We start from the raw sequence: 72,089 nt of genomic DNA, 5'->3' as shown, positions 1-72,089 counted from the left end.
TGTGTGGAGTTTGCATGTTCTCCCTGTGCCTGCGTGGGTTCTCTCTGGGTACTCCGGCTTCGTCCCACTGTCCAAAGACATGCAATTGGACCGAGGCTAATGGAATACTCTAAATTGACTGTAGGTATGGCTGTGAATGTGAATGGTTGTCTGTCTATATATGTTGGCCCTGCGATGGACTGGCGACCTGTCCAGGGTGTACCCTGCCTCTTGCCCAAAAGCTGCTGGGATAGGCTCCAGCCCCCCCCCCCCTCCCCCATGACCCTAAAAGAAGAACAGCTTTAGAAAAATGGATGGATGGATGTTTCATGTGACCAGTATTACAAGACTTGTTTTAAGATTCAGTAGCCATCAAGACTTAATTGAAACCTTTTTTTTCTATGTTCTTAAAGTAGGACTGTATGTATGGAAACTGGAAATTTTATATTGAAACATATTGGAAGTCATGGACAGCGTGGGCATAGAAAATAATTGCATTTGCATTTAAACATGCACACACTGGACTTTACGCTACGTTCTCGATTCCTGGGGGAGATGGCGTATCACGTGCTTGACACCACTCTCTGTAGAGGACATCGAGGACCTCTAAGTATTTGGATTCTTGGTTGTGGGGCTTCTCATCGGACTTGGGGGTGCCCTCACATACCGCAAAATTGGCAAGACGACGGCTGCCGCCAGATCTGGATCTCCACAACTGACCGTCATTTACAACGCAATTACTGAGGTTGGCAAAGCGGGGCAACAACAGACTCTTGAACTGAAACGCGGGATGGAAACCATCTTGGTGCAGTTGACCGCTCTGCGAAGAGGAGAGTGATGTTGAGGACCAGAAAATTTAAAATTTACAATTTGGATTGGACTGTAAGAGAAGACGGATTGGAATGTGTGCTCCTCTGCCCAAACCCAAAGACAGCATCCTTATCAGCTACTGAAGGACATTTGTTTATCCTCCAGGAGAACTCCTTCTGCCTTGGTGACGTAAATGGCGCGTACTATCCTCCCCTCCCCCGTGTGTTCCTGACCCCTGCTTCTGCCCTCTCCACCTCCCATGGGGTGGCAGTGCCTGACCTTGGCTGCAGGCTGCCCCGCCCGGGGATTGGCGGCACTGCTGAGAGCGATGCCTCACTCTCACTTGCCTCCATTGGGACAACAGACTGTTCAAGTTTAGCGTACATACACAACAAATGTATATGTGCTGTTGTTAAACTCTGAAGTGTACCATTATTACTAACAATCTGTAATAATTGCGACTGTTTGTGATAGCTGTTTCAGGCATTTGAGTTGTGTAATTGCAAATTTCGCCCTGGGCTCGATCCCTTGGTGACAATAAAATCGGGTTCTTCTTCTTCTTCTTCTTCTTCTGCTTAGATAACAACGTGCCTTATATAGACAATTGGAGCTCCTTCTGGGGAAAGCCTGGTCTGATTCGGAGAGATGGCATCCATCCTACTTTGGATGGTGCATCTCTCTTATCTAGGAACATAGGCCAATTTATTAGCCATACTAATCCCTGACAAGCACCCAGAGTTCAGACCAGCAGGCAGAGCTGCAGTTTAACACGCCCCTCTGCTGGTTCCTTCGTGTTGTCACCCACCCAGCCTATAGAAACTGTGTCTACCCCGAGGCTATATAAGCCTACACCCAAATCTGGAGGAGTAATTTATAGCAACTTAGTTCAAATTAAAACAATTGCTCCAGCAAATCAACCCAATACAACTATTAAATGTGGTTTGCTTAATATTCGATCTCTCCCATCCAAGTCTCTCCTAGTGAACGATTTAATTACTAATTATCAGATTGGTGTATTAGCACTTACTGAAACCTGAGTGCAGCAAGATGAGTATGTTAGTTTAAATGAATCTTCCCCTCCTGGTTACATTAACTACCATGTACCTCGCACCACTGGCAGAGGAGGAGCAGTAGCTGCAATCTATCAGTCAAATTTGGTGCTTAACCCTCGACCTAACAGTTCATAAAACTCATTTGAGAGCCTCACTGTCAGCTTTTCCCACCCAGACTGGAAAGCAGAGAAACCACTCTTACTTGCTGTGGTGAATCGTCCTCCTGCACCTTATTCTGAGCTCTTAGAAGAATTCCCTGACTTTCTGTCTAACTTGGCATTGAACTCAGACAAAGTCATTACAGTGGGTGACTTTAACATCCATGTGGACGTCAATGATGATTCTCTAGCACTGCGTTTAAGTCGCTTCTTGATTCTGTTGGCTTCTGTCAGAGGGTAAACAAACCCACTCACACTTTTAATCACATCCTTGATTTAGTACTCACTTATGGAATAGAAGCTGACCTCATCACAGTTCTTCCTCAGAACCCTGTCTTGTCTGATCACTCCTTAATTACATTTGAATTTACCCTAGCAAATTATATCCTACCTGGGAAAAAGTCCCGCTTCAGTAGATGTCTATCTTACACTGCTGTTTCTAGATTTAAGGAGCTTATTCCAGCAGAACTTGCTGCCACATCTTGTAGTAATATAATGGGCAGTTATGCTGATTTCACCCCCACCCAGGTAGACTATCTTGTCAACAGCACTGCAGCAGCACTCCTTGGGACACTTGATGCTGTAGCTCCCCTGAAAAAGAAGGTTATCAACCAAATAAGAATAGTTCCCTGGTATAGCCCAGAGCTGCATGCCTTAAAACAGAAGACCAGACAACTGGAAAGGAAGACACATTCCAGCCAGCACGAGGAAGTCCGCCAAGCCTGGAAGGAGAGTTTATTAATATATAAAAAAGAACTCCGTAATGCTAGAAGCGCTTACTACTCGTCTCTAATAGACAAGAATAAGAACAACCCCAGGTTCCTCTTCAACACCATGGGCAGGCTCACCAAGAACCATAGTGCTGTTGAGCCATGCATCCCCCCAACTCTCAGCAGTAACGACTTCCTATCTTTCTTTACTGAAAAGATTGTGAATATTCGAACAAAAATTGCCAGTAATGGAGGACAGACTACAGTCCCCATAGAAGCACCTCCCAGACTTGGTGCATACTTGGACAGCTTCTCCCCCATCGACCTGTCAGACTTAACTTCTGCAGTTACTTCCTCCAAGTCAGCCACTTGTCTGCTGGATCCCATCCCGACAAGCCTACTTAAGGATGCCTTCCCTCTAGTCAACACGTCCATATTAAATCAAATTAATCTTTCCTTTGTCACAGGTTATGTGCCACAGGCCTTTAAGGTGGCTGTCATCAACCCTTTACTTAAAAAAAACCTTCTCTTAACCCAGATGTGTTAGCCAACTATAGGCCGATATCCAACCTCCCCTACATCTCCAAGATCCTTGAGAAGGTTGTCCTGGAGCAGCTACATGAACATCTGCACAGCAACGAGCTCTTTGAAGCCTTCCAGTCTGGATTCAGGGAACACCATAGCACTGAAACAGCACTTGTCAGAGTCTCTAATGATCTTCTAATAGCTTCAGACAGAGGTCTTGTCTCTGTACTTTTCCTTTTGGACCTCAGTGCTGCATTTGACACCAACGACCACAGCATCCTACTTCAGAGACTAGACCATGAAATTGGGATTAAAGGAACTGCCCTAAAACGGTTTAAGTCATACTTATCAGATAGGTTTCAGTTTGTTCATGTTAATAATGCCTATTCAGAGTATAGCAGAGTTACATATGGTGTACCACAGGGTTCAGTTTTAGGACCGATTCTCTTCACTCTTTACATGCTCCCATTAGGTGACATAATCCGGAAGTACTCTATCAACTTCCACTGTTATGCGGACGACACACAACTTTACTTGTCGATGGAGCCAGACGACACAAGCCAGTTTACTAATCTGCAAGACTGCCTAAAAGACATTAAACCCTGGATGTCTTCTAACTTCTTAATGCTAAATTCAGTTAAAATTGAGGTCACCATGTTTGGACCTCAACACCTCAGGGACACACTCTTGAATCGGATCACTACTCTAGATGGCATCACCTTGACCCCGAGTACAACTGCAAGGAACCTTGGGGTCATTTTTGACCAGGACATTTCCTTCAGCTCCCACATAAAGCATGTGACCAGGACCGCCTTCTTCCATCTGCGAAGTATCGCTAAGATTAGGAATATCCTTTCCCAGAGTGATGCTGAGAAACTGGTACATGCATTTATCACTTCTAGGCTGGACTACTGCAATTCTCTCTTTTCAGGATGTCCTAAATACTCTCTAAAGAGTCTCCAGCTGGTCCAGAATGCTGCAGCGAGGGTTTTGACGGGAGTTAAGAAGAGAGAACACATCTCTCCCACTTCAGCTTCTCTCCACTGGCTTCCTGTAGGATCTAGAATCGACTTCAAAATCCTTCTGCTGACTTATAAGGCTCTCAATGATAAAGCTCCATCCAATTTGAAAGAATTCATTAGTCCCTACTGTCCCACCAGAGCACTCCGCTCCCAGAATGCAGGTCTTTTAGTGATTCCCAGTAACTCTAAAAACAGACTGGGAGGTAGAGCCTTTAGTTACCGGGCTCCTCTACTATGGAACCAGCTCTCTCCATGGGTCAGAGAGGCAGACACTTAAACTACGTTTAAGTCCAGGCTTAAGACCTTCCTTTATGACAGAGCCTTCAGTTAGGACTGGTTCAGGTAGCTCTGAACCATTGATAGCTATGCTGCTATAGGCTTAGACTGCTGGGGGACACATCAGGTTACATGGAGCCCTTCCCTCCTCTCCTCTCTTCTCCTCTCCTCTCTCCTCCCCGCACATTTTTGGAACTGTCATTACTATTACTTGTTGCACTTTGTAGTTTGGCCTTGGTGTCTCGCAGTCTCTCTGTGTTTCCACAGATCCACTAGAGGTCTAACCGCCGCCTGCATCGCCCCCCCCCCCACCCCCCCCCCCCTTTTTTTCCCCTTCTGTTACACCGGCCTGCGCTCCCCTTCCATGAACCAGTCTGCCATCCTGTCCCCCATCAAGCTGGCTTGCTCTCCGTGCCTCCCCTTCCAGAAGCTTCCTTTTTCAACTGTTATTAACATTTCCATGTTTCCCACATTTTGTATTGTAAACTGTTTTCTTGTCTGTAACAACATCTACTGCACGTCTGTCCGTCCTGGGTGAGGGATCCCTCCTCTGTTGCTCACCCTGAGGTTTCTCAGATTTTTCCCTGTTAAAAGGGTTTTCTATGGAGTTTTTCCTCAGTCGATGTGAGGATCTAAGGGCAGAGGATGTTGTTATGATGCCATGTGAAGCCCTTTGAGACAAACTGTTTGTGAAAACGGGCTCTACAAATAAAATTGCCTTGCCTTGCCTTCTGAGCTGGGACTCGAATGTGGAACTTTCTTGCTGTGAGATGACAGTGCTAACCACTGCACCACCGTGCCACTTCAAACAATTACAATTTTGTTAATCTCTGTGATGATCATTTTGTTTTCTTTCTGCTGTTTTTTTTTTTTTTTGGTCATTCAAATTTTTATTGAATTTTTCAGAAAAATAAAAACAAAAACAAACAAACAAAACAATAGAACAAGGCACAGGTTCAAACACACGTTTTCCCTTCGGTGTGACTTGGGTGTCAACATCCTCCCACACACAGAAAGGAGAGATAATGAAATCTAAACAAGTATGAAGCATAAGGAATGCACAGGGAGAGAGAAGTCCATCAAATAAACAATACAGGGTGCTGCATTTCGTCCCTGGTCTGCTGTGTGTAGCTCCAAAAAAGTTCCCAAGAGCTCCTCCCTTTTTCCTCTTTGCCTTTCAGCCTGCAGAGCATGGTTTCTTAGGACGCTGTCTCCACCATTGCTGCCAACCACTCTCTCAGAGTAGGAGACACATCTGTCTTCCAATGTCTTAGAGTTACTCTGGCGGCCGTGATCAGGCCCACCACAATAACAGAAAATGTTCCCTTAAATACGTTTGGTAACTGAGACCTGTCCCCTATCAGACACATCTCAGGAGTCAAGGGGGCCACGAAACCGCTCCATTCACTCAGGAAATTCACAACGTCTGCCCAGAATGGAGCCACCAATGTACACTCCCATAAACAGTGCAAGAAGGTTCCCAGTCCTGTTTTATATTTCCAACACTTATTGTCAGTCAACAGTTTCATTCTATGTAATCTCACAGGAGTGTAATCGTATCTGTGTATAATCTTGTACTGTGTGAACTTCCCTCGTGCCTCCTTTACATTTTTCCCACAACCTGCCAGCATGTCCAGCCATTTCCCTGGAGCAAAATTTCTTCCCAGATCCCTCTGTCACAACAACTTTACATTAGCGGACTCCCCACTTACAGCAAGATTTGTTATTTGTAAAATTGTGAGGCTGTGCAGCGGTCCGGTGACATTTTCACATCATCCATAATATAGTTCTCTGAAGAGTTACTGATTTGAGATTTTACACAATCCCTAATTTGTAAATATTTCCAAAAATGTTGATTTCCTTCAAGTTTAGAATGACTGTTTAATCCCTCATAAGACATAAATTGTCCATTTTTATATAGATCTCCTGTTGTACATAAACCTCTGGAGTGCCACTGCTTCCAATACACCGACACCTTACCTATATGAATGGCAGGATGAAACCACAATGAAGCGTAAGTCTGTACATAGTGTGAAACCTTATACATTTTATGTGCCTTGGCCCAGACTTCCCTAGAGTGGACTAATACAGGACTCTCTGTATCACTGCGCTGAGAGAGCATCTCCTTTACACTAAATGGTGAACACAACTCATTCTCAATGTCCATCCAGTCAGGTCCGATATCCGTCAGTTTCCAGTATTTGGCCAATTTAGCCATTTCAAAAGATATGGCATATAACCTCGTGTCCGGTAAACCTAAACCCCCCTTTTCCCTAGGAGAACAAAGTTTGCTTAGTTTAATTCGAGGCCTTTTGCCTTCCCACAGAAACTGTTTGACCACATCATCATATTTCTTAAAAATAGTGGGTGGTAACGTAATTGGCAACATCATCAACAGGTAATTAAATTGAGGAGCTATTATCATTTTGATTATATTAATTTTTCCCCACAACGTAAATTTAATCTTCACCCACTTCTCCAGATTTATTTGGATTTTTTTGTAACAGAGGATTAAAATTTAACCAAGGCAGCTCTGCCAGATCTTGACAAAGTTTAATACCGAGATATCTGATACCTTTCGATACCAATTTAAATTTAAATTTTTCCACCATGTGAGGGAGGCACAATGAAGTCAATGGCATCGCCTCAGATTTATTCCAATTAACTGTGTAACCTGACAGCTTAGAGTAGGACTGAATAGTTTCCATCAGGCATGGCAGGAATGTCTCAGGGTCCGTCACCACACCTAAAATGTCATCCGCAAATAACAACAGTTTGTGTTCTTGGCCACCACATTCAACCCCCTTGACAATTGTATGTTTTCTAATATTGACAGCCAGAGTTTCCAAAAAAATTATAAACAATGGGGAGCTCAAGGAACACCCTTGACGGGTCCCTCTAGAGAGTCTGAAGAAAGGTGACATTAATCCATTAGTTATTACCGCTGCCTTCGGTTCTTTATATAATATTTTTACCCACTGAGAGAAACAGGGACCAAACCCAAAATGTGACAGAGTAGAAAAGAGAAAGCCCCACTCTACCTTATCAAAAGCCTTCTTGGCATCTAAAGAAATGGCAGCTATGGGAATACGTTTAGAATGAGCGAGCCACATCAAATGTATCAACTTCCTCATGTTATCCGTGGAGTATCTATTCTTCATGAAACGTGCCTGGTTTCCATGTATAATGTTGGGTAGGACTTGTTGAAGACGCAGAGCCAACACTTTGGTCAATATTTTACAGTCCACGTTTAGCAAGCTGATTGGTCTGAAATTAGCTGGATCTGTTGTGTCTCTATCTTTTTTTGGGATCAGAGAAATCAAAGCTTCATTAAATGTCGGCAGTACACGGCCTTTCTCAAAAGCCTCCTGATACACTTTAACCAACACCGGAGCTAAAATGTCTATGTATTCTTTATAATACTCTGCCGGAAAACCATCATTACCCTGAAATTAGATTTGAGGAATCTTTACCTTTCACTTGTCTGGCAAATATTTTACTCGACTTTTCCCCACCCTCATAGAATTCAGTTTTTAATCTATATAAGGAGTATTGAACTTTTTTATTGTAAATTTCATGCAACTGAAACTTAAGTTTACAAAGTTCCTGATATTTAGATTCAGAGAATTTCAGGGCCAAATAGTTTTCCTTTAATTCAATTTCATCTTCCAATTGTTTAATCTTATTCAGGTTTTCCTTTTTCTTCAAAGCTGAGTGTGCAATCAATTTCCCTCTAATATAGGCTTTTGAGGCTTCCCAAACTGTTGCGGTATTCTCCGTACTGCCCATGTTTAACTGAAAGAAAGATTTCAAATCTTCAGCTAGTAATGTCTTAAAGCCTCCATCTTGTATTAGGGAGGTATTCATTCTCCATCGGGTGCTCTTAACCATATCCAATCCCACCATCATACCCAGTTCCACTGCTGCATGGTCTGTAATGGCAATAGATCGTATATTACAACTACTTACACTGTTAATTAGGGGCTTGCAATTAGAAACATATCAATTCTGGAATATGATTTATGACAATGGGAAAAAAAGGTATATTCCCTCTCCCGAGGACTGATAAGTCTCCAGACATCTACAAGTGCCATATCTTCTTTTAACATGTGTATTGCTTCCCTATCTTTAGTCATCAGTGGACCCTTAAACTGACTTTTATCTAATATAGGATCCATGACTTGGTTAAAATCTCCTGCCAGTATTATTTGCCCATCCATCTCTCCCAGAACCTTATTCACCTCATGAAAAAAGTGTGGGTCCCCTTTATTTGATGCATAAATGTTGCACAGTGTCACCTGTAAACCCTCTATTATCGCCTGCACACATATCATTCTTCCCTCTGTGTCTTTAACCTCTTTAAGCAACACAAAGTGTATGTTTTTACTGACCAAGATCATTACTCAATTGCGTGAACTTGAAAGTGAACTGTGAAAAATATGCCTGACCCAACCTGCTTTAAATTTGTCTGATTCCCCTTCATTTAGGTGGGTTTCCTGTATGAAAACTATATCTGCCTTATTAGTCTTCAAATATGACAGCACTTTACGCCTTTTGATTGGATTCCCACTGCCATTAATATTCCAAGACATATACTTAATACATCTCCTTGTCATAATTGTTCAGATGTCTTTCCATAACCATGTCTACAACACTGTGTATGATCAAGATGCCCACACCTACTAGTACCTTTCTCAGAGGACCTGTACCTTGCAAAACATGAACACATAAAGTGGAAAAAGAACATTTCCAATATGAAACGGGTAAAGAGAAAAAAGAAAGAACTAAGAAAAACCAAACTTCAAGCCAGACAACGTCTGACAGTACTATAGCTGTCATCTGCAGCCTCGAATGTTAAAAAAAAACAAAACCTTATCTGGTCCCTGGGTCACCGCTCCTCCTGCCTGTGTCCTCAAGGTGACAGCCCCGTCCCGTGAGACTCGTAGAACTCCCCGACATGGTCCCTTCAACACGTAGATGCTCTCGACTACAAACACGCATCAGTTCTCCTCGGATGCCCAATCTCCATCCTAATTGTTGCCGGTGATAAGCTTGTCCGCTGCCGTTATTGTGGTGAAGCTCACGTTTTTTCCCCTGCCACTTGAATCACAGTGTGGCTGGATATGCCAATGTGTACCTCACTTCCATCTCCTGAAGTTTGCGCTTAACAGGTGTGAATGATTTTCCCTTCTCCGCCAGCTCTTTCATCATGTTGGGGAATATCGACAGCCTGCACCCTTCCCACTCAAAGCCCCGCTTTTCCTTTGCCACATTTATGACTTTATCCCTTGCTGACAGTCTCAGGAACCTGATGAGCACCGGTCTCGGCGGTCGTTCGGGATCCGGTAAGGACGGTAAGGCGTGCAGTGCGCTCTCTGCATTTCAAACTCGGCAGCATCAGCCTGGATCCCCAGTCCCTCATCTAAGATCTTCTGAACACAACTCACCAATGTCCCATTGGTTCCAAATGTCTCCTTCAAACCCACCAGCCTCACGTTATTCCTTTTGCTGTGATTCTCCATGGCTTGGACGCGCGTCCACATCTCCTCTATTAGCTTACTTTTCTTATCCTCATCAGTGCGGGTCCGCTCCGCAGCGTCCTCCAGGCGCGTGATGCGCGTTTCGGCTTCCGACAATCTCTTCTGTATGGCGTGCACTGCGGTTTTCAACTCAGTTGTCGTCTCCTTAATTGTCGAGACATCCGTCGCGACACTTGACAGTGTTGTGCTCATTTTGGCAATTTCTGTGAACACACTGTTGAGGGAGGCATGTGGCTCACCTGCTGAGCTTCCCTCCTGCTGGGGACTTTTCCGGGTCGCGATGCGGTCTCCGCTTTTGAAATACTTTGACGACGACATTTCGCCTATTTCCGCTGTTTGCTCTCAATAAAGCAACACCAACCGTATGCTCTCAAAGGCGGAGGTAAATCTTCCTCAAAGACGAGCCCCTTTTTGAAACAATTTAGAATTTTACATGTCGGGGAGAGGAGAGTCCCCAGACTGCTGCCATCTTGTTCGTCGTACCCACGTGACTCCACTTCTTTCTACTGTTGCTTTGGTAACAACCCTTTAACTTTTTTATTTGCCTTTTCAAGTTGTTGGAGACTGATGGTGGCAGTCCTAGTGTCCTGACAGTATACCTGCTGTGTCCTGGACGTGGGTTTTTCATTTCCCAGCCCTTGTCCATCCATTCGGCTCCTGCCTTTAGTTTATTTCCTTTTTTTCTTGGTGTAAATGAGAATTTTTTTATCATAAGTCCATCCATCCATTTTCCTTCAGGGTCGCGGGAGGGGGGGGGGCTGGAGTGCTAACCACTGCACCACCGTGCACCCCTTTATAATAAGTATTTTACAATAAAATTGTATTTTTTTATATACAACTTGAGAATCTTCCCATGACTCTCATTATTTCCCTGGGTGCGGTTTCCTAGAGTGGCGTTGTTTGTTCTTTTTGTTTCTTGTCTTTTTTTGTCAAATTATTTAGTTCACCCCCCTTGCCCGATTCACTTAACATTGATTGGTTCTTGGTTCTTCTGTATAACACTCGATCCAGAGGGCCAGATACACCGCTCCTTGATTGATCAAGAGTACTGGGATCAGAGGCAGGACACTTGTTGGTTTTAACCAATAAGTAGACGTGATATTATTGATTCTCTGCGCTGATTTGTTTTATGTGCTGATCAGACGGCTGGGCTTCTTGGTTCTTTCTCTGTATAGTAGGACAGCGGAGAACACCATATGGTGAGCACCTTTCCATTCATTCCGAGTCAGCAGCGTCAAGTTGAACAGAATTTACTCTGACGATACCGGAAGTAAGGGTTAAGCCTAAACTCTATTACTGCTGCACCCATTGACTACAGGTTATAGTATTTCATGATACACACATTTCTCGTAATACTGTGAATTTATGCTAGCTTTGAAGTAAGGTGAGAAATCTTGATATCAGAACATCACAACATGTAACGCTTAGATTTCTAAGTGGGAAGTCTTTACTTTGAAAACTCATACCGGAATTTTCGACCGTAAATAAATTAGGCTACTTGATAAATCAGTGGCTCGAACTTTGACGTTATTACGCTCACGGCCAGGATAAAGAGTGATATCATCACACTTGATGAATTATTTTTGAAGCACATTTGGGGGAAAAAAATGACTTAAACGGGTCAAAACGTTCCAAGAGGCGGTCATTTAGGAATCGAATAACGTCAGTGGAGATGCATTCCTGATGATTTTCATGAATTGCTTGTTAAAACTATTTCTAAACTATCTTGCAGCCTATTTTTTGTTGCTGTGAGGATTTTTCATCCGACTTTTAGACGGACTTTGTAGGGAGAGTATACAGACGGCACAGACAGAGGAGCACCGACATATTTGGTAAGCAACCTGTTCATCGTTGGAGGATTAACGTCGGATCATCATGCTAGCTGTCTAGCTAGCACGACATATCCTTGCAGGTTGTTTTAAAGCTAACACCGTCTGACAAAACATACAGCTTTAGCTTGCTATGATGTCTCGCCTCTCGTGTAACAATGCCTTTCATATCTTAGATTCAGATAAAATAAATCTATTGACTATGCACCCCATGCAATTTCCGTTTACATAACGTTGGTTGCATATGCAGTGAGCAAATCTCGTAAAGAATATTCTGTTACAGTATGTGATCTATGAAATCCAATACAAAGGCGAGGTAACAAGAACGACCCAATATTTACTTGAGCGCTAACGTTGTATACTTAAAGTCTGAGCAATGACAGACGTTAACTTTTTTTATTGTTTTGTTGGAAAATTAATAAACAGTTCAGAAATCAGTGCAGTTGTGCTTTGCTGATGCAGAATGAGGGAAGACTGCCAACACCTGCCCTTTTTGAAGAGATGTATTCATTCTTCTCCATGTACAGTTTTGACCCATTCAATCCATGCTGTTTTGGTAAATGTTCTATGTGACCATCAAATGATTGAAACAGTAACTTCTATAGCTTGAAACAGTTGTCTTTCAAATTATATAGATGCAGACATCATAGTACGATATTATTTTGCCACTCTACTGGACCGTTTAGGACACGCTGTTATTGTAGCAACTGATATATTGATTTACAAACCCTTGCATAACTGCAAACATGGTCGTTGAAGAGAAAAAGAAAAAAACATAGCAGCAACTAGAGTTTAGCAGGAAATGGATGTTTTTTTATGTCTTTATTATTCATGGTGTCCCTATATGAGTGGCAAGGTAGTGCAGTGGTGAGCACTGTGGCCTCTCAGCTAAAAGCCTCAGTTCGAGCTCGGGCACATGATCTTTATGCGTGGAGTTTGCATGCTCTCCCTGTGCGGTTTTCTCTGGATATCACAGCTTCCTCTCATGTCCACGCATGCAAGAGGGGACTATGACAGACAGACGGACAGACTACTTTATTAATCCCTTTTGGACGTTCCGCCAGGGAAATTGCACTCTCCTCAAATTCATTCACAGCACTGTTACCATAGAATAGACATAAATGATAACTTATCGATAAATGATACCTTATCGAAGTATTGATAAGTATCGACGATGTGAATCACATACTCTAAATTGACCACAGGCGTGACTGTGAGAGCGAATGGTTGTCGTCTATATGTTTTGTACATGCGATGGATTGGTGATAGGGTTTACCCCGCCTCCAGCTGTCGGGATAGAATCCAACACACACACACACACAAATGATTTATCATAGGCGGCATAATAATTTCTTATTTATTTTTATTTCATAATTTATTTTTATTGTTTCATGTGAGGGCAGCACAGTGGTGCATTGGTTAGCACTGTCGCCTCACAGCTAAAAGCCTCAGAGTCCCAGCTCGGGCACAGGATCTTTCTGTGTGGAGTTTGCATGTTCTCCCTGTGCCTGCGTAGGTTCTCTCCAGGTGCTCTGGCTTCCTCACACAGTCCAATGACATGCAAATGGGATACCTAAGATTGACCATAGGTATGACTGTGAGTGAGATTGGTTGTCTGTCTATGTATGTTGGCCCTGCGATTGCCTGGCGACCTGTACAGGGTGTACCCTGCCTCTTGCCCGAAAGCCACTAGGATAGGCTCCAGCCCCCCTCCCCGCGACCCTTAACAGGATAAGCAAAAGAAAATGGGTGGATGGATGTGTCATGTGACCAGTATTACATTACAAGCCTTTTTTGAAGATTCAGTAGCCATTGAGACTTAATTAGGGCCTGAGCCAGAAGGCACTTCTGGCGAAGACACTATTATGTTTGCTCGGCAGAGCAACACATTAGCAGCACTAAAAACACTAAAAACACACACTAAACAGTGTCCCAGGCCCCCCCAACACCCATGAGGCAACTGGGCCAGACGGCCCGGAGCCAGTTTTCACATACACACCCATTCAAAACCTGTTCTTGCTCTCAATGAGTGCGTGCTATATGCGCATAATGCGCATGATCTAATTTGACCTCCTGAACATGAATGAAATTCGCTGAAATTCGGCGCAATCATTTGGTATGTCTCAACATTCACTAATCAAAAACAAAAACACCACAAAAGTCTATAGCGCCACCTAGGGAGCCACACAAAAAAAAAAGATAATTTTTTTTTAATTTCGCGCGCTATAACTCCTCACACAAAACTCCCACAAACATGGGACCAACACCGTTGGACTCGTCTTATCAAGTCGAAAAATTCTTAAACCTGACCCCTCACCTATCTCCAACAGAATGTCCACAAATTGTAGAAAACTGTGAAAATCTTGACTTTTTTCACTCCCTGAACAAAATCTATCTCCCCCTAAACCGTAAATGCCAGGGCTTCCAAACTTTCACACATTACTCTCCCAACTGTGCTGATTAAAAGTTGTTCAAGGTTAATATAATACGCGCTCGGTTTGGATTTTATAAGCCGTCAAAATTGGGGGAGACACGTTTCACGCTTATAATGGAAGTCTATGGGGAGAGCGTATCTTCGCAGGGTACATACTGTCAAACAAATGCTTCTCACGTCTACACAATACATCCCACAGCTTTTACAAACACACCACTGTATTCCTGACAAAAATCCCTACAAAAATATGGTATTATGTGTTACTTTTGACCAACGTATGCTGACTTATTCAGCTTTTACACAGTACAAATCTGTTAATACTCCTCTCCTCTCCACTCTAGCACAGATCTAAGTCGGCATACGTTGGTCAAAAGTAACACAAAATACCATATTTGTGGGTGGCGCTATTGAGTAGAGTGCCTCTTTTTTTTTTAATTATCGAATTTTTCGCCGCGCCCGATGTGTGGACCAAATTTGGTGAGTTTTCGAGCATGTTTAGGGGGTCAAATTAACTCTTAAAGTGGCGAGTGTGCCAAGCAAACATAACAGGGTCTTCGCCAGAAGTACCTTCTGGCTCAGGCCCTAATTAAAGCTGCAAGCAGCGTTGTTAGGGCCTGAGCCCCCGCGCGAGTGCGGCCTGGTTCAAATCGCCAGCCTGAATCCAACGGTGTAATTGGCAATTCCCTAGGCCTTGAAGTTTAGGAGATAGAAGCGTCAGTGTGCTGCACAGTGTGAGTGCAGAGAGTGAGAGCAGAGCTGCCAGCTGGCCCTTTAAGAAGCCCTCCCCCGCTGCACTGCAAAAAAATATAATACCATATTTTTGTAGGGATTTTTGTCAGGAATACAGTGGTGTGTTTGTAAAAGCTGTGGGATGTATGGTGTAGACGTGAGAAGCATTTGTTTGACAGTATGTACCCTTCGAAGATACGCTCTCCCCATAGACTTCCATTATAAGCGTGAAACGTGTCTCCCCCACTTTGAGGGCTTATAAAATCCAAACCGAGCGCGTAGTATATTAACCTTTAGCAACTTTTAATCAGCACAGTTGGCAAATTAATGTGTCAACATTTGGAAGCCCTGGCATTTATGGTTTAGGAGGAGATAGATTTTTTTCGGGGAGTAAAAAAAAAAATCTTTATTTTGTGTGGCTCCCTAGGTGGCGCTATAGACTTTTGTGGTGTTTTTGTTTTTGATTAGTGAATGTTGAGACATACCGAATGATTGAGCCGAATTTCAGCGAATTTCATGCATGTTCAGGGGGTCAAATTAGATTATGCGCGTTATGCGCATCATGCGCATATAGCGCGCACTCGTTGAGAGCAAGAACAGTATAATACCAGGTTTTGAATGGGTGTGTATGTGAAAACTGGCTCCGGGCCATCTGGCCCAGTTGCCTCATGGGTGTTGGGGGGGCCTGGGACACTGTTTAGTGTGTGTTTTTAGTGCTGTTAATGTGTTGCTCTGCCGAGCAAACATAATAGTGTCTTCGCCAGAAGTGCCTTCGGGCTCAGGCCCGAATTAAAGCTGCAAGCAGCGTTGGTGTAGGTGTGTAGGCCTTGTAGTTTAGGAGTTAGAAGCCTGAGTGTGATGCAGAGAGTGAGAGCAGAGCTGAGAGCTGGCCCTTTAAGAATCCCTCATCCACTGCTCTGTCTGTGATCTGTGCTAGAGTGGAGAGCAGAGGAGGATCAACAGAATTGTAGTGTGGAAAAGTGGAATAAGTCAGCATACGTTGGTCAAGAGTGACTCATAATACCATATTTTTGTAGGGATTTTTGTCAGGAATGCAGTGGTGTGTTTTTTTAAGCTGTGGATGTATGGTGTAGACGTGCGAAGCGTTTGTTTGACAGTATGTACCCTGAGAGGACACGGTCTCCCCATAGACTTCCATTGTAAGTGTGAAACATGTCTCCCCCACTTTGACGGCTTGTAAAATCCAAACCAAGCAATTCATATAAAAACCTTTCGCAACTTTTAAACAGCACAGTTGGGAGAGTAATGTGTGAAAGTTTGGAAGCGATAGCATTAATGGCCTAGGAGGAGATAGAATTTGTTCCGGGAGTAAAAAAAGTCCTGATTTTGACAGTTTTGTCCAATTTGTGGACATTCTGTTGTAGATAGGTGAGGGGTCAGATTGTATGAATTTTGCGTCTTGATGAGACAAGTCCTACGGTGTTGGTCCCATGTTTGTGTGACTTTCGTGGGAGGAGTTATAGCGCTCTAAATTATTATTAGGGCCTGAGCCAGTCCCTGGCAAAGACCCTATTTTGTTTCGAAGTCACACTCGCCACTTCAAAAGTTAATTTGACCCCCTAAACATGCTTGAAAAATCACCAAATTTGATACGCACATTGGGTGCGGCGAAAAATTCGATAATTTTAAAAAAATGAGGCGCTCTTCTCAATAGCGCCACCTACATACACAAAAAACCACGCCACAGCCTGTAGGAATGTCCTACAGACATGGGACCAACACCATTGAACTCGTCTCATCAAGACGGATAAATCATACACTCACATCCCTGACCTAACTGTAACAGGATGTCCACAATTTGGACACGAATGTCTAATATTGGACAATTTTGCGCCCCGAACAAAATCGATCTCCTCCTAAACCGTAAATGCCAGGGCTTCCAAACTTTCACACATTACTCTCCCAACTGTGCTCTTCAAAAATTTTTAAAGGCTAATAAACTACGCGCTCGGTTTGGATTTTATAAGTCGTCAAAGGGGGGGAGACACATTTCACCTTACAATGGAAGTCTATGGGGAGAGCGTGTCCTCTCAGGGTACATACTCTCGAACAAATGCTTCTCACGTCTATACCATACATCGCACAGCTTTTAAAAACACACCACTGTATTCCTGACAAAAATCCCTACAAAAATATGGTATTTTGTGTGACTTTTGACCAACGTATGCCGAGTCATTCAGCTTTTCCACACTTCATTTCTCTTAATCTTCCACTCTCTCCACTCCAGCACAGATCAGACACAGTGCAGCGGGGGAGGGGTTCTTAATGGGCCAGCTGGCAGCTCTGCTCTCAGCTCTGCTCTCAGCTCTGACAGAGATGGCAGAGAGCGAGCAGAGAAGGGAGGGGCTCTTAAAGGGTCGGCTCTCACTCTCAGCATCACACTGTGCAGCGAACTGAGGCTCGTATCTCTTAAACTACAAGGCCTAGGGATTTGCCGATTACACCGTTGGATTCGGGCCGGCGATCTGGCCGCGGCTGCGCGGGGGCTCAGGCCCTAACAACGCTGCTTGCAGCTTTAATTAAAAATGATCTTTTTGTTGTGTGGCTCCCTAGGTGGCGCTATAGACTTTTGTGGTGTTTTTGTTTTTGATTAGTGAATGTTTAGCTAGACCGGACAATTGTGACGAATTTCAGCGAATTTCACACATGCTCAGGGGGTGAAATTAGTTTATGCGCATATTGCGCATATTGCGCATTATGAGCATATTGCGCGCTATGTGCATATTGCGCGTTATGCGCATATAGCGCGTTTTGCGCAGATTGCGCATATTGCGCGTTTTGCGCATATTGCGCGCTCATTGACAGCAAGAACCGCATAATACCAGGTTTTGAATGGGTGTGTATGTGAAAACCGGCTCTGGGCCGTCTGGCCGAGCTGCCTCGTGTGTTGGGGGGGGACTGGGACACTGTTTAGAGTGTGTTTTTAGTGTTTTTAGTGCTGCTAATGTGTTGCTCTGCCGAGCAAACATAATAGGGTCTTCGCCTGAAGTACCTTCAGGCTCAGGCCCTAATTTCCCAGTTTGGGACAAATAAAGTACCTATCTTATCTTGTCTTATCTTATATAAGTTACTAATATTTGGCAATGACACACAACTTCCCTGATGGCAACCAGCAGCTAGCCTTCTGATAGACAGACCTCAATTTGACACCTGAGTTCTTTGGTCTGTGTCAACTGATCCATGGTATTTTTCATCTAAGAGTTTACGTTTGAGGTGGTGTGCATGCTCAGCCAAACTCTGGTGTGGACCAAATAAGCTAATTCTGGCCCCAACCAAAACACGGGTCTTGGTTTATTTCTATGTAAATCCTGTTGCAGTTTTTTGAGGTATGAAAGGAAATTGATTAAACATAGAAAATGAACAAAAAAAATTTGATGGACTCCTGCGCATGTGATGATGCTGTGAGACACATGGTGCTCTGCCTTCCATTTCAATGACACTTAAATTTCTGGGGTGTTATTTTCCAGGGGGCTAGTGGTCTAAGAGTTAAAGTGATAATTTTCATATCAGTGGCAGACACTTCCAGAAAAGAGCAAGTTTTAAACCATCCATCCATCCATTTTCTACTGCTTATTGTGTTAAGGGCCATGGGGGCTGGAGCTGATCCCAGCAGCCTTTGGGCATGAGGCGGGGTACACCCTGGACGGGTTGCCAGTCCATCACATGGGCCAACACATATGGACAGAAATTAATTCACACTCACAGCCACATTTATGGTCAATTTAGAGTATCAATTAGCCTAGTCCCCATTTACATGTTTTTGGACTGTGGGAGGAAGCCGGAGTACCCGGAGCGAACCCACGTAGGCACAGGAAGAACATGCCAACTCCACACAGAAAGATCCCACGCCCGAGCTGGGTCTCGAACCTGGAACCTTTTTGCTATGAGGCGACAGTGCTAACCACTGCAGCGCTGTGTCACCCAAGTTTTAAACCATGAATTCTTGCTTTTTTCTTGCATTTATGGAAGATGACTCACATTTATCCTTTATCCAGTGCAACTAGAATAGGTTTATGGGGTGAAGGACAACACGAAAAATATTTCCCATTCCAAATCCCATGCATACTTAAACAGTTACGTATTTTTTCTATGGATTTGCAGCACAAAACAAGAACAGAACCCAAATTAGCATTTTTAAATGTGTTAATGTTTTGGAGCATGTTCACAGCTAATGGACAATAATTCATAACTTTTTGGCCTGATTGGCGAAGTCCTTTTTTGTGTGGTTGCTTTACAGTAAAGGACACTTTGTTCTCCACTCAAGTAATACAGTTTTTTTTAACATACCAAGGGGTTTTGAAGCATTCGTCCTTTCAAGTTATGTAACGCATATATAAAACAATTCGTGTTGCAAGATATGCTTGATTCTTATGTAGTTTAGTGTATTTGTATAATTTTTTTTCTTGAAAGCTTTTATTCTGATGAGAACAGATTCTCAGAATTATTATCATCAGCTTGTGAAAGTTGTCAAGTGTAAAGAAATGTTAAAAAAGGGATGAACCCAAATATCATTGTTAGCTTTATTAAAACTAAATTTCAGTCGTGGGATGATGTACAAATATTGAGGACTAGCAGATTTACCCAAGTAATTTCGCCTGCAAGTTAGTAATATGAAACTGTCATGGTTCTTTTCCTTTCCTCAGGAAATGGATAATGCTCATACTAAGACGGTGGAGGAGGTTCTGGGCTTCTTCATAGTTAATGAGTCTACAGGTCTGAGCTGTGAGCAGCTGAGGAAGAACAAGGAGAGATGGGGACCCAATGGTAATTTTTTTTTTTTTAATTTCAAAGATTGACTTTGTTATGCTAAGGAAACAACATCCAAGCAAACACACTTGCCCTGTCAGCATAACAACAAAAACTCCGCTCCAAAAGTCATGGACATGCATTACGTGTACCTAGGCAACAAGAATGGCTTTGCTGACAGAATTACTTTTACATTCTGGGTGGATATGCCCTACTCTGCTTCTGATTAGCTAGTTAAGACCTACCTCTATCATATGTGTTGCCCAGGGCAGCATCTGTTAGGAGCATTGATATGTGATGAGCATCAGTGATGATCAGCTAAAGCTAAAACAGTTGTGGCTAGTTAACATTAACTGTATTTCAAACAGTAAAGCAGAATACTGTGGACTTTATAGATGTTTCCCATGTCAATATGTATCATGTGTCATTGCTAGTTTCAAGATGACACAAATGATGTTTTCACACCAAGCACCCTTACCTGTTCCTTGCACATGAACTTGTACTCTGTCTGCACTGGCAGGTGCTTAAGTATGTTAATGAGGCACATTCTAGCACAACCATCACACATTGCTATTTTGGGACATCAGAAAAGTTTTGCACTACAGACCGAAAAGAAGCTGGTCTTTGCTCAATAGTGTAAGCGTAATGGGTTATTTAAAGAGCACATCAATCTGATCAGCAGATGTGCAGCTTTGCAATGTGGTTTTATTGATGCCTGGAAATGTTGGCTGCCACCTCCTCCCAGGCAGGCTTCACCCTGATTGCTTCAGTAAATGCCTGCTACCGTTTTTGTTCTACCGCTTATCCTATTGAGGTTTGCTGGGGGGGGCTATCCTAGCTGCCTACGGGCAAGAAGTGGGGTACACCTTGGATGGGTCACCAGTCCATCGCAGAGACAACACATATAAACAGACAACCAGTCACTCTCACAGCCATAACTACAGGCAATTTATTTATTTATTTATTATAATTATTATTTTTTGCACATCTTTGGACTGTGGGAAGAAGTATGAGTACCGACAGAGAACCCACGCAGGCACAGGGAGAACATGCAATCACACAGAAAGACCCTGTGGTCAAGCTGGAGCTCGAACCTGGAACCTTCTTGCTGTGAGGCTACAGTGCTAACCACTATACCACCGTGCTGCCCAGATGCCTGCTACTCTCTCATATAAACACAAGATATGCTTGTGCCTTCAGCTGGTGCATGAGGATATCCATTCCTTCAGACGAGAAGTGCTTACTTCTGTCAAGTTCAGCTGTGTGTGCCACTGACATAGAAAGGCGCCAAATTCTTATAGAAGTTGGGCTTTCAAGGGAATGACACCTGGCACTCTGATTGGTTTCATTGATGTCATGTTTGAAACACACCCTAGGAATAATTGGTGTCTCATGACTGCCACTTTCCACCCTGGTTTTGCGCTGTGACGACACACCCCCTGAATACAAAAATGAGGCTTAGCTTGCCCTGAATGCAGAGTGAACACATAGCACCAACCTCCAACTGCCTGGTGCCAGGGATTATTTAAATAGGGTCCACAATGTATTGATAACTTTATCTCTATTTAGTGTAACTTGTGCATACTCTGTCATCAGTAATACGTGTCTATTGTAAATTCTGGGGTTTAGGGCAGCAGTCGCCAATAGGCGGATCGTGTTCCAGATCCGGACCCACTAGACATCAGCTCCGGACCCAGACAAATGCAGTGTCTGGTAGGCCTCCTCAGACCACTTCTGAACAGTCGTAATGGTCACAGGCTGCCTCCTCACCAGGGGAAAATAGCAGGGGTACAGGTGGGCCAGGTTGTGGTCAGATCTTCCCAAGGGGGGGAGGGGTGAGGAGCTGTATGCCTCCTTAATATTAGCATACAGAATGTCCAAAGTCTTCCCCTCCCTGGTTGGACAGTCTACATACTGACTGAATGCAGTCAGGGTTTTGTCCTTGTTGGCATGGTTAAAATCCCCTGAGATGGTGATGAGGGCACTTGGGTGTGACGCCTGTAGCTCCGCGACTGCTCCATGGATGATGTCACACACTGTTGTTTGGTTGGCGGACGAGGGGATGTAAACGGTTTACAACGATGCCGTGTGAGATCTCCCGATGCGTGTAATATTTTCGTTTTCGTCGCCGCTGTTGCAGGATGTGCTTGCTCATGGAGAATTGTTGGGTGTAAATTCATTGAAAGAGTGAGGCACTAGACCTGCTCTACCTGTAAAGTGTCATGAGATAACTTTTGTTGTGATTTGGCGCTATATAAATTCAATTGACTTGACTTGACTTGATATGGGCGCAGTCTAACGGCTAACAGTTCAGAGTTCTGGGCCACATATCAGTTCTTTTAACTGTGGTATTACCAGGCTGACACTACCTGTTAATGAGAACAGCAAGCCCACCTCCTTTTCATTTGCCGCGTGTGATGAAATCCCAGTTGGCCTGTACAGTCTGGAACCCCGCCAGAGAGACTTTGTTGTTGGGAACATCCTGGTGAAGCCATGACTCTGTAAAGCACATGACACTGCATTCACGATATTCCCATTAACTCTTGGCTACCGCCATTAGCTCGTCCATCTTATTCCCCAGAGACCTCACATTTGTCATGATGTCTGTACCGTTTTTTCTGTCGGTTAGTTCCTCCTCTGCAGCCACGGTGTGTTCTCCTCCGGACTTCAGCGGGAATGTCCAGCAACTCGAGCTTGCAGGCCGGCATGAGGGAGATCAGCACATCACTGGAGTAAACAATGCATCCATGGAGTTGCTGGGCAACGGAGAAGCCACCGAACAAAATGTCAAAAAGATTATGTGAAATACAACCAAAACTCTCTCTTCCGCTATCTTTAGAGAGGGCCCATAAATACAAAGTTAAATCAAGGAACAAAGTGAGGAAAAAGAAGGAAAAATACTTAAAACACAAAAGTTGAGACGGAGCAATGGTTAGAGGCTGCTATGTACATTGGTGCATGTGCACTATGTGCAGCTGAATCACAAAATGCTTACTTGAAACAGAAAAGGATATTGTTGACTGATAATTGTTGAGATATTTTGAATGCACTTTAAAACATATGTGGCCCCCTGCTGGACAATATGTTTAAGGTTAATGTGGAAAAAACAGACAATACTGGTGAAATATTATTGAAACGTAGGCTACTTCATTTGATCTGAAAGGTCATTGCTGACCAAAAAGACACTGACACAACTAGCTTAAAGTCTACTTACATTGGCTAAATATGCCACCGAATCATAATGCACACCTTGACTGATGGCTAACATGCAGGCGTAGGCCTATCCGTGAAATCAGTGGTCATAAAATAATTGCGGTAGGCCTCTGGACCCAAGCTTGAAGACTTTCTTTAAAAAAACAACTGGAGCCATTCCAATTTTAATTGGATACGCCTGGTGTAGGGTCTAAGGGTTGAGGGAGATGAATTCTTGGTGGTGTCTTTAGGTGAATTGGATTGGATGGCTCTGTCATAAGGACAGAATGCAGTCAGATAGATAGACAGAGATTTTGGACAGTGTCCTGACTGAGATGATACAATGTCGACAATCACAATGCCTGAGAAGAAAGTTAAAGATTGTCAGAGAGTTTTACAGTTGTGGAGGCATGGCAATTGATAAATGGGCTGAGCATGTCCCAGCAATGGCATCGAATTGGCTCTGAGTGAAGTGGTGGCATGGCTCAGAGGTAGAGTGGCCATCTAACAACCGAAGGGTCACTGGTTCAATCCTCACTTCCACCAGTGACCATGTCGAATTATTCTTCAGCAAGATACACATCCCCTAATTGCACCTGATGGCCCTGTGATGGACTGGACCTTTCCAGGGTGTACCCCGCCTCCCACCCAATGTTAGCTGGGATAGGCTGCAGCCCCCTGGACCCTTAATAGATAAGCGGTGTAGAAAATTATAGGATGGATGGATGGGCTTTGGGTGACATTTTGTGATGCAAAAAAAAAAAAAAAAAGAATGGCCCCAGCCCTCAATTGTAATAGGCTTTGCACTAGTTTATAGAGGAAAATGAGTATTTGGAATATTCCAAATTTGACTTAATTGTTATCACACCATAACAAAGTTAATATTTATATTACCTCTCTTTTCTTTTTTGCTTAATTTCAGAATTGCCAGCGGAAGAGGGTGAGTTGGCTGCCGTTATACATTTAATTTGATTATACTTTATCCATAACCATATCCATCTTTTGAATAAGCATAATTTTCCTACAAGAAAATAAGTCTCTATATTATTTGTCCACATTTCTACACACATCACAACATGAACAACACACATGGACAACATGACATATATTCATTAAAGGCACTTGAGTCCGTGAGAATGCATTTAAATAGTATAGAACAATTTTCAAAGTTGTAGCATATGCTTGTGATCCAATAGAGATTGTAACTACCCTGCCTCAGGCTCCACCATTAAATGAGATAAATCATTGTTCACAATGTACTGAATATATCAACCATAAAATCTGTGAAACAATTCTTGTTTGCCTTTCAAAGTATATATAATTCTTTTCAAAGGCAAACATAGGATAATTGTGCAATACATTGCTTACCCATCATTTACAGTGTTAAAGCCATCACTCATGTTTCATAATGAAACTGTATTTATGTATTTATGATTTGTTTGAAACGCTTTATACTATGCCCCCTGGTGTATAAACCCAGCAAGAAAAACTTTGGATCCAACACAAGTCTAATTGACAGGATCTCCTGCTTTGTCACTCTAATCTCTTCCAGAAATTCCCTTATTTTTGATTAAAGCCATATAGGGAAAAGCGGTACCCTTATCCTCTCCAGATCTGTTTCAGAGGACAGGAATATATGAACTAAATTGTTAAGCTTTTCTGGTGCAACATACATTAATTAATTTTCTGAGATGTCACTGTGTTTTGTGAAATGTTGCATTCTTTGAAATGTTCTATTTTATGAAATGATAGTGTTTTGCAAAATGTTAGTGTTGTCTTTAATGGTAAAATGTTTTCTGGAACTGTGTTTTTTTTTCAAAAATGCTGTTGTGTTTCCTGAAATGTGTATTTGACCTTCAGGGCCATCATATTTTTCTCCTTGCTTCATGTTTTTTTGTCCTTTTTCACAAATCTTAGTCAGTAACACTGCCTCATCTAAATCATTGTATTTTTTTTTTCTTTCATCCTTTTGCTGTCTCTATAGGGAAATCCCTTTGGGAACTGGTCCTTGAGCAATTTGAGGATCTCTTGGTTCGAATCTTGCTGCTGGCTGCATGCATTTCCTTTGTAAGGGAAAATAACTCTTTCTACAGTCTTATGCAAATGAATTCTTACAATAAAAACAAGTGATCAATTGTAAAATAAATATGTGATGTGTGTATTGGTTGGTGAGTAGTTGCGCCATGGGAGTCTGTGCAGAGCTGTCTCTGCTGTTGTGATAAGGCAAGTGAGTAAACAATAAATACCATTCAGAAGCTTATGGAAAGATGAGATATATAAAGCAAGAGCAAGATTAATTTATTGACTCACATGAAGGTGACAACTGGGTTGCATACAAATGCTGTGTGTGCACATGTTCATCAGTCACATGTATCATTACACTTTTGCACAGGATAGGGTAAGATGTAATCATGCTTTTAAAAAGTATAACCTGATTCTGGGGTTCTGAATGATTAATTTGTGGATGAAAATGCACAGAACGATCAAAATAAAGTTCACAAATGGGCACTTACCCATTCCTTGTCAATGGGAAAGGCCGCGGAAGTCTAATGTGTTCAGCTGTGCTCATTATCATTATTCGGAATTTCAGTATTTAAGTTACCACCGTTACCTCATGAATGACTAATGATTGCTCTGTAATTACTATTTACATTTTTTATTTACTGTTATGAAAAATAGGCTGTGATAGTCTGTCTTGAAACACAGGTGGAACCAATGTTAAAGCCAGGAAAATAGTATTTACTTAACATTTTTTAGCTAGTATTTCTAGTCTGACACAAACCTGCCCAACATTGCCTATTGTTGTTATTATTAATATTATTTATATTTTAAAGTTCAGTCAGTCTTTCTTGGGTGGCCAAGGAGGCGCTTGTGTCCAACATCCAGAGCAGAGGGAAGAAGCACTGCATTGCCTTTGAAAAACAAAGTTGGAACAATTAAACTCAGTGTGCTTACTGATAACATGGAATTGATCTGTTTAAGGACACTGCATCAGGTTCATTGCTGTCTGCCGTAATTTCATTGGATTACATTGAACTAATATGGGTGTTTTAGGATTCAAATTATGAACCAGGTTGTGCAGGTACCTTGGCTAACTATCATGAGGCTTTTGGAGGCCTGGTCAGTCGGCAGGAGGTGGCTGGATGCACCATGGAAATGGAGACATGAGAGCAGCAGTGTTCAATCAGTCTGTGGTAGGCAGTGTTGAAGTACGCCGATTTCACCGGGCCCATTGATGAGAAGAGATCAACTTGAGTCGTCTGCTTTAGACAAATCAATACTTTATTTCATACAGCAAAGCAGATACAGATATATCTGGAGACCCCACTACATACACCATGAGAGTGCAAGAGGCAGTCTGAATAAGATTTTAACAGACAGTGAATATATGCTTGAAGCCACACCCTTTTTTGCATATGTAATTTTACACTCATGCATATCACACTTCTTGATTAGTACATCTGTCTCCTGCACAGTCAGGTCGTCTTGTCATTCAGCCTTCATAGTTCAGGTGTGACTAGCAGCCTGCACAACTTAATACAAACAATCACGTCATGTACTTATACACAATCAACTTCTGATATGGTAGTGACGTGTGAACAGAACATGATCAAAAGCTCATCATCTCACAGCAGGTTCTGCTCTACCTGTTTCAACTTTAGGACAGCTGTTGATACTGTGCTGTGGTGGAAATGCCTGAATGTTGCCTGCTGCATGTGCCAAGGAAAGCTACCTTGAAGCCATCATTTCTTGCAAGTTAAACTGTGTGCAAAGCACAGGGAAGAGTTCCTGCTCTAGATTACGCTTGTTTGCCACCACCATATTACTTGCATTGTTATGCATACAAACGCATACCTTCCCCATTATGCATATTTCATCTCCATTCACTGTTTTCATGATTAGCAGGCTAATCTTTTCCACTGTGTTGTCACAACAGCACGTGTCATAGGGCTATCAAAAGATGTGATGCAAGACTGCTTTGCCAGCCTTAAGTGTGTGTGATTTAGCATCATGCTAGTATTTTTTATGATATACAAGCTCAATGCCACATATCTTACACATTTTGTCAAAGTTTTTCCACCTAGCCTTACACAATATTTCAACGAAATTGTCTTCATCAGGACATAAAAGCAATTGACATCTCATTCCGATGGAAACACATCTCTAAGAAGTTGGACACTATAGTTTTCCAATTATATTGTTTCGTTATATTGTTGATTATATGTTTTATTTGCTCTAGAATTGTGTTGTGTCACAAAGTATACTTTTTCCCCCTGGTTACTTTTGTGTCTGTTGCAAGAGATCTTTTCTGTTTTTTAACATTAGTGGAGGCCCCATTCATGCACCTTTGGTAGCATATACATAGAAGTATGGTATTGTTGGAGTTGAAGAAAAGATAAATGTTTATTCTGCTTCACTGTTTCATGAGTCCTCTTTAACTTATGTTAGCATGTGATTCCAGTCAATTTTCATGTCTTCCTTGGGGTTAATCTGTAGTCATTTGTAGTATATACATTCACAAAATTGGCATGAACCTTAGTTATATTCTGGCATACTACTCTATGACAGAAACCCACTTCATAATATTTCAACTTTGTTGTTGAAAGCTTTCATTTCTTTGATAAGTTGTGTTTGACTGTTCCATTTTTATTGTTGTACCATTTTTCTATATTATAATCTTTTTTTCCTCCAGAACATCGTGAGAGTATGAGTGTTGCTAGGAGGGCAAAAAAAGGATTTAGTGGGGGGAAATATTACTGTGTCCAAAGCAGATAGTGGTATTGGAACTCACTGGATATGAGTGATAGCGTGCCTTTAGGTGCATTCTATGGTAGACAAGAAAAATGTCCTCTCTTGTTTTGAACAGGGCAGTTTGGTGGGTAGGTGCAGTGGAAAGACCTTTTGAGAATATAGAGACACATTCGTCTAAAAACGGAGTAGCTGAGATGTTAATTACCTGTGGGTCTTCTGACTCCTAGTGGTTGGTCAACGGTAATGCCCCTTCCTCCAATGCTCCCACCTGGTTTTCCTAATCTTGTCTGTGGGTAGGCAAGAGGCCTTGCATCAGATATAAAAACAGGAGTGTTTCTCTTCCTGTGGATTATCATCATCTTTATTGGTCAGGTTAATTTGAAAAAAAGATCCTTTTTTCTTTGTCTTTCCCTGTTTGTGGTCCCTTTCATCAATTTGAATTTCATTAGTGTCAGCTTCTAAGAGTTTCCTTTTAAATTCTTCCATGTCTGTTGACAGTTTCTCATACAGTGATGATTCCAATTGGCCTTATTTGGAACATGCAATCATCATTTCATCTTGTACTTTTTGATTTCTGCCTATAAATATGCTTTTTTTTCTTTCTTGGCTTATTTAATGATGAGGAAAATCAGGTCTGATGAAAATTTGTTAAGGATAAGCTCCCATTCATGACTGAACTTATCATTTCCACATCCAGTTTAGGGATTTTTATTGTTATTAGTGCCTGGCGGTCCAAAGTCCAGGCATGAATGAAGAGCTGGACTATGTCCATATCTTTAAAGAGTTATGTTGTGATCATCCTTTTGTGTCTGTTTATATCTTGCTGTGATGTTGTGACAGTCAGTATTGTTACCCCCCCATGAAAAATTGGAATTCATTCAATTGTCATGTGCATACTAATCATTTGAGTATTACTTTGATTGGCTACAATAGACACTAGCCTTGGTGTTTCTTTGAATGAGTTGTCATTTTCTTTTATGCCCTGATAAAAATTCTATGTTGAAACACACTGATATGAAGCCATTTCAAAAGCATTTTATTTTTTCAGGTGCCCTTGAATTTTTTTGTTTACAACTGAGTGACCATAGAGCTAAGTACTAATCGAACCACTTTTAATTTGAAAGTCTTTTCTTGTACACGATGAGCACATATTTTTGATGCCTACACTTGTGGAGCAGCATTTTCTAGCCATCTATTGGCATTGGCTCTATGTAGGTGATTTCTATTCTTCTTTGCCATGTGTGCCTCCAGAATTGCATCCATTGAAATTGTAAGTGGAAAGGTGAGTACTCTGCCTACTGCATGTGTTGGTGCATACGTGTTGGTATGTACACTTGCATAATATATCAGCAATTGCTGGTTGATGCTGACGATAGCCAAATTTTTTTTTGTAACATATTACCCAACCCTTTTGTATATTTGTGTAAACTGACATAGTTTAACCTTGTTTAGTACATGCAATCACAAAATTGTTTAGTTTAATAAGAGAGATAATTGTCAGAATGTTAGCATTTACAGTTCTGTCAACTAAAATATCTGTGACTTAAAGGGAGATCACTTTCATAACTGGATTCCCTTTCTTTGCCAATTAATAAATGAGATCATTATCAGAATGTTAGCATTTACAGTTCTGTCAACAAAAAATATCTGAGACTTGACAGGAGATCACTGACATGACTGGATTCCATTTCTTTGCTAATTAATTCATTTAATTAATTGAAAAAAGAAAAGAGAGACTATATAATATGAACCCTAAAACCTCCCAAATCCTGAATACACTAATTCACCATTGGAAATCAATTTTCAGCTGTGTTTCTCTGTTTATATTTGTTTCTGGTAGATGCTGGCTTGGTTTGAGGAAGGAGAGGGGACAGTTACAGCCTTTGTGGAACCCTTTGTCATCCTTCTCATCCTCATTGCCAATGCTATCGTTGGAGTGTGGCAGGTAAGCAACGTGTGACATGCCAAGTCTCAGATTGTGATCTTATATTTTCAAGTAAGCCTGACCTTTTGGTGCAGCACAGTAAATCTATAAGTCAGAGGATTGAGACCACTGTTACAGTCACACCACATGACCACATGCAGGCACTTATTCATTTAAAAATATAGCTTATAGTGATTGCAGGAATATGGCGAACAGGAGGATAGAGTCATCTCCTTGCAAAGTATCTATTCTGCATTTTATACGATATACTCTGCAACAGAACACAGGAGCAGATACTGTAAATCAGTGTGTGATGAATGCTGTAGTACTTGAGTGATGGTGGAGTGCTATATCTGGCTGCATAGTGGCAGATGGCTGTCTTGGATCAGTGGGAGGAACTGCACTGTAAACTCTGCAGAGAGTTGGTAACATCCCTGTGGGATTCTTCTGCATAATATTTACATAATGTTATTGGATGTTCTGATGTGCATTTTGGTGTATATTTTTGTCTCTTCCACTTACTGATTTGTACAAGTGCAGCCACACACCTTGCAGACTATCTGATTAAAAATCATCTCTCAACCAACATCAGAATATTTACATACTGAAGTTTATCTTGGGCGTCACAGTGGTGCAGTGGTTGGCACTGTCGCCTCACAGCAAGAAGGTTCTGGATAAGCAGTAGAAAATGGATGGATGGATGGAAGGAAGTTTATCTTTGGGACATTCAACAAGTATGTTGGCAGGTGTAACCATATCTACAGTAATGCTATCACATTTATACATGAAGTTTCTCATATCTATCTATCTATCTAATATTTAAAAGGAAATTTGTCTCTGTAAACTTTGATTGTTGATTTCAGGTATGTAGGTTACATATTTGTTATCTTACCTATCTCATTTTCATTCATTTTCAATTAAAAAAAAATCCCAAATGTTTGCTTTATTATGCCTAACTTTCCATGTGTGTATTTCAGGAACGTAATGCAGAGAATGCCATTGAGGCTCTGAAGGAGTATGAGCCAGAAATGGGTAAAGTGTACCGACAAGACAAGAAAAGTCTCCAAAGAGTCAAAGCTCGAGACATAGTACCTGGAGACATTGTGGAAGTTGCGGGTAAAGTACTATAAAACATGAACTTTGTAGTTTGACTTGGCCTGAGATGGTGTACAGTTTTCATGTTCATCTCTTCAGTGTCAAATACCCTTTTTCTGCCATCAAATGTTTTTATTTACATTTTCTTTTCTTTTTTTATAAGCAATGGCATCAACAATTTGGTCAAACAACCATTATACACATATTTTTCCCCTTATCTTACCCTTCCCTTGGACCTTAACATTATTAATAGAGAAAACAAAAGGTATTGATATTTAAAAAATGGACAAGGATAGCTGCAAAAAGGTAAATCAAACTTGAAAGATGAATTTCAGATTGATTTACCTTTTTGCAGCTATCCTTGTCCATTTTTTAAATATCAATACCTTTTGTTTTCTCTATTAATAATAGAGAGTTTGGCTTTAGTTTGATCTGTTGCCATATGCAAAAATGAAATATTTTGTTGTTTTGCATTATGGATCCAGGCTGTAGATATTTCCAAATAGATGATATATAGAAATGTCAGATACCAATGGGAGATATTAAGCAAATGTGGTGGTGTCTGTCTTACAGCAATTATATTTTTTGCTGTTATTAGACCAGCAAGGAATTGTGATGCATTTATTGTGGATAAGTCATTTAACAAAAGGTTTTCAAGGGTTTACCAGAATATTTTGTACTGTTATCAATGCAAATGCGGTTGCCAAAAGTTGGCGTTCCCAGACCATATGCATGAAGTCCCCGTTTTATTCTGAGGGCATAATGTGCATAAAGAGTTGTCCAGGACCTTCAGATGATAAAGCTTAAAGGGTGTCAGAAAGTCCTGTGTACAAATGGATAATGAATAAGCTGACGATCTAGGTTTCTGAAGGATGAAATTATATTAGTTCATACATCATTACAGTCAAAGTTAGGGTTCCAGTCTGGTATATCCCTTCTCCATATTGCATCTAGGACTAAAGGTTGATATGAATTTTTACAAATATGTTGATATATATTACAGTGACCACACTCCTTGTTGTTAACTTATCCAAGAGCTCAAGCAAGGGATGTTCAGATAAGTTAACATAATTTCGTGCACTTTGCGCCTCAAATGCAGCCCTAATTTGCAAGTAAAAGAAAAACGATGTGTTCTGTAATTTAAAACTAGCCTTAATATCTTGAAATGTGCGCAGGCCATTTCCATCATACATATCACTAAGGAGATGAATCCCCGATCTCTCCATTGTGGAAATTGGATGGCTCTGCCCCTAATTTGTAACTAAAACTATTAAAAATTGGAGTGTTCAAGTGCCACTGAGTTGTAATGTTACATAGCTTTTCCACACAATGCCAAGTTGAGATCAGATGAGATATAATTGAACCAAATTGTAACTTGCACATTTGAATTGTTAAATTAGATAATACCACCTCTCTGAGAGACCATGGATGCACTATGTTTTCTTCTAATTTATGCTACAAGAAATTTGCAGTGGAATGAAACCATGCAGTGAGTAGGCAAAGAGTGAAAGCCCAAGAATAGATTTTAAAATTTGGTAATGACAACCCTCCATCCCTTCCATTTTGCTGGAGAGTCCAAATTTTTAATTTTTAATGTAATTTTTAAACAAGACTTCTTGCCCTTCCAAATGAATTTGCTTACACGTTTGTGTAATTTTTCCTAGCTTCCCACTGGGAGAGCAAGTAGTATCATGAAACTTACAAAATTAATTCTAGGAAGCCCATTCATCTTTATAATGGTTATATGAGCCTGTAATGAATTTGGTAGATTCATCCATCTGTCCAAATCATATGTAATTTTCTTAAAGACCTCTAGGAAATTTTTTTCTTGACAATAGCCTCCAGAGAAGCATATATCTCTATCCCAAGGTATGTGAAGTGGTGCACTACTGGTACCAAGAGGGGCAAGTTAGCCGCTAAACCAGTATTATATCCTGATATTGGTAGCAGTGTCGATATCTGCCAGTTAATCCTAAAACCAGATATTCTACCAAATTGGTCAAAACAGTAAGTAAACAAGGGATAGAGTTCGTTATATCTTCCAAATATAATAATATATCATCAGCATACGGGAAGATAGAATGTTGAGTATTGTGAATTGATATTGGGTGAATATTTTCTGCTTGGTACATTGCTTGAGCAAGTGGTTCAAGTGATAAAGCAAATAAGAGTGGACTCAAAGGGGAAACCTTGCCTTGAGGACCTGGAAATGTCAAATAAAGAAGAACAATTTTTGCCGGTCAAGTACTAGTAGTATTTTTTCCTGTCGATACAGCACTCTCATGATTGATATAAACCCCTCTCCCAATCCCATTTTCTCCAATGCAGACCATAAATAGGACCACACTAAGCGATCAAATGCTTTCATTGCATCTAAAGACAACACTGCTGCTGAGTTACTGTTCCCTACTGAATCCACAATATGTAATAGCTGTCTAACATTGTCACAGGCCAAGCGGGATTTAATAAAACCAGTTTGATCACAGTAAACAAGTGATATCATGGGAGCCTGTAGTCTGTGGGCAAGCTCCTTGGCATATATCTTGACATCGCTGTTCAATAATGACAAAGGTCTATAATTGCTACAATCAGTTGGGTCCTTATTTTCTTTTATAATAGAGATGTTAAAGCAATATTAACATTCCCAGAAAAGGAGCCCAATTCTGTAGAAAAATGTTTAAGATATAGAAGCAATAGACCAAGAATATTCCAGAATGTTAAAATGAATTCAGGTGTAATCCCATCCATTCCAGGTGAATTTCCTGCTTGCATTTCTGTCACAGATGGTTCTTGTTCTTCCAATGATATAGGTTCAGCCCGTTTCTTCGCCTCTACTTCAGAGAAGCAGGATAGTTCTAGTTTATTAAGAAATGCATCATAGGTAGATTTTTTTATACACTATTTCTGATCTATAAAGCTCAGCATAAAATAATTGAAAAACCGAATATATTTGTTTGGGTTCTGTTACCAACATCCCATTTTAAGATGTAATGGTTAGAATGTCAGCCAAGTAATCGTTAGATCGAATTTCCATGGCTAATAAGTGACTTGGTCTGGATCCATGAAAGTAATATTATTTATATAATATTGTCTTACACTGTGAATATAAATTTCTGATTGAGCCCTATTCAGTGAATTTTTTTTCTTTTTTAACTTTTTTCGTTGGATCGCTATGCAAACTGAGTAATTATTTTATAATGTAGGATCCAGTTCAACATAATAAAATTTCAGTTTCTGTATTTAGTGAAGTCCAACTTTTTTTTTAGATTGGAGGAAAATCCATTTCCATTTTCTTCCACTTATTCCTGTTAAGCGGCTATCTGGTGAGAGGCGGGTACACCGTAGACAGGTCGCCAGTCCATCGCAGGGCCAACACATATAGACAGACAACAATTCACACTCACAGTCAATATGGTGAATTTAGAGTATCCAATCAGCCTAGTCCCCATTTGCATGTCTTTGGACGGTGGGAAGAAGCTGGAGTACCCGGAGAGAACCCACGCAGGCACAGGGAGAACATGAAAATTCCACACAGAAAGATTCCGTGCCCGAGCCAGGACTTGAACCCGGAACCTTCTTCCTGTGAGGCAGCAGTGCTAACCACTGCAACACCCGAGGAAAATAAAATACCATTATACTGGATAAGTCCTTTAGTAGCATCCCAGAGTACCCAATATAGACATATAATCCTGTGATCAAATTTGCGCGAATAAAGCAATGCGAAAATTTGCCTTGTGTTCGCTGTGAACACACCTTAAGCAGCAAGTTTGCAGCCTGGATTAGATGATGTCCCTGGAGCCCTACAGGGATTTAATAAGAAACATGATAGCTCAAAATCTCTCATACGCCAACATTTCCACAAATTTATTACAATTAGGAATGCAGCAAGGATGTTCTGAAATGAGTGTCAGGAGATTTTGTGCACATCACATTTGCAGGAAGGGACATGTATCCAACATGCAATTAAAGGTTGCTATCAGCAGGGCGATAAATCAGGGTCTGTGTACCTTTCGTTTAAGAAATGGAAATTTTTAAAAAAAGCCCTATATTTTGTTTTCTACTTTGCGTTTGAAAATTGAAAATAGAATGAATGGAAGGTACACGGACCACTTTTTTTATCTGGCAGTTAGGTTTCAAGGAAAACTCAAACTAACGAAATGTACACGGACCCACTGACCCTCCTATCATTTCTTCCTGAATCCAGCAACAAAAATAAAACTAAATAATGGCTTGTTTTTCATACTTTAGATTTTATGCTAATGCCAAATATTGGAAATGACCAAAAAACGTACAGAATACTTTTTATGCCTAAATATCTTTACAGATTGTATGTTTCAGTATATTTTTATGTTTTCATGAATTTATTCTTATTTTTAATTTCATTAGCCTGCGTTCTACTACAGGACCTGTCTGATGTGTGGTCAGACAGAAAATAAAGATAGTATTAATTCACTCTGCTCAGGAGACATTTCCCAAGAGAGACGTAGAGACAAATAGATACTTTATGTGCATCTTAGTATGTTTATGATACACTTTTACTATACAAATAGTCTATTTTTATTTACCAATGTCATTCATCACTGGGTGACACACTTACATGTATGCATTTCATTAAATCATGTCGTCAGGACATTCTTCATACTGCATTTGCATCATCTATGGTTTGAAACTAGAAACTAGAAATGTCCAGACATAAGTGTGATTAAGATTTTCTTTTTTTGCTCTGTTTCTTCAGTTGGTGACAAGGTTCCAGCTGACATCAGGCTGACATCTATCCGTTCTACCACTCTGAGAGTGGACCAGTCTATTTTGACAGGGGAGTCTGTCTCAGTGCTCAAACACACAGACCCTGTACCAGATCCCCGAGCTGTCAACCAAGACAAGAAGAACATGCTCTTCTCTGTGAGTCTGAGTTTTTCACCCTCTTCTGTTGACTACCAAGTGTTTGATTTTTAAAAAGTTTTGGTTGGATATGGTTTGTGATGGTTTAAGATTTTTAATCTTTAATATGGGAGTTTCTGACTTAAATCTCTGACTACATATATTACTACTATATGCTTGGTCCCTTTATTCTAGGGCCCAACAGATATGGATTTTTGGGGGGCAGATGCCAATTTCGATATTAGGGAAGAAAAAATTCTGATAACCAATAAATTTTTTTATAAAAAAGACAAAATACCTTCTGTTGATGGCTTGAATATAGTTCCAAACACTTGCTACAAAGATTTAAATTGAAGGGCAACACCCACTATCATCTCAGTAAACATAAGGAAGTCTCTCTGACAGTGTCAGCATTTACAAAGTGATATATTTATCGAAGTACAATTTATGGTAGGGATGTCATTAAATTGCATGGTGTCAAACTGAGAGGTCAGTAAGTGTATATCTGTAGATAAGAGGCAGGTGGATCAACAGTGTCATAAAAGTCTCTGGTAAAACATTTTCCGCCTCAACTCCATAAGTTAAAAAAACACATTCCGTGTGCTGCTAAAAATAAATACAGCCCAAAACGGTTTTTGCGTGGTGACGAAGCATCATCCTAATTTGTTCCAGTCAAATCTAGTTGGGTAGCATGCAGCTGCCTGAATGAGTGTAAATATTACTTTGAGGTACTATAACGTTACCGTGACATCATTCATTGTGCCGTGACTGACTTGTTTAAAAAGTTTGGCAAGGTAGCTAATATTTATCTCGGTTATCCTTACTTTCTTAAGCTTGCTAACATATCTTGTCACCGGGCGGCACAGTGATGCAGTAGTTAGCACTGTCGTTTCACAGCAAGAAGGTTCCAGGTTCAAGTCCCGGCTCAAGCACAGGATCTTTCTGTGTGGAGTTTGTTCTCCCTGTGCCTGTGTGGGTTCTCTCCAGGTACTCTGGCTTCCTTCCACAGACCAAAGACATGCAAATAGGGACTAGGCTAATCGGATACTCTAATTGACTGTAGGTATGACTGTGAGTGTGAATGGTTGTCTATCTATATACTGTATGTTGACCCTGCGATGGACTGGTAACCCTTCCAGTGTGTACCCTGCCTCTCACCCGAAAGCTGCTATAGCCCCAGCCCCCCCCCCCCCCCGACCCTTAATCAAGATAAGCAGAAGAAAATGGATAGATGGAATGATGGACTGATCTTTTGTCAACAAGACAGTTATATATTGGCATTTTTTGATTTTGGTAAATTCAAAACTTATTGACAAAGACAATGCATTTCCTGTGACTAGTTCACTCAACATATTCCCCATGACTACTTAAGTAAAAAACAATTTGCCTTTCACCAGTTAGTTAAAAGCTTGATAGGTGAAACTGCAACAGAAAATGTATAATATGATATTCAGACATCACTTAATGCTGTAATTTCAAATGCAAGCGCTTTCCTCAGTGTTCAAGAATGCTGAGTGTTGTCCCATGAGACATTTTAACACCAAGACTTTGCAATGAAAAGACCTCATCAATATGCTACTTACTTGTTTCCACTGAATCAAAAACTCTAGAAAAAAGAATAACAAAGTGGCACTAATTTGTGATGGAAGATGATATACTGTACTAATGTTCCACAAATCCAAAGTGAGACAACACAGCACATCCAATCTGCTACCTTTCTCTTTATCAGAGATATAATTTGAATGAATTTTTGTCAAAATAAATACTTCAAAAAGGACTTAGATGAAAATTTTTCAAGTAAATATTGGCTTATCTCCTGACAGCCTCAAAGGCCACTGAGTCACCAAGTTGTTTGTGGTCAAAAATCAACAGCCATTGATGTTTGTTTAGCATCACCATTTTGGCAGGCAGCAGGGGGTTGGTACTGTAGGTTGTCTATTTTGGTATGTTCATCAGAATACCGCTTAACAGCACACTGAGATATTAGATTACAGTAATACTTTTTTAAAGTTCTCACCGCTATTGATTTAATACACAGACATTTGACAGTATACCAGGTAATGTGTTCCTGTCATGACCATTGCGCAGGGTACCAACATTGCAGCAGGAAGAGCCATTGGGGTTGTTGTGGCAACAGGGGTACAGACAGAGATTGGAAAAATCAGAGATGAGATGGCCTCTGCTGACCCTGAACGGACCCCGCTACAGCAAAAACTTGACCAGTTTGGAGAGCAGCTGTCTAAGGTTTCAGTGTGACTGTGTGTTTAGTGCTTTCATAACTTTGCATTGTTTCTGACATTTTCATTAATTGCTCTTGTAAACTACAATTGTAATGAATGTCTAAGAAATGTGTAATTTTTTTTGTGACTACACAGGTGATTAGTGTTATTTGTGTGGCAGTGTGGGCCATCAATGTGGGGCATTTTAATGACCCTGTCCATGGAGGAAGCTGGCTAAGAGGAGCTGTTTATTATTTCAAGATTGCTGTGGCACTGGCTGTAGCTGCCATACCAGAAGGTCCTTTTTTTTTCCTAACTCTTCTTCCACTCCTCACTGATGTGTGTATCAAATATTTTTTTTCAAAATGGAGATTACTTTGTACATCACAGGGAAAACCTGCAGAAAATGGTGATTTGTGGATAGCCACCTCATTGCCTGTGTTTCCTTCCAGGACTCCCAGCAGTCATCACTACCTGTCTGGCACTGGGAACAAGGAGGATGGCCAGAAAGAATGCCATTGTCCGCAGTCTGCCTTCAGTGGAAACACTTGGTTGCACCTCAGTTATCTGCTCTGACAAGACTGGAACACTAACCACCAATCAGATGTCAGCCTGCAGGGTAAGATGTGAGACGGGACACCAGACGCATATTATGAGAAGAAAAAAGTTGAGAAAGCCCTGAAATTCTCTTCTGAAATAAATGCAAGGCAGAATATTTTTTTACAAACCTTGCAGACCGAACAAACCCACGCTTCAATCCATTTCCTCAATATGTTGGCCTTTCCTTTCTTTAAAGTCAGTATGGCTCTCTCAAAAAAGAATGATGCCCATTGCTGTCCTAGGTTGTGATCAATATGGACTTTCATCCATCCTGTATCCCTGTAACTGCACATGGCAACTCCAATTCCAAAAAAGTTCACCAATAACATCTACAAGTGGATTGTTTCACATATGACTGCAGATAAATTATGAACTACATAGTCATCACACAATGCAGATATGTTGTGAAATTAGATTTCAGAAAAATCCTCCAATGTGTCAGATGTTGTAGGGCTGTCTTGGTCGACACGTCTCTGCAACATTGCGCAGACATCGGGGGCAGTGCCTTTGGAGTGGCAGACTGGGATGGTGGTCCCCATCTTTAAGAAAGGGGACCAGAGTGTGTGTTCCAACTATTGGGGATCACACTCCTCAGCCTCCCTGTAAAGGTCTATGCCAGGGTACTAATAAATCATCTGAAATCAATGTGTGTTTTGGGTTTTTTTAGGTGTTTATTGTAGACAGTGTGTTGGGGGACCACTGCAGCCTGAGCGAGTTCGCAATAACTGGGTCCACTTATGCTCCTGAAGGGGAAGTGTGAGTGTCTCCCACATCTCAATCATAATCCTCACCCTGACAGATGTTGCATGAGTATAGATTATGAGAACCAACACTAAAGACAGTTTACTTAACTCCTCTTTTTTTCATTGCTGTTATGTGTTTGCAGCTACAAGGATGGTTTGATGGTGCAATGCAGTCAACATGAAGGCCTGGTGGAGATAGCTTCCATCTGTGCACTGTGTAATGACTCATCATTGGACTATAATGAGGTAAGAAATGCAAACTTCACTGCAGTTCTGGCTGTTTATTTTAGTACTTGAATCGGAGACCTGTCTCAAAACCACATAAACTGTACAACAGTTATTTTAGGCAGTAGCTACCAGATCGGGATCAAGTCACCCATGTGCAAGTCTCAAGTAAGTCTCAAGTCTTAACCTTCAAGTCTCAAGTAAGTCCCAAGTATTTTTTGGGGGCAGGTCAAGTCAAGTCAAGTCACATTTTTATGTCAAGTCCTGTAATAGATCAAATCCAAGTCAAGTCACATGATTGCAATCTTACCTGCAGAATCCAGTCCTAATTAAAAGAAAAAAATAAAATATTAATAACTGTCAAAAAATATTATTGGCCAAGTTATCTAACCTGTTTGAAAAGTATGACTTGTAATTACTGATACATGATGAGTAAAATACATGGAATCAAACAAAACACAACTTAATAAATGATTTATCATTTGTCAACGAAAACTCAATTCCTTCCTTGAAGCATTTAAATTGCCCAGCAAAAAGGAAATGGGTTTATTTTTACCAACTTTTCCTCTAATAATATAGAGCATCAAAAATGTATATTTCATCTGACATTACATTGGAAATCAGAGCTTTAAATACTTCCTGACGGTTTTACACACCAAAATTTCTCTCTATATAAAAAGCAAATAACTTCAGAAAAAAAAAGATTACCTGACAGCCAAGCTACAACATTTAACTGTGTTACATTACAAATCTGTCTATAGAATAACTTGGAAAGTCATTTCTTTTTTCACAAATTGTTGCATTTGTAAAATAGGAGATTGGAAAGTGTCTTGTCTGCGAGACACACACGATGTGGCCTCATAATTATGTCACCATGGCTAAAGACCCTCTCAACTGGGGCACTTGACGCTGGCACTGAAATGCTTTCATTGTAACAAGAAAAAGCGCAGGAAGGATCTTCCTGTTTGTATCCAAAAAAAATATTGATAAGCCTGCCCACAAAAAAGGTAAAGATAGCTGTTAAGATGAGTCTCTGGACTACTTGCTGTGTCTTGTTTGCAACGCTTTCTGGACTCCAAGAAGAATCTTGTGCTCTCTTCTGGCTCTTTTTCCTCATCTTTGGTTTTGGGCTCTGGACTGTTGTGACAGCTGGCACTTCACTAAGAATCAGATCTGACTAATACAAAGACCAAAAAACAAAAAAAAAAACTGCAAAAGAGTGAATTTAATATTAAGGATGAAAATAAGTGTGAACAGGTGTGAAAATAAGTCCAGAAAGTGAACTTCTCCCAATACCATATACTTAAGTTCAGTTTGACATGGTTATATAAAATGCTCTATACATCAGTGGCGGCTGGTGAATTTTATATTAGGTGGGGGTGAAAGTTTGTAAACCAAACCGCTGTAGGGGGGAAATCCATCAGATCGACTAACCCCTGAAATATTGCAGGGTTGTCAGATTCGTCACACTCATCATGCCCCCGCATTGCCAACTCAAAGGCACCAAAAAATGTAATGCAATCAATTAGTTTGGACAAAACATGTTGATTTTTGTCAACCTCTTCATTGTGTCGTCTTACCCCTATCTGACCCTTGTCCAGCTGTGTAGCGATGCTAATTCTGCATAGCATGGCTAGTTTGACACAGTTGTTCATGTGAGTCATGGATTGTTCATGTTTCTTCAACCTTTCAGACAGATGCTTGAGGTCTGTTACTCCAGTTTCAGTCCAGGCAGAATCAGATGAAGACCATTTAAAAAGTAGACAAGGAAATTAAAACAGCGCATTTTTAGATTCACATCCAGTTAGCCAAGCTTTTCTGTCAAACCAAGTCTGTGTGAAACTCCTGGCGCAGGACTTCTGCTTTTCTTTGTGTAATATTAATGTTCTCCTGTCTTTGGTCAAAGATGTTTTATTCTAACTTTTTCAAAATGCATTCTCCTTTCAAATGGGTTTTCTAAAAGCAATTGGACCGAATTAGGGTTTTTTTGGTCCATATTGAGCACAGCTGCACCACAACTAGAACTAGCCATCTTACACAACTCTCGCGAGAACTGAGATAGTTAGTTAAAAAGTAATGCTGCCAGGTAATCAGTCTCTGGCTGCCAATGCCAGTGCCTGACACCCTTCGTTAAAACTGAATGGCATCAGAATTGATATGGCCACTCTAGCGTGAACGACAGTTTTGGGCGTCACGAACAGGCGACTGTAGAAGTCAAATGAATCTGTTCAGTGTTTAGCGCCTGAATTTTGTCATTACATGTAAAAACAGTGCCACAATATTAATTCAGTGTGGATTCTTACTTACTTAAGTGGTTTAGTTGCCTCAAATTAACAAAAAAAAATTGTAAATTTTATTCTTATTTTTTTGGGGGGGGGGGGGCCTAGTGCCCTCTATGGGCCAGCTGTGGCTGCTACATGTTTTTATATTGCAAAAAAAGCATTGTGAATCAAAAGCTTTCAATGTCCATATTAGACATAATTTAGTCAGGATGATACAAAGGCATACCTAATTAAAGCTGCAAGCAGCGTTGTTAGGGCCTGAGCCCCCGCGCGAGTGCGGCCGGGTTCAAATCGCTGGCCCGCATCCAACGGTGTAATTGGCAATTCCCTAGGCCTTGAAGTTTAGGAGATAGAAGCCTCAGTGTGCTGCACAGTGTGAGTGCAGAGAGTGAGAGCAGAGCTGCCAGCTGGCCCTTTAAGAACCCCTCCCCAGCTGCACTGTCTTTGATCTGTGCTAGAGTGGAGAGGAGAGGAGGATTAACAGATTTGTACTGTGTAAAAGCGGAATAAGTCAGCATACGTTGGTCAAAAGTAACACATAATACCATATTTTTGTAGGGATTTTTGTCAGGAATACAGAAACTTCAAGGCCAAGGGAATTGCCGATTACACCGTTGGATTCGGGCCGGTGTCAAGGACGCGGCCATAGGCCCTAACAACGCTGCTTGAAGCTTTAATTAAAGCTGCAAGCAGCGTTGTTAGGGCCTGAGCCCCTGCGCGGCCTATGGCCGCGTCCTTGACACCGGCCCGAATCCAACGGTGTAATCGGCAAATCCCTAGGCCTTGTAGTTTTGGAGATACGAGCCTCAGTGTGCTGCACAGTGTGAGAGCAGAGCTGAGAGCTAGCCCTTTAAGAACCCCTCCCTTCTCTGCTCGCTCTCTGCCATCTGTGTCAGAGCTGAGAGCAGAGCTGAGAGCAGAGCTGCCAGCTGGCTCTCCACTCTATTACAGATCAAAGACAGAGCAGTGGGGGAGGGGTTCTTAAAGGGGCAGCTCTCAGCTCTGCTCTCCACTCCAGCACAGATGAAAGACAGAGCAGTGGGGGAGGGGTTCTTAAAGGGCCAGCTCTCAGCTCTGCTCTCACTCTCTGATCAGACTCAGGCTTCTATCTCCTAAACGACAAGGCCTCCAGATCTGACCAAGACACCCTGGGATTCAGGCCGGTGTCAAGGACGCGGCCTGCAGGGGCTCAGGCCCTAACAACGCTGCTAATTTTATTTATGTATTCCCTTTTGATACTGTCATTGATTTATTTTTCTGACATCTGTTTTTTAAAGGTGTTACAGATAAAGTTATAGCAAAAATGAAAAAGGTTACGGAATTAGACTCGTAAATCATTAGACTTGTAATTATTATTGATTTCGTCTTGACTCTTTCTCACACACAACTTTCATCTGACTCTGAATTTGTATTTTAACAAAGTCCTAAAATAATCAGTGCCTAATCAGCTATGTTGACACTCAATAGAATACTCTCATACCTTTGTTCTTTGCATGTGTGTTCATGTGGTTGTGCATGTGTGTCTGTCTGTCTGTTTGTTTGTTCCAGGCAAAGGGTATATATGAGAAAGTCGGGGAAGCGACAGAGACGGCCCTTTGCTGTCTGGTGGAGAAAATGAATGTGTTTGACACCAACCTGAGAGGATTGAGCCCTGCTGATAGAGCTACAGCATGCTGCTCTGTAAGTGTGTGTATGTGTGTGCGCGCACACTTGCTTGTGTGTGTGCATGTGTGCATGAGAGCAAGATGGAAAAAGAGAGGCAGCAAACGAGAAGATGTGAATAGGGTGCCTTCTATAACATTAAAAAGCTGTTTTGGATTTAATTTCCCCAAATATCTCCATTTCCAGTAGTGTAAAGAGTGATCCAGTCTAATTATGTTGCTGTTGTTGTTTCTTTTTTGTCTGTCTGTTTTTTTTCAGTGTCCACAACAAATGCTTTGTTGATGATGTGCTTGTTTTTTTTAAATTATTATTTCTGTGTAGTTTCAGTAAAACTTTTTAAATTGTGCTAAAGATTATAATAAACTATATTTGTTCTTACTAAGGTAATAAAGCAACTCATGAGGAAGGAGCTGACACTGGAGTTTTCCAGAGACAGAAAGTCCATGTCTGTCTTCTGTTCATCCAATAAACTCACCAGGTCTGCGTCTGGATCAAAGATGTTTGTCAAGGTCATTTTTCCCTTGCTTTGATATTTTTGATTATTCAGTGGCTGGTCTTGTTTTACCTTTTTGTCCTATTCAATATTGTCTTTTGTTTTTCCCTTTTCTCTGTGTCTGAAATCTTTTGCCTCCCATCTATCCTCAGGGAGCTCCAGAGAGTGTTCTTGAGCGGTGTAATTATATCCGGGTAAGCAGGTCTTCTCGTAAGCCTTTGAGCCCAGCAGTTCGAGAGCAGCTCCTGGCCACTGTGCGTGAGTGGGGGTCAGGCAGAGACACACTGCGTTGCCTTGCCATGGCAACAAGGGACGCACCGCCAGACATCCACAGCCTTAATCTGGAAAATTCTGCTTCATTTTCTGACTATGAGGTGATGTGATGTGGAAGAAATAATTACCAGCATTATTAAAAATACCACAAAGCCCAGACAGGTTTCTACTCTTATGTGATATAACAATGAGGCAGTCAGTTTATTATAAGTCTTAGCACGATACAGCAGATATTTCATCAAATGAAAGCTAATCGTCACATAAATCTCAACATGTTTGCGGGCATGGTCAACTCAGACTACTAGAAGGCCATTTCACAACATACATTTTGATATGTCATAGCTGGGTAAATGCAGATTGATTAATATATATATATATATATATATATATATATATATATATATATATATATGTATATGTATTTTTTTTTTTTTAGGGCCTGAGCCACAAGGCACTTCTGGTGAAGACCCTATTATGTTTGCTCGGCAGAGCAACACATTAGCAGCACTAAAAACACACACTAAACAGTGTCCCAGGCCCCCCCAACACCCATGAGGCAACTGGGCCAGACGGCCCGGAGCCAGTTTTCACATACACACCCATTCAAAACCTGGTATTATACTGTTCTTGCTCTCAATGAGTGTGCGCTATATGCGCATAACGCGCATAATCTAATTTGACCCCCTGAACATGTATGAAATTCGCTGAAATTCGGCGCAATCGTTTGGTATGTCTCAACATTCACTAATCAAAACCAAAAACACCACAAAAGTCTATAGCGCCACCTAGGGAGCCACACAAAAAAAAGATTTTTTTTTAAATTTCGCAAGCTATAACTCCTCACACAAAACTCCCACAAACATGGGACCAACACCGTTGGACTCGTCTCATCAAGTCGAAAAATTCTTACACCTGACCCCTCACCTATCTCCAACAGAATGTCCAAAAATTGTAGAAAACTGTGAAAATCTTGACTTTTTTTACTCCCCGAACAAAATCTATCTCCTCCTAAACCGTAAATGCCAGGGCTTCCAAACTTTCACACATTACTCTCCCAACTGTGCTGATTAAAAGTTGTTCAAGGTTAATATACTACGCGCTCGGTTTGGATTTTATAAGCCGTCAAAGTGGGGGGGACACGTTTCACGCTTATAATGGAAGTCTATGGGGAGAGCGTATCTTCTCAGGGTACATACTGTCAAACAAATGCTTCTCACGTCTACACCATACATCCCACAGCTTTTACAAACACACCACTGTATTCCTGACAAAAATCCCTACAAAAATATGGTATTATGTGTTACTTTTGACCAACGTATGCTGATTTATTCAGCTTTTACACAGTACAAAGCTGGTAATCCTCCTCTCCTGTCCACTCTAGCACAGATCAAAGACAGTGCAGCGGGGGAGGGGTTCTTAAAGGGCCAGCTGACAGCTCTGCTCTCACTCTCTGCACTCACACTGTGCAGCACACTGAGGCTTCTATCTCCTAAACTTCAAGGCCTAGGGAATTGCCAATTACACCGTTGGATTCGGGCCGGCGATTTGAACCCGGCCGCACTCGTGCGGGGGCTCAGGCCCTAACAAAGCTGCTTGCAGCTTTATTTTTTAGGGCCTGAGCCAGTCCCTGGCGAAGACACTATTATGTTTCGAAGGCACACTCGCCACTTCAAAAGTTAATTTGACCCCCTAAACATGCTGGAAAACTCACCAAATTTGGTACGCACATCGGGTGCCACGAAAAATTCAATAATTAAACAAAAAAGAGGCGCTCTACTCAATAGCGCCACCTACATACACAAAAAACCACGCCACAGCCTGAAGGAATGTCCTACAGACATGGGACCAACACCATTGAACTCGTCTCATCAAGACGGATAAATCATACACTCACACCCCTGACCTAACTCTAACAGGATGTCCACAATTTGGACACGAATGTCTAATATTGGACAATTTGGCGCCCCGAACAAAATCTATCTCCTCCTAAACCGTAAATGCCAGGGCTTCCAAACTTTCACACATTACTCTCCCAACTGTGCTGATTAAAAGTTGTTCAAGGTTAATATACTACGCACTCGGTTTGGATTTTATGAGCCGTCAAAGTGGGGGAGACACATTTCACCTTACAATGGAAGTCTATGGGGAGAGCGTGTCCTCTCAGGGTACATACTCTCAAACAAATGCTTCTCACATCTACACCATACAACCCACAGCTTTTAAAAACACACCACTGGATTCCTGACAAAAATCCCTACAAAAATATGGTATTATGTGTGACTTTTGGCCAATGTATACCGAGTTATTCAGCTTTTACACACTACATTTCTCTTAATCCTCCTCTCTCTCCACTCTAGCACAGATCAGAGACAGAGCAGCGGGGGAGGGGCTCTTAAAGGGCCAGCTCTCAGCTCTGCTCTCACACTGGGCAGCAAACTGAGGCTCGTATCTCCTAAACTACAAGGCCCAGGGATTTGCCGATTACACAGTTGGATTCGGGCCGGTGTCAAGGCCGCCCTCATGTACCATACTCTCAAACAAACACTTGTAGCTTCTAAACTAAAACACTCACACCTTCAAAAAACACAGCATTGAATTCCTCACAAAAAACTCTACGCACTGATGTCTTTACATTCAACTTTTGACCAACATATGCTGAGTTATGACTGTGTTTCACAGTTAAGCTGCCAAATCCTCCTCTGCTCTCCACTCTGACACAGATGGCAGAGAGCGAGCAGAGAAGGGAGGGGCTCTTTAAGGGCCGGCTCTCAACTCTGCACTCACACTGTGCAGCAAACTGAGGGTCGTATCTCTTAAACTACAAGGCCTAGGGATTTGCCGATTACACCATTGGATTCGGGCCGGCGATCCGGCCGCGGCTACGCCGGGGCTCAGGCCCTAACAATGCTGCTTGCAGCTTAAATTTTTTTTTCTTTTTTAAATAAATAGCATTAACTATTACAAATATACTAACCTCCCTTCAGGGAAGACCTCTTTGGGTTTTCTAAAACAAACCTGCTGGAAAGAGTAGGTCCACTCGTCCTATACTATCTACAGCCTTCAAAACCAAATCTACTTTCAGGCCTTAATGCAGCAACATTATGCAGCTGACAAGATGAAGATGGTTGACTTCATTTAAATGAATCATTTTTTCTCCAAGCCCCAGCTCTGTGATTTCAATAAAAGAGCACAAAGTCCTTGCAAAACCTTGCAAAAAACAAACATAACCATAAAACCTTCTGACAAGGGTAGTACAGTAGTGATTTTGTACAAAAGAGAACTATATCATAGAGGCACAACGGCAGCTCCAACATAATACATATTGTCAGACACTCCAATCTTTTTGTCACTGTGAACACTGCAGTACTGCTGCCTATTATCTTGTGCCCAAAATCCATAAAAACCAGGAAAGCCCATTATTTGCATCAACAGATCTGTCGCTGAACCATCATCACAATGCATAGATTCCATTTCTTCCTATAAATCATTTACACCTACTTCCTTTACTTCCTACATTTAAGGCATCAACCAGGTATTTAATTAAAAGTATTACTTAAAAACAATCTTTGACTGTCTTTTTTGTGGAGGAAGTCAATGTGGAATACTTATACACCAATATAGACCAAACAGAAGGCCTCAGAGCCATAACACATTACAAAAAGGACAGAAGAACTCCAAAAGCTATATACCGTATATAAGAAATCCATCAACCTTGACACACTGACCACATTTTAACAGTTTCATCATCTTGACATGAAGAAGAACATCTCATATAGCTGATTTCTATGCCTCAGAAGTATCTGCGACCCAGACAAAGATTTCATGGCAAAATCTGACACCGTGGCTGATAGATTTAGACAACACCACTACCAACTCAACCTGATCTCACAGACCATCTAAGAAGCCTCAGCACAAGCTACACTATCAATCAATCAGTCAAACTTTATTTATGTAGCATTTTTAATACATATATATGCTCTTCACTTCACTGAAAACACTTCTACTGAGGCGTCTACTGCTAGTTGACTCTGTTTTGGTTCATGTTACATGCTGCAGCATGCTCAAAGTTAGCTTAACTACCTCAGTTGGTGTTAGTGAGCTGCACGGTGGTGCAGTGGTTAGCACTGTGGCCTCACAGCAAGAAGGTTCCGGGTTCGAGTCCCGGCTTGGGTGCGGGATCTTTCTGTGTGGAGTTTGCATGTTCTCCCCATGCCTGCGTGGGTTCTCTCCGGGTACTCCGGCTTCCTCCCACCGTCCAAAGACATGCAATTGGGGACTAGGCGGATTGGATTCTCTAAAAATTGACCGTAGGTATGAATGTGAGTGTGAGTGGTAGTTCGTCTCTGTATGTTGGCCCTGCGATGGACTGGCGACCTGTCCAGGGTGTACCCCGTAGATGCTGGGATAGGCTCCAGCCCCCCCGCGACCCTTACTTGTAAGGAATAAGCGGAAGATGACGATGGATGGACCTCAGTTGGTGTTAGTGTCCAGAGTACTAATTTCAAGTTTGCCTCCTCCTCCTTGGTATTTCAGGATGAGCGCCCAGCCTAAGCAAGCTTGAAGAGAAGTATCAGTAGAGAGTATGTCATATCCATGATAGAGCCTAGAGCCTGTGTGTTTTGTGGCCAGATCCAGCTTGTGACACTGGAGACATGAGTAGCATTTGTTGAGCAAGTGCTGGGACAGGCTACTGCTTATTGTTGTGACACACTCTTTTCCAAGTCCAAAGACAAGGTTCGAGAACACAGGCAGGCAGTTCTTGACCTATGTCGGTTTGGGTGAGATGAAGGTCCTGCAAAGTAGGATGGTTTGTGAGCTGGTGGAGGGGAGGAGTCAACATTTGACATGTCATCATCACCATGGTGATGCTATGGTAGCTCAAGATTTATAGAGCACAGGCGGGTATAGCTCATGTGTTTAGCTCTGTCCCCATGCTTCAGACATATAAAGCCATATGGATGGTGGACTTCAGGTCAGTGGTTCCCCCTGATGTCCGATGGCGCCCCATCCAAGTTGCCACAGATTACATCCTTAACGTGTCCTAATGTGTAGCACTCTCCCAGGAATGACTTCCTCAGTGGTACATAACTGTGGCTGACACTGTTCGATATTCCACACAAGGACAGAGCTGTCGACTCTGATGAACTGGTGTCTGCTGAGGGTTTGTTTGGAGAATCACTCAGTGCCATTCAGGCTAAGTTAAGATGAGGCTGAAGCAAACTGAAGCTCTATGCAGCATCTTATCCAGATGTGATCTGAAGCCCAGGTTGGCTGCGATTGTTCATATGGCTGCAGTACTGCAGCCTGCCCCCAAGAGGGCCCAAACCTCACACATGCTGCATTGGAGCAAGGGTCCAACAACAGGCCTCTGCAAAAGTTCAGCATCGCAAAGCAGGAAGCCACACAACTCCTTGCTCTGGGAGTACAAGGCCCTCAGTCGCAGGTAGCTGCCCCTCACTTGTTGCCACCCAAGAGTTATCTGTCATGTTCAGTTCAAAGGTTCATTCCAAAAATGCTTTGTTCTCCCCAACATATTCTCCTATGTAGAGAACTTCATAGGTTCTCTCTGTATGTCAGACCCATTGTTTGGATGTGTTTGCAGAGGGCATCTCGGGTGCTGACAATTACATTAGGATTGCTAATGTAAGCTGTTGGAATTGGGAATCATATTTATTATTCAAGAGGCCAAACAAACAAAGTTATTCTTTTTATGTCAGAGAGACAGAACTCTGTGTTTAAATGTCTGTTCCAATGCGAACTTCTCTCCTGTAAAAAACACTCAAGCATAGATGGTGGCACATTTTTGCTTGTAAGGGCCTGAGCCTGAAGGTACTTCAGGCGAAGACCCTATTATGTTTGCTCGGCAGAGCAACACATATGCAGCACTAAAAACACACTAAACAGTGTCCCAGGCCCCCCCCCCCCCCCCAACACCCATGAGGCAGATCCGCCAGACGGCCAAGAGCAAGTTTTCACATACACACCCATTCAAAACCTGGTACTAGACTGTTCTTGCTGTTAATGAGCATGCGCATTATGCGCATAACGCGCATAATTTCACCCCCTGAACATGCATGAAATTCGCCACACTTGTCCGGTCTGGCTAAACATTCACCAATCAAAAAAAAAAAAAAACCCACAAAAGTCTATAGTGCCACCTAGGGAGCCACATCTAAAAGATAATTTTAGATAATTTGGAGCGCTATAACTCCTCCCACGAATGTCCCACAAACATGGGACCAACACCATTGGACTCATCTCATGAAGACGCAAAATTCATACACTCTGACCCCTGACCTATCTACAACAGAATGTCCACAAATTGGACAAAACTGTCAAAATGAGGACTTTTTTTACTCCCCAAACAAAATCTATCTCCTCCTACGGCATTAATGGTATCGCCTCCAAACTTTCACACATTACTCTCCCAACTGTGCTGATTACAGGTTATTAAAAGTTTTATATGAATTACTCGGTTTGGATTTTATAAGCCCTCAAAGTGGGGGAGACACTTCCACCTTACAATGGAAGTCTATGGGGAGACCGTGTCCTCTCAGGGTACATACTGTCAAACAAACGCTTCTCATGTCCACACCATACATCCCACAGTTTTAAAAAACACACCACTGGATTCCTGACAAAAATCCCTACAAAAATATATTGTGTGTCACTTTTGACCAATGTATGCCGACTTATTTCACTTTTACACACTAAAATTTGTTTAATCCTGTTAAAAGAGGGGTTCTTAAAGGGCCAGCTCTCAGCTCTGCTCTCACTCTCTGCATCAGACTCAGGCTTCTAACTCCTAAACTACAAGGCCTACAGATTTGCCAAATACACCGTTGGATTGGGGCAACTCCAATTCTGTGAAAACATTACAGAAATCCAAATATTGAGAGACCCCAAGACAACCCCCACGACAAAAAAAGTATTTAACTAAATGCAATACCAGTTTTGTAGAATACTGACGATCCTGCCTCTTTGGATGTCCCTATATTGGACACACAAAATGCAGAGTGATAGACCAGATTATTGAACAACCCATGAGGAATACTTGTGTGAATCAAGTATGAGTGTCATGATAGAAATGTATTATCATTTTCCTTGGGCTCTCTAGTTTTTCCGGTTTATTTTACTTTGCTTTTCACAGCCTTGGTGTCCAGCCCTGAAGAGCTACTACCACTACTATGTCCACTAGGTTTCGCCAGTAGCTTTTTGTCAGTCTGGAAGCTGAAGTCCCACAGCACCTTAGCACTGTTGTTCTCAATCACTTTTGGTGGTATGTCACATTGGGATTTGGGTATTTCTAGTCGACACTGGGTACAGATGTTTCTTTACACTATCCCTGCCACTTGGTTGTGTGTGTCCATGTATTCTTTTGCGGCTAGCATCTTATATCCTGCTAATATGTGTTGAACTGTCCCAGGAGCATTCTTACTGACTTCTCAGTTCTTGTTTTACTCACTGGAGTCATTTGGCAGTGGTTGACTCCCTTGCTGCCTCCTTGTGATTTCTGTTAGCCTGTGGGATCCCAAGGTAGTTGTAGCTGCTCTTGATGTCACCAATATTTCCTTCTGGTAGGTTGACACCTTCAGTTCTGGTCATCTTGCCTCTCCCAGATACCATCTGGCAACATTTTTCTAATCCGAATGATATTCCTATGCAGTGGTGGATCCAGGAATTTTTCTGTGGGGTGGCCACAATGCTTACGTGATCACTTTGGGGTGGAAATGTCTCACTGGAAAATATAGGGGTATTTAGGGTACCTAAACTACACATTACAATATTTGGAATGCAGGTAATGGTGGAAAACATCAAATCATATTCAGTATTTCGAAATTATTCCTCATTCCTGCAAGTAAAGTAGCAAAGATGCTTACACTACACAAATGTAGTGTAATATACAGTTGACTGCAATGCTTACTGTATTGTGAGGACTTAGGGTTAGGAGATGTTCACCTCAGCCTGTAGTGTAAATACAGTATCTCACAAAAGTGAGTACACCCCTCACATTTTTGCAAATATTTAATTATATCTTTTCATGGGACAACACTGAAGAATTTACTGTCCCCTCAAAATAACTCAACACACAATCATTAATGTCTAAACCCCTGGCAGCAAAAGTGAGTACACCCCGAAGTGAAAATGTCCAAATTGGGCCCAATTAGCCATTTTCCCTCCCCCGTGTCATGTGACTCATTTGCGTTACAAGGTCTCAGGTGTGAATGGGGAGCAGGTGTGTTAAATTTGGTGTAATCGTTCTCACACGCTCTCATACTGGTCACTGGAAGTTCAACATGGCACCTCATCGCAAAGAACTCTCTGAGGATCAGAAAAAAAGAATTGTTGCTCTACATAAAGATGGCCCAGGCTATAAGAAGATTGCCAACACCCTGAAACTGAGCTGCCACACGGTGGCCAAGACCATACAGTGGTTTAACAGGACAGGTTCCACTCAAAACAGGCCTCGCCATGGTCAACCAAAGAAGTTGAGTGCACGTGCTCAGCATCATATCCAGAGGTTGTCTTTGGGAAATAGACATCTGAGTGCTGCCAGCATTGCTGCAGAGGTTGAAGGGGTGGGGGGTCAGCCTGTCAATGCTCAGACCATATGCCGCACACTGCATCAAATTGGTCTGCATGGCTGTCGTCCCAGAAGGAAGCCTCTTCTAAAGATGATGCACAAGAAAGCCTGCAAACAGTTTGCTGAAGACAAGCAGACTAAGGACCTGGATTACTGGAAACATGTCCTGTGGTCTGATGAGACCAAGATAAACGTATTTGGTTCAGATGGTGTCAAGCGTGTGTGGCGGCAACCAGGTAAGGAGTACAAAGACAAGTGTGTCCTGCCTACAGTCAAGCTTGGTGGTGGGAGTGTCATGGTCTGGGGCTGCATGAGTGCTGCCGGCACTGGGAAGCTACAGTTCATTGAGGGAACCATGAATGCCAGCATGAACTGTGACAAACTGAAGCAGAGCATGATCCCCTCCCTTCGGGAACTGAGCCAAAGGGCAGTATTCCAACATGATAACGACCCCAAACACACCTCCAAGACGACCACAGCCTTGCGAAAGAAGCTGAGGGTAAAGGTGATGGACTGGCCAAGCATGTCTCCAGACCTAAACCCTATTGAGCATCTGTGGGGCATCCTCAAACGGAAGGTGGAGGAGCGCAAGGTCTCTAACATCCACCAGCTCCGTGATGTTGTCATGGAGGAGTAGAAGAGGATTCCAGTGGCAACCTGTGAAGCTCTGGTGAACTCCATGCCCAAGAGGGTTAAGGCAGTGCTGGAAAACGTGTATATATATACGTATATATACGTGTATATATATATATATGTGTATATATATACGTGTATATATATACGTGTATATATATACGTGTATATATACGTGTATATATACGTGTATATATATACGTATATATACGTGTATATATACGTGTATATATATACGTGTATATATATACGTGTATATATATACATATATACGTGTATATATACGTATATATACGTGTATATATACGTGTATATATACGTATATATACGTGTATATATATACGTATATATACGTATATATACACGTATATATATACGTATATATACGTATATATACGTGTATATATGTACGTATATATACGTGTGTGTATATATACGTGTATATATGTACGTATATATGTACGTGTGTATATATACGTGTATATATGTACGTGTATATGTACGTGTATATATACGTGTATATATACGTGTATATATGTACGTGTATATATACGTGTATATATACATGTGTATATATACGTGTATATATACGTGTGTATATATACATGTGTATATATACGTGTATATATACGTGTGTATATATACGTGTATATATACGTGTATATATACGTGTGTATATATACGTGTATATATATACGTGTGTATATATATACGTATATATATACGTGTGTATATATACGTATATATATACGTGTGTATATATATACGTATATATATACGTGTGTATATATACGTGTATATATACGTGTATATATACGTGTGTATATATACGTGTATATATACGTGTATATATACGTGTGTATATATATACGTGTGTATATATACGTGTGTGTATATATATACGTGTGTATATATACGTGTGTGTATATATATACGTGTGTATATATACGTGTATATATACGTGTGTATATATACGTGTATATATACGTGTGTATATATACGTGTATATATACGTGTGTATATATACGTGTATATATACGTGTGTATATATACGTGTATATATACGTGTGTATATATACGTGTATATATACGTGTGTATATATACGTGTATATATACGTGTGTATATATACGTGTATATATACGTGTGTGTATATATACGTATATATACGTGTGTGTATATATACGTATATATACGTGTGTATATATACGTATATATACGTGTGTGTATATATACGTGTATATATATACATATATACACATATATACGCGTATATATACACATATATACGTGTATATATACGCGTATATATACGCGTATATATGTATATATACGTGTATATATATACATATATATACGTATATATATACGCATACATATATACGTGTATATTCACGTATATACGTGTATATATATACGTATATGTATATGTATATATGTATGTATATGTATATATGTATGTATATATGTATGTATATGTGTATATATGTATGTATATGTATATGTGTATATATGTATGTATGTATATATATGTGTGTATATATGTATGTATGTGTATATATATGTATATATGCTACGGGCGAGGGATGGGTGGGCGATGGATTGCTTTACAATGAAATGGTTAATTGTGGAAGAAATGACTGATGCACATTAGAGTGGCAGCTGTAAAAAGATAAGATAAACCTTACCCTCAGTGGGGAAATTGGCACTGTTACAGCAGCAGAAACAGAGAAGTAGCAGCAGAAAAAGGGCAACAAATAGCAGAAATTAAAATAAACCAAACCACAATAAACTATAATACACTATAATACACAAAAAGTCGATGAGTAACTGATATCTCATCAGGATTTTATTTTTGACAATACACCTTCACTTTTATGTACTTTATAAGTTTGATATAGGCTGAACCAGCATGTAAATGAATCAATGTGTCTAGCTCTGTAAGTAGGAGGAGAGACAAAGAAACTAATTGCTCAGTTTCATGATTGAAGTCAGTATTTCCTTTATAATGGGATGGGAATATGCCTAAATTCACATTTGCTCTTGCAAATCTCCTGAAAATTTGGTTGAAGCTTGGGTTGCTTTTGAATTAAAACCTCATCATTGTTCACCAGTGGCTCTAGATAACTCTACAGCTTAGATCACACTTAAGTACATATTGGTCTTTGTGCCATCCCCTCTTTCTCTCACCAGTCGGACCTGACTTTTGTGGGCTGTGTTGGCATGTTGGACCCCCCCAGGAAAGAGGTACTTGGTGCAGTCAGAATGTGTCGGCAGGCTGGCATACGAGTTATCATGATCACAGGTAATAACAACTACACACACATCTAAATGTGTGTTACATGTTTTGCTGTAATACATGTGCCCCTCCTTCCTCTCTCTTCAGTTGCGTCTCTCTCTTTTACCCTTCTCACACTGAAAAAAGTGTGTCATCGCAGGTTTTTGGACCCGCGTTTGTTCGGCATTAGGGCGCATTCAAGCTTCCAGAAGACCGGAGTCTGAACTCCCGTTGTGTGGGCTGTGTGCCTGTATTTTTCTCTCTTGTATGTCATCGCACTGGTAACGTCATTATTACACATAAAAGTGCGCCGTGTCTCAAAAAAGCCTGTCATGTGCCCATAAATCACCGTGGCTTTGTCCGAATCGCCAAGTAGGTGAGATCGTAGGTCGCAGAGTAGGTCGTAGGCTGTCCAAAACCACAACTGGCGCAAGTAGTGACTTACTTCGCAACCTAAATTCCAGTCTAAACACGCTCACATTGTAGGTCGGTTCAGGTGCATCCTACGGAGCAACCTATGGCCCACAATGCCCGGTCTTCTAGGATGTCCGAATGATGCCGCTGTGTTTAGGTTGTAGAAGTAGGCTGTAGCGGTAGGTTGTAGCAGTAGGATGTAGGTTGCCACTTGGCAATTCGGACACAACCCGTGTCCCGTACGGTTCCGGAAATCTGCCGCCGGATTTCAATTCACCGCAGATGAAGAGCACCTCGCGGACTTCACGATCTTGCCAGTGCGCTGCCATGATCAATAAAAGATGTGACGATCGCTATACAAGTTATTTATAAACACGGTCTCGCCTGCGCAGTTCACGATTGGTGGGTGTGCCCAAGCATAGATTATTTCATCAAAGATCATACAAATGTAAATTGTTAGAAAAAAGAAGTGAAATACTGTAGAGTCTCTGGGATATCAACAGGAAGACTGATCTTATGGCAGAGGCTAAAACTTAATTGAGAGATGAGTGAGCAGCTCTCACGGCCCAGCCCAGCCCATTTTTTAAAATTTATTTATTTATTTTTCCGGAGCTTCCACAATGACAGCCTGACAGGCAGCACAGACACAAAATCAGGATGTGACCGGAAGGTCACATGAAACCTGAGACAACGCGGCACACTGCAGGCGAGCCGAGCCGCTAAACACCTGGGTTGCTAGGCGAGTCGGTCGACACAAGTCGACCTTTTCAGAGTGCCCAAACACCTGTGTTGACCTGTGTTTTTGGTGTAGTGTGAAAGTGGCTTTTGTTTCTGTACCTCACAGTCCTTGGGACAGAACATCCAGAATTGCCTTCCAAATGTGTGTGCAAATATGAACAGATCTCTGCCTTTCTTCACTATTTATACTACTTTCCAATTTTGTCCGGGATTCAGTGCAAAACCTCACTCAAAACACATTATCATATCCCCTGTAGTTTCCCCTCATCACTACTACCTCAACATGTAGCCTCCTCTTAGAAAAAGGTAACCTCCCTGCCCCCAAGACCAAGCTTTTCACCATGGGGGATCAAGTGTTTTGTTCAGCTGCTCCTTGTCTGTTACAGAGTTCATTAGAGAAGGCTTTCCGTGTTACCAACGTCTGTCTTCTTTTATGCAGAATTTTTTGACAGTCCTCCTCAGCAGTGTGTGTTATCATGGAGATAAACAGGTTGCACAAGCTCATTGTGCAGCTGTTGGGCACTCTTTCCTCACACAGCTTGCATGCCGGCTTCGCTTCTCATTTACCTGGATCACCATGTTCGTATCATACTCACTTAAAAAGTCCAACATCTTTTAAACTATAGTGTGATAAGTTGACATTTAGCAGGTTTCAACAGACGCAAGGTTATAACTAAGCATGTGACTGGTACATACAGTTGTGTTCAAAATAATATAAGTCCAACATGACCAATCAGATCAATCAATATTTTTTGTAGAAATTATATTACTAAATGGCAAACAATTTACCAGTAGGTGTTGTCGAATCATAGAGAACCAACAGACCCAACATTTATGATATGCATGCTCGTGAGTCTGTGTATTTGAATAATTAATAGAAAGGGACATGTTCAAAATAACTGCAGTGGGGAGATCAATTAGTGATGTCATTCATTCTGTGAAAAAAAAACAGTGTGAATTGGGAGGCCATTATGTAAGGATGAAGCCAGCACATGTTTTCATGCATTTCCCTTTGAAAACCTGAGAAAAATGGGTCATTCCAGACATTGTTCAGAAGAACAGCATGCTTTAATTAAAACGTTGAGTGAGAAAGGAAAACAAATAAAGAACTGTAGAAACTGAGAGGCTGCTCACCTAAAATGGTCTCCAATGCTTAAAAATGGAAAGCAAAACCAGAGAAACTTAAGAGAAAATGGAAAACTACCATTTGAGTGGATCAAAGTATAGCCAGAATGACAAAGACTCAGCCAATGAGCAGCTCTATGGTGATCAAAGACAGTCTGAAGTCACTTGTGAGTACTGTGACAATTCGAAGCACCTGTGTGAAGTGAACCTATTGGCAAGAAGTGCCCAGAAAGTCCCACTGTAACAAAAGAAGCGTACTGAAGAGGATATAATTTGCCAAAGAACACATTAACTGGCTTGAAGGAAAATAGAGAAACTGATGAAAGTAAGATTGTTCTGTTTGTGTCCAAGGGCCACAGACAGTTTGTCAGATGACCCCAAACAATGATTTCAATTCACAGTACACTCTGAAGACAGTCAAGCAAGGTGGTGCAAGAATCGTGATATGGGGATGTTCAGAGATCATGGATCAGTTTGCATAGTTTAAAATACTTGAAGAGGTCATGTTGCCTTTGCTGAAGAGGAAATGCCCTTGAAATGGGTGTTTCAATAAGACCCCAAATACACTAGCAAGCCAGCAACATCTTGGTTCCAGAACAACAAAATTAAAGTTATGGAGTGGCCAGCCCAATCCCTGGACTTTATAAATATAATATGGCAACATAACTATAACTTTACTAAATATTAGTTTTGTTATTTACAGGAATGCTAAATCCTAAAAAAAAAAAAAAAAAATCAGTTTATGCATTAAATATTTGAGTTTGTAAAGAAAAATGCAGACACTGCTATTTTTTGGACAGCCCAAGATTAATTTTTCTACATTTTCTGTTGAGTAACTCAAAAATTGATAAATTTTTCTTCATCTTTTGATTTAGAATATAATGTGCAGTCTTCCCAATGCATGGAAATAAAAAGTATTAAAATGATTTTGAGCTTTACTCATGTTTTTAAACACACTGCTGTTATTTTGAACACAACTTTAAGTCACAGGGTGTACCAGCACAAATATTCGTATACAGTAATACTCTTCAACAGACTTCCTTCTCCAGGTAATAGCAGTTCTGAGGGTCTGTGTTTTTCTTTTGTTTTTTTACTGTGCCACTGTTTGAATCTTATTGTGTGGTTGTTTATTCTTAAGCATTTTAAATTTTCTTTCAAATATAAAGTCAATTTTTTGTCATAGAAACTATGATTTCATGCAGGCAAAACAATCAAGCATTGGCACATTCACTCACCACTCTTCATATGTCTCTCCAGGTGACAACAAGGGTACAGCCCTGTCCATCTGTCGTAGGGTGGGCATCATCACACAGCAGGAAGAAGAGCGGGAAGGTGCAAGAGTAATGGGAGGTCTGACAGGGCGTGAATTTGACGAGCTACCACCTCACCTGCAGCGTCAAGCTTGTAGGACAGCACGGTGTTTTGCCCGTGTTGAACCAGCACACAAGAGCCGTATCATAGAGTACCTTCAAAGTCTAAGTGACATCACTGCTATGGTGAGTGTGTTATTTTAAGTGTTTCAATATCCATAATAACAACAAATATCTCCTGTGCTATCATCATATTATCACCCCCCTCACTCCTTTCTGTCATGGCTTCAGACAGGTGATGGTGTCAATGATGCACCTGCGTTGAAGAAGGCGGAAATCGGCATCGCAATGGGCAGCGGCACAGCAGTGGCCAAATCTGCCTCTGAGATGATACTTGCTGATGACAATTTCTCAACAATTGTGGCGGCTGTGGAGGAGGGCAGAGCAATTTACAACAACATGAAACAGTTTATTAGATACCTGATATCATCCAACATCGGAGAGGTGGTCTGGTTAGTAGAAAACAACTGTGAGCTGATATGATGGGATTCACAAAATTGAGCCAGAAAGTGAATAAGGCAGAATCAAGAAATCCTAGACAGAATAATAGGGTCTTCGCCCTGGAGTGCCTCAGGGCTCAGGCCCTAATTAATATCTTAAATACTTGAAGAAATTTAGATAATTACAAATTTTGTTTTCAGTTTCCTTGTCTTCTATGTGTCCATTTTGCCTCCTCAGTATTTTCCTGACGGCAGCACTGGGCATGCCTGAAGCATTGATTCCAGTCCAGCTGCTGTGGGTCAACCTGGTCACAGATGGTTTCCCAGCAACTGCGCTGGGCTTCAACCCTCCTGACTTGGATATCATGTCCCGTCCCCCCCGCTCCCCCAAAGAGCCCCTGATCTCAAGCTGGTTGTTCTGTCGCTATCTTATCATTGGATGTGAGTGACAGTTGGTTATTAGTGTATTTTTTTGGTGTTATTAGAGTGTTACCTGTTTGATAATATGTTCTGCTCAGATGGACACTGCAGGTGGCCGTATGATTTTTTTTCCTGTTTTTGCAGGTTATGTAGGAGCAGCTACTGTAGGAGCTGCTGCCTGGTGGTTCATGGCAGCCCACGATGGACCAAAAGTTTCCTTCTACCAGCTTGTAAACACATCTTCAAGTCATAGCACATCTTTATTACTATGTCAATCTCTTAAGTTCTGCGACCCAACAGTATATTAAGTAATTAAATGGCTATGTTGTGGTTCTAAGCATCTAATGTGCAGATGAAAAATGCATGGTATTTTTAAAAAGATCCATGAGTTTTCAAGGTAAGGTTGAAAACATAAAGCATGCAACTGAGAACCTGAAAAAAATGGTAGTAATGGTAGATATGACCAGCAAATTAAAACTGGGATAAGAAAGGGGCTCTACCCCTGCAGGATAATAACAGGAAAAAAGGGATCATAGAGTCATTTTCACATGTGGGTCAGTGACTTAGGTAAGTGGGAATGTGCCAAGAAGGGGATTGACACAGCTCCTTCTTCTACAGTCCCACTACCTGCAGTGCAGTGAGGACCAGGAGGCATTTGCTAGTATGCAATGTTCAGTCTTTGAGTCTCCTTATCCCATGACCATGGCTCTGTCTGTCCTGGTTACCATAGAGATGTGCAATGCCCTGAACAGGTAAGAACAAAGCCAACACTTACACACTAACTGTCATATTCTGCAAATGAGATCTGCCAGTGCTGCAGTTTCAAAATCCCTGTGTATATGTAGTCAGATTGGAGGAGTTTGGGTGTCTGTTCTGAAGTTGCTCTACGAATTTAAATGACTGAATAGACAATTTGAACCCTAAAATGTCTGTGCTGTCCAGTTTGTCAGAGAACCAGTCCCTGTTGAAAATGCCCCCCTGGTCCAACCCTTGGCTGGTAGGGGCCATCTGTCTGTCCATGGCTCTACACTTCCTTATTCTATACGTTGACCCACTGCCTGTAAGGATCTATGCATGTTTTGAATGTGTGTCCTGTGAAAGACAAGTGGTTAAAGAATTTTCACACAAGAAATCCTTACCCAGGATACAGATACTAGACCAAGAGACACATGTATCTCAGGATTAAATGTCCACCATTCCTCTGCTTATCCCCTTAGATGATATTCCAGATACGTCCTCTGTCATGGCCACAGTGGGTGGTGGTACTTAAGATGTCTCTTCCTGTCATCTTAATGGATGAGGCCTTGAAGTTCCTGGCCCGTACATACATTGAGCCAGGAACCCAAATCCAGGTCAGAGGTCATGATTCTTTGTCTCATTGTACAGCAGGCTTGTATATCTCTCTCACCCCTTTTCCATTTTATACGTCTCTCAAAAGACATTGGAAGAGGAGCTGCAGAGGACGAATGCTACCATTGGACTCATACAATCCCTAACAATGAAGCTTCGTCTGTCAACAAAGGGGGTATCCTGGTTGTTTGTTCTGATCTCTGCACCACTAATGATATGGATCTTTAGCCTAGATTCTGACATCACCAATATTTTCTGGGAGTAATGGGTGGAAGTGAAGAGGTGATTGTGCTGGGGAGAATGAATTGCAAATAAAAAATGCACAAGAAATAAGGGATACAGTTGAGATGAGTCAGAGGAGCAGGTAAGGTATATTATTGGAAAAAAATGTAATCTATAAAGAGTGAAATTGCCAACAGGCAATCAGAGAGTCTGCAAGTTTAAGGCAGTTTTAGACTACCTCTTCATTGATACTAAAAGGTACTATGTGTAGCTACACTGTAGATGTACCTGCTCCCACTTAGTCTTTAGGGCAGTGTGTATGTCAGATGACCCATGTGGAAAATGTGCGGGTACAAACTGTTGATCTCTTACCAGTTTATTGGCTTATAATGTTAAGTTTTTATTGAATCGGTCAGAATTTATTGTTGGTTTGTTTTATCGGTTATTTTGTAAGCTAGGCTTTGTGGGGTTGAGCTGTTCATGGTGAAAGTGAAATGTGTCCCTGAAGAGATATTTCAGATTTTTAGAGTATGAAATTTTATCATGCCATGCTACATGTATTGATATGCTCACCTCCTTTATTGGAATAAGCTTGTAAACAAAGCATCCCCTTAATGCTGTGATGTTTTGTTGTCCTTAAAACTTTGTGGAATCAGTCAAAAATTCTCATAGTTTTAAAAGCACTGCTGAATCAAAAACTGCCACATGAGGTCACACAATTGTTCAGGGGGGAAATGACTTTGGTCATTTTTCCCTGTTTTTTATTGTTTATGGAAAATATGACTGCAGTTTCAGGAGGTAACAAATTTATTTTTTAGTTAATTCCTCAGCCATTACAGTTTAGTCACTGTTCTTTTTATCTTAATTTTTAAGGAAGTTAACAACTTTAATCTTTTTCACCTAATTTCCCAGCTTTATAATGCCATTGAAGTTGATACATCTATACCTATGTTTCTTTCTTTGAATAGACCAATGTTAGCTGTAAGGAGGGTTCTGAGTGGGTTTTTTTATTAAAAAATACTGTTAACAAATGGCATTACACTGAAAGAATAAATCAAATTATTTGGGTCTGCCTAACATAAAAAGGAGTACAGCTGGCATTATACTGAAAGAATAAATCCAATGATTTGGGTCTGCATACCATAAAAAGGAGTACAGCTAGTATTATACTGAAAGAATAAATGAAGTTCTTTGCACCAGCATAACATAACAAGTAACAACAAAAGCAATAAGTGAGTTCATTGAGATCTGTAAATCACTCAAGGGCTATCTGCTCATTCACACTGATGTCATTGAGCATGTGCATTTGCTCAATATGCCTTTGCTTTGGAGTGAAATTTAACTTTTCCAGGCAAATTTCTTTTTCTTTGAAAAAAAATCAACATGGGTTAGAGTGAGATGGAGAGAGGAAAAGACAGAGGTGTAGCTTATATGACAGTGGTATACAGAATGAGAATCAAAACCATACCTGTAAAGATGGCCCTGTCTCAGCATCCTGTCAGCATGACATCAACTTTAGAGTCTCTCTTGAAGTGGTATTGGATGAGGTAGTTATCTATACAACAGGTCTTATCTTGAGTAGATGCTAAGGTAGATACACTTCAGTAGAAGCATGGCTTTGGGGTAGAAAGCCAGGAGTTCAGCATTGCACTGCAAAGGACAGGGTTCTCCATGGTGTATTTTTCATCTGCCAAATAAATGGCTGTGTAATAAAATCAAAATCAGTTCCCATGCATGTTGTATTTTTTAAACTTTTCACTTCTTTTCTGTGTTACACATCCCTTTCTTTTATCAGATCAGTTCATGAATCAAAAAGTGTTGCTGTGCAGTAATACATTAATTTGTAGGAATACAAGGTAAGGCAAAGCAATTTTATTTGTAGAGCCCGTTTTCACAAACAGTTTGTCTCCAGGCTTCATGGCATGATAACAACATCCTCTGCCCTCAGACCCTCACATTGACTGAGGGAAAACCCTTTTAACAGGGAAAATCTGAGAAACCTCAGGGTGAGCAACAGAGGAGGGATCCCTCACCCAGGACGGACAGACGTGCAGTAGATGTTGTTACAGACAAGAAAACAGTTTACAATACAAAATGTGGGAAACATGGAAATGTTAATAACAGTTGAAGAAGGAAGCTTCTGGAAGGGGAGGCAGGGAGAGCAAGCCAGCTTGATGGGGGACTGGATGGCAGACTGGTTCATGGAAGGGGAGCGCAGGCCGGTGTAACAGTAGGGGATAAAAGGGGGGGGGGGGGTAGGGGGGCAGGGGGGCAATGCAGGCAGCAGTTGGTGCAGAGCGGTGGAGCTCTGGTGGATCTGTGGAAACATAGAGAGACTGCGAGACACCAAGGCCAAACTACAAAGTGCAACAGGTAATGGTAACGACAGTTCCAAAATGTGCGGAGAGGAGGAGAGAAGAAGAGAGGAGAGGAGAGGAGAGGAGAGGAGAGGAGGGAAGGGAAGGGCTCCATGTAACCTGTCCCCCAGCAGTCTAAGCCTATAGCAGCATAGCTATCAATGGTTCAGAGCTACCTGAACTAGTCCTAACTGAAGGCTCTGTCATAAAGGAAGGTCTTAAGCCTGGACTTAAACGTAGTTAAAGTGTCTGCCTCTCTGACCCATGGAGAGAGCTGGTTCCACAGTAGAGGAGCCCGGTAACTGAAGGCTCTACCTCCCAGTCTGCTATAGAGATACTGGAAGTCATTAAAAGACCTGCATTCTGGGAGCGGAGTGCTCTTGTAGGACAGTAGGGACTAATTGGTCAGACTGGCACGAACTGCATCCCCGACAAGAAAGGTTGAAAAGTGTAGCACTCAAAGAAAAGTCTTGTTGCAAAAGTAAAGCAGCAAAAAATGACTGATGAAGACAATGCTGAGTGACCTCCACCTGACCTCAACCCCACTAAACACTTTTGGGATCAGCTCGGGCATGCAGTTTGTGCCAGTGTGATCAATACAACAACGTTTTGCTGACTTGAGACAAATGCTGGTTGAAGAATGTGATGCCATCCCACAGGAGTGTGTGACCAAAGGAGGAGCGGCCAGTCTGTTTTGGCTGTGTATGGTTCTTCCATACGCTACTGAGGCTCCTGTTTGTTAAATGGATAAATTCTTAAATTGCCAATGTTTCTTGATTTTACAAACTTCAATCTTTCAACCCACTGAACAGCAAATAACAGTCAATGGGAAAATAAGCTGTTTGTGAATGGGATGAGCAGCAAAGCTGCTGATCAGTGGAGAGCTTTACTTTGGTCTGGTGAGTCCAAATTTTAGATTTTTGGTTCTAACTGCTGTGTCTTTGTTAGACATAGAGAAGGTGCAAGGGTGTTTTTTTACATGTTTGGTTCCCACCATGAATTAGTGGAAGTGACTATTAAAAAAAAGCCCCTCTTGGAGTTAAAATTTGCTCATTGCACCAAAACTGCAATCCACACAGCAGTTAATGCTTCTGTAAATAATTTCCACGTGACATATTGACTAAAGAAGGGCTCAGCCGATATGCCAGAGTTGTTGGAAATTAACATTCAAATGAGAATTAGGTATTGCGGTGCCTTTTTGATTTCACTCATATTTATGTCTCACAACTAGTGTGCAATCATTTTTGGAACAGCATGCTACAACAAAAACTTCAGTGCATTACCTCATAAAATATTTTTTTAAATGTCTGTTTTTTGTTTTACACAGTCTTCATATACAGATTTAGAAATGTTAATAAACAATGGTGGTCTGAACCCTACTGTCTTCCTGTTTTGCACCCACTTGTTTGTGTCTGAAGTCATGTCCTAGACAGAGAAGAAAGACACACACACACACTCAACAAAATGTCGCTGTAAATGCGTGATAAAATGGAGCAATAACAACTGTGGCTGTGAGCATCCAGCTCGTTTATTGATTAGCCGAATCACACACTTTTTCGCTAGTATCCACAACCAGCATGCATTGCCGTGTTTACCGTAATAACCCCAAGACATGCGCAGGCGCATTACACAAACAAAACTCAGCCTATATACTGCCGTATATGACATCTCCCCCTTTTAGCATGTTTCCCATAACATGACAATAACTTTAAATAAAGAGTGCTTTTAGCAGAGCCTACACATTAACTTAAATAGGAGACATCATACATTAAGGTTTCTAGTAAAACCAAGGCACTTTGTCTGTAAGTGTTATTACCTTATAACTGCTAACACAATTCAAGATGTTTCTCTTAAACATGGCTTATGAACATCTGTTATCCAAACATCTCTTTTCACATCCAGAACAACATTCTCTTTTTTTTTTTTATAACCATATACAGTTCACTTTATCTGAATCTACAGATTAAGTCTCTCGGCTGGCTTACTCAGCCGTCCTGATCGGGTCACCGTTTGACCAGATGGAGAGGTTGTAGGTGTAGCTGTAGCTGCACCCTGACTGACAGGAACAGTCTCTAACTTGATGCTTCTGTCAGAGTGTGTGTCTGTCCCTGTGCATTCACCAGGCGTTGCTGCGGTAGATGGCTGGTTAGCCGGCCCTCGGCTGGATGTGACGCCCGCAGCTCTGCTCCTTGCGGCGTCTTGATGATGAAGTATCTTGGTGTGGTACTCTCACTGGTGACCACTGCCGGTAATGTCCAACTCTTTTCATGAACCAGCTTAGAGAGAACTACATCTCCTGGATGCAGGGCTGGTAAGGTCTTGGCCCCATGACGGCGGTTGAAGTAAAAGGCCTGCTTAGCTTTTTCCTTCTTGTCCTTCTCCTGAACAGCTGCTTTGCTGGGCTATTTTGGGTTGAGGTTTTTGTCAATAGTGGGGAGAGTGGTTCTGAGTCTCCGCCCCATTAAAAGCTCAGCTGGGCTGTAGCTGGTGGATGAGCATGGAGTGGCCCTGTAGTTTAGTAAAGCCATCACAGGATCACTCTGCTTGAGAATTTTCTTTGCTGTCTGAACAGCCCTCTCTGCATGTCCATTACCTTGTGGGTGATGGGGGCTGGACGTGAAGTGTTTGAAGTCCAACTGCCTCGACAGCTCCTTGAACTCAACACTGGAAAACTGAGGTCCATTGTCGCTCACCACCTCCTCAGGTATCCCGTGTCTCGCGAACATGGCCTTAAGCTTCTCTGTGACTTGTGTAGTGGTTGTAGAAGGCAGATGACAGATTTCGATGAACCTAGAGTAATAATCTGATATAACTAGATAGTTATTGTGCTTGTACTCACAGAGGTCCATCGCAATTCTTTTCCAGGGTCTGTCTGGGAGTGGCGTAGACATGAGAGGTTCTCTTTGCTGTGTTCGCCTAAGTTCACAACACACCTGACATGATGCCACAAGCTTGCTTAGCTCTGTAGTTAGACCCGGCCACTACACTGATGAAGCCGCCCTCTCTCTACATTTAACAAGGCCCTGGTGGCCCTGGTGGATTTTCTGTAGAATCTCTCCTCTCATTTGTTGTGGCACAACAATCCTTTTCCCCCTAAGGATCAGTCCATTGTACTCTGATTCATTTTTCAGAGGGACGTACCTCCTTGCCTCAACAGGCCCTTTTTGGCTAGGTGCTCAGGCCATCCCCTTTTGATTAGTTTCATGACTGACAGCAGTTCAGCATCAACTGCTGTCGCCGCTCTGATCTTGTCCATTTTGCTTGTGGACGCTGGGATCCCTCCGACTATACTAGCCACATAGCATGCCACCTCGCTTTGTGTCTCCGTGTCAGTATGTGTGTTGGTCATTGGGCTGCGGGACAAAGTATCTGCAACGACTAGAGTCTTTCCTGGAGCATACTCTGCCTCTGCGTTGAATCTCATGAGCCTCATGAGAAGTTGCTGGCATCGGAGAGGCACATTGTCTAGGCTGCGTTTGTTTATGAGAGGCACAAGGGGCTTATGATCAGTTATTAGCTTAAACTGGCTCAGTCCACTGAGGTAACGCTCAAACTTTTCACATGCCCACACGCCCGCCAGACACTCCTTTTTTATCTGGGCATAGCGTGTTTCTGCTTCTGTGAGGCGCCGTGAACAATATGCCACGGGCTTCCACTGCTCACCGTAGAGTTGAAGTAGTACACCCCCCAACCCGTAGCTGCTGGTGTCGGCAGACACAGCGGTGGGCTTGCTTACGTCATAGAAGGCAAGTACTGGTGCAGTGGATAACAGTTCTTTGATCTTTTCAAAAGCTCTTTGCTGAGCATGACCCCATGTCCATGCATTTTTATGTTTCCGGAGCTCATACAGTGGCGCTCCTATTGTTGAGAGCCCTGGAACATACCTGCCGAGATAATTCACCATTCCCAGCACCCTCTTCAACTCTTGCACATCTGTTGGTGGGGAGAGCTGCCGAATAGCATCCACTTTCTCTGGGTCAGGTCGGATCCCAGACCGGTCAATAATGTGCCCGAGAAACCGTAGCTGACTCTGTTTGATGAGGCACTTCTCACGATTCAGCTTCAGGCCCGCTGTCTCTTTGCACTGCATCACCTTCTCCAGGGGGCTGTTGTGCTCCTCCTCCGTGGCCCCGTAGACCAGGACATCATCCATGAAGATCTCAACGCCCTCTAGCCCGTCGAGGGTCTCCATCATCTTTCTCTGAAAGATTTCAGGTGCACTTGTGATGCCGAAGGGCAGCCGCTTAAAGTTAAACCTACTGTGATGAAGGTGGTCAGTTTACAGCTGTCTGGGTGTAACGGGATCTGGAAGAATCCACTGGCTGCATCCAGTGAAGAGAAGACCGTTGCTCCGCTCAGCTTTGCGAGTAATCTCGTCAGTAGTGGGCAGGATGTACTGTTCTCTTTTTACAGCCTCGTTCAACCTCTTGAGGTGGACACAGATGCGGGCTTTGCCTATGCTCTTCAGAACAGGCACCATGGGTGCACACCAATCAGTTGGCTGTGTCACTCGCTCGATGATGCCATTTCCTTCCATCCTCTGAAGCTCCTCTTTGACCTTCTGTAGCATCGGGAGGGGCACACGTCTTGCTGTGTGTACAGCGTATGGCTCAGCGTCCTTTTTCAGCTGTATTTTCACTGGTTCAGTCTTAAGTGTCCCATGCTCCCCATATGCTCCCAAATGTCCACTGCGTCCCATGTGACCCACAGTTTCTTCCACTCTTTTTACTAAATTCATTTTCACTGACATTGGCCTGCAGAGTAGGTTGTTTACAGTAGGCCCCCGGATGACATAAACACTGAGAGGGTGTCTTACCCTTGTAGGTAACAGTACTTTGCACTTTTCCTATGCACTGCAGCTCGCCACCTTGACTATCCAGTGGCATGTCAGCAGGCTGCAATGGACTGCTGGGGATGAGTGAGTGGTAGGTCTCCTCACGAATGATGCTTACATCCGCGCCAGTGTCGATTTTGAAGTCAACTGGTGTAGAACCCATCATTAACTTTACAACCCACTGCTCTGGTGACCCACTTACTTTTGTCACAGCCCCCATGAAGTATCCATCTGACCCTGCTTGTTTCGGCTGCTGCTCTTCTTTTTTTCCTCTGACCTCACTAACTGCTTTTCTGTTACGACATACTTTGCTCCAGTGCCCAACTTTATTGCAGAAATTACAAGTGGACTTTTTGGCTGGACAGTTCTCTTCTTTATTGTGCCATGCCTTTCCACACTGTCCACACTGTCCTCTATTTCCTCCCTTTGAGTTAAAATGGCGTCGGCCCTTGTTGCGCTTATGGGTGACCTCGTGTATTATACCTGTGGCCTCACCCTGCATGCTGACCTGCGTAGAGACCTCTTCTGACTGCCTGACCATCTCTATGGTCAGCGCGAGTGTTAAGTCTCTCGTCAGCTGCAGCTTGTGGGACACTTCTTTGTCCAGAATTCCCACCACAATCCGGTCACGAATATTTTCGTCCCGGCTCTCGCCGAAGTTACAATGCTCAGCCAGTTTGTACAAAGCCCTTATAAAGGTTTCAGCTTTCTCACCCGCTCTTTGCACCCGCTGATGGAAGCATGCACGTTCATGTATAACGTTCCGTCGCGGCACAAAGTAGTCGTCAAACTGCGCCAGCACCCTTCCAAAGTCATTACCATGCGCGGCCTCTGCAAACGTGAACAAACGGTAGATATTCTCCGCTTCGCTCCCCATCGCGTAAATCAGGCTGGAAACTTGCACTGCGCCTTCTTCTTTTTCCAACTTCGTAGCCGTTCTGAACCTCAGAAAGCGTTGTTTCCAATCTGGCCATTCTCCTGGCTTATCGAATGGAAAGTTGGTCGGCAGATTAAACTTGGCCATCTCTTTAGCTTTACTTTACTTTACTTCTGATACCATGTAAATGCGTGATAAAATGGAGCGATAACAACTGTGGCTGCGAGCATCCAGCTCGTTTATTGATTAGCCGAATCACACACTTTTTCGCTAGTATCCACAACCAGCATGCATTGCCGTGTTTACCGTTATAACCCCATGACATGCGCAGGCGCATTACACAAACAAAACTCAGCCTATATACTTCCGTATATGACAGTCGCAAAAAGTTCAGAGCTGCAGGGCCAAATAATACACTGCTCAAAAAAAGATAAAGGGAACACTAAAATAACACATCCTAGATCTGAATGAATGAAATATTCTGATTAAATACTTTGTTCTTTACATATGAATGTGCTGATAACAAAATCACACAAAAATGATCAATGGAAATCAAATTTATTAACCAATGGATGTCTGGATTTGGAGTCACACTCAAAATTAAAGTGGAAAAACACTACAGGCTGATCCCACTTCAATGTAATGTCCTTTAAAACAAGTCAAAATTAGGTGTTTGTGGCCTCCACGTGCCTGTATGACCCCCCTACAAACGCCTGAGCATGGTCCTGATGAGGTGGTGAATGGTCTCCTGAGGGATCTCCTCCCAGACCTGGACTAAAGCATCCGCCAACTCCTGGATAGTCTGTGGTGCAATGTGGCATTGGTGGATGGAGCGAGACATGATGTCCCAGATGTGCTCAGTTGGATTCAGGTCTGCGGAACGGTCAGGCCAGTCCATGGCATCAATGCCTTCGTCTTGCAGGAGCTGCTGACACATTCCAGCCACATGAGTATTTACATTGTCTTGCATTAGGAGGGACCCAGGGCCAACCGCACCAGCATATGGTCTCACAATGGATCTGAGGATCTCATTTCGGTACCTCATGGCAGTCAGGCTACCTCTGGCAAGCACATGGAGGGCTGTGTGGCCCCCCAAAGAAACGCCATCCCACACCATTACTGACCCACTGTCAAACCGGTCATGCTGGAGGATGTTGCAGGCAGCAGAACGTTCTCCACGGCATCTCCAGACACTGTCACATGCGCTCAGTATGAACCTGCTTTCATCTGTGAAGAGTCCAGGGCACCAGTGGGGAATTTTCCAATCTCTGGCAAATGCCAAACATCCTACACGGTGTTGGCCTGTAAGCTCAAACTCCACCTGTGGACATCAGACCCTCATACCACCCTCATGGAGTCCGTTTCTGACTGTTTGAGCAGACACATGCACATTTGCAGCCTCCTGGAGGTCATTTTGCAGGGCTGTGGCAGTGCTCCACCTGTTCCTCCTTGCTCAAAGGTTGAGGTCGCAGTCCTGCTGCTGGGTTGTTGCCCTCCTACAGCCTCCTGCACATCTCCTGATGCACTGGCCTGTCTCCTGGTTGCGCCTCCATGCTCTGGACACTACGCTGACAGACACAGCAAATCTTCTTGCCACAGCTCGCATTGACATGCCATCCTGGATGAGCTGCACTACCTGAGCCCCTTGTGTGGGTTGTAGACTCAGTCTCATGCTACCACTAGAGTGAAAGCACTGCCAGCATTCAAAAGTGACCAAAACATCAGCCAGAAAGCATAGGAACTGAGCAGTGGTCTGTGGTCACCACCTGCAGAACCACTCCTTTATTGGGGGTGTCTTGCTAATTGCCTATAATTTCCACCTGTTGTCCATTACATTTGCACAACAGCATGTGAAATTGATTGTCAATCAGTGTTGCTTCCTAAGTAGACAATTTGATTTCACAGAAGTGTGACTGACTTGGAGTTACATTGTGCAGTTTAAGTGTTCCCTTTAATTTTTTGAGCAGTGTACATGAAAGAAGAGGAAAGGCCAGCAACACTCGTGCCCTTCTATGCTCAAAAGTGCTTTTTAATGCACACAAGGCTTAACACAATAGGGCTTTAACACATACCGGTTTTGACAGCATCTTCATCAGTGTGTAGCCTAAAACAGGAAGTGATGTATTTAAATAGTAGACACACTCGCAGCAGTATTCTATCAGTTAATCAATCATAGATATTCAATAAATCAGATAAATGCATCAAGTAGTCAATGATATCCAAGGATGACTATCTAAAGTACAAAAAATAAAAATAAAAAATGCAGGTCAATTATT

General features: G+C 41.9%; 1 protein-coding gene across 3 annotated transcripts; it reads left to right on the top strand.

The window, feature by feature from the left end:
* Window positions 1-11,535: 11,535 nt before the first annotated feature.
* LOC147256980 (sarcoplasmic/endoplasmic reticulum calcium ATPase 2-like) lies at window positions 11,536-63,983 on the top strand. Of its 3 annotated transcripts, XM_086210712.1 has the most exons (25): window positions 11,536-11,904; window positions 19,729-19,849; window positions 23,946-23,963; window positions 25,008-25,090; window positions 29,616-29,720; window positions 30,677-30,815; window positions 35,530-35,696; window positions 37,764-37,919; window positions 38,051-38,192; window positions 38,347-38,513; window positions 39,162-39,250; window positions 39,381-39,483; window positions 43,293-43,424; window positions 43,790-43,915; window positions 44,052-44,273; window positions 44,609-44,632; window positions 55,582-55,693; window positions 59,201-59,439; window positions 59,545-59,765; window positions 59,992-60,194; window positions 60,318-60,403; window positions 60,792-60,925; window positions 61,116-61,233; window positions 61,391-61,525; window positions 61,612-63,983. In XM_086210712.1, the coding sequence occupies exons 2-25, from the start codon at window positions 19,732-19,734 to the stop codon at window positions 61,786-61,788; spliced, it is 3,216 nt and encodes a 1,071-aa protein (XP_086066838.1). In that variant the 5' UTR covers window positions 11,536-11,904; window positions 19,729-19,731; the 3' UTR covers window positions 61,789-63,983. The 3 variants fall into 3 exon arrangements, with proteins under 3 accessions (XP_086066838.1, XP_086066840.1, XP_086066839.1); XM_086210714.1 differs by lacking the exon at window positions 44,609-44,632 and having other exon boundaries at window positions 44,052-44,093; XM_086210713.1 differs by lacking the exon at window positions 44,609-44,632.
* The last annotated feature ends 8,106 nt before the right edge of the window (window positions 63,984-72,089 follow it).

The sequence above is a fragment of the Aulostomus chinensis genome, chromosome 8, assembly GCF_037954235.1.
Source record: "Aulostomus chinensis isolate RoL2024-O1b breed Wild chromosome 8, RoL_Achi_v1.0, whole genome shotgun sequence".
Classification (NCBI taxonomy): domain Eukaryota; kingdom Metazoa; phylum Chordata; class Actinopteri; order Syngnathiformes; family Aulostomidae; genus Aulostomus; species Aulostomus chinensis.
Note: the sequence above shows the minus strand (reverse complement) of the source record. Positions and strands in the feature narration are given on the sequence as shown.

Bases quoted from the DNA above. Each gene is read 5' to 3' on its own strand.
- LOC147256980 (XM_086210712.1), top strand. From the start codon at position 19,732: ATGGATAATGCTCATACTAAGACGGTGGAGGAGGTTCTGGGCTTCTTC. The intron at 39,484-43,292 runs GTAAGAAATGCA...TGTTTGTTCCAG, and splicing joins CATCATTGGACTATAATGAG to GCAAAGGGTATATATGAGAA. The intron at 55,694-59,200 runs GTAATAACAACT...ATGTCTCTCCAG, and splicing joins ACGAGTTATCATGATCACAG to GTGACAACAAGGGTACAGCC.